General features: G+C 54.4%; 1 protein-coding gene across 1 annotated transcript; it reads left to right on the top strand.

Annotated features, from left to right (window-relative positions):
• The first annotated feature begins 10347 nt into the window (after positions 1-10347).
• Positions 10348-44164, top strand: EPHA8 (EPH receptor A8). The gene is made up of 17 exons (XM_033228880.1): positions 10348-10369; positions 10828-10892; positions 17433-18096; positions 27017-27172; positions 29432-29767; positions 33812-33936; positions 34010-34172; positions 35890-35983; positions 36751-36818; positions 37955-38119; positions 38299-38484; positions 38774-38835; positions 39454-39663; positions 41288-41437; positions 41517-41707; positions 41904-42077; positions 42241-44164. The coding sequence occupies exons 1-17, from the start codon at positions 10348-10350 to the stop codon at positions 42353-42355; spliced, it is 2946 nt and encodes a 981-aa protein (XP_033084771.1). The 3' UTR covers positions 42356-44164.
• Positions 44165-70212: the final 26048 nt, after the last annotated feature.

Raw genomic sequence — 70212 nt, 5'->3', positions numbered from 1 at the left:
GTACATTTTAAGTTTTTGTGCCTTACAGTTTCTGAAGCATTCCCTTATGTGGAAGGGGGCTTTGTGATTGCCTATTTAATTATCCTGTTAGACAGAAACGCTGTGAGAACAAGTCCTGTGTCTGTGTGGCTCGCTGTCCTCTTACAGCACCTGGCACGGTGCCACAGGGGTTGCCCAGTGCACATCTGTTGAATGAGTGAATTCAGTAATACATTAATATTACATACCAAGCACCATTCAGTCAACAAATGTATTCTTACATCATCTAATTTCACTTATTTCTTTTTACTTTTTTTTTTTTTTTTTTTGAGATGGAGTCTCACTCTTATCACCTAGGCTGGAGTGCAGTGGCATGATTTCGGCTTACTGCAACCTCCGCCTCTTGGGTTCAAGTGATTCTCCTGTCTCAGCCTCCAGAGTAGCTGGGATTACAGATGCCCATTACCATGCCCAGCTAATTTTTGTATTTTTAGTAGAGATAGGGGTTTCACCATGTTGGCCAGGCTGGTCTTGAACTCCGGACCCCAGGTGATCCGCCTGCTTTGGCCTCCCAAAGTGCTGGGATTACAGGTGTGAACCACCGTGCCCGGCCTTCTTTTTACTTTTTAATGTGATGCTAAACACATTTTAAATTACATATGTGGCACACTACTGTAATCTGATGTGTCTTTCTATCAGACGGGACAGTCTTAGACCCTTCTGTTCTGACTCCAGAGGCAAAGTACAAAGTTTAAACACATTCCCCACGGTCTGCGTGAAACTCTGCCACGCAACGTAAGCTACTTCCTCACTTGTTTCTGGCTGGGAACACTTCAAGGGCAAGGTCAGATCTTAATTCCAGGGAACCGCAGCAGCAGCCCGGTGGAGTGCCAGCACCAAGCTCCATTCCTCTTGCAACTCCGGAAAACACCTGGAGAAGGCAGCTTACAGGTGGAAAAACAGAGGCCCTAAAGCAGGAAAGCAACATGAGCCTCGTGTTAGGAATAGGGCTCTTCCAAGATCTCCCGTGACTCCACCTTCCAGCCAGAGGGGAGGAAGAGATTTAGATGCAAGTGTCCAGAATGCCCTGCCCCTTTGACACCCCTCACAGAGTGAACCAAGCCTGCTCTGGGATGTGGGGTGGGGGTTTTGAGACAGCTTGGGTGGGCAATAAGAGATCCAGGCGGGGGGCAGGGTGGCTCAAGGATGGGCGAAGATTTAATGACTCACCACTGCCCCGTCCTGACCCCTCCCACTCCTACACATCTGTCTTCTGCCAGAACATCTTTTCTACCTGGGCCTAAAATGGTACCCGGCCTAGTTGGACCGCAGAGCGCAGAGCCGCTGGGCTTCAGTCTCCTCCTCTAGCACGTAACCATGCCTTCCAATCTTAGATCTCGTTATAGGTTTCCAAGCACGTTTGCATCTGTGAACTCACACTTCACAGCAACCCTGTACATTGTTGGCATTATCCTCATTTTGTAACTGGAGAAACTGAGGCTCAGAAAGGTGAAGCGAGGAGAGATACATCTGGGAGGGTCCGCACATAGGCGAGTCTTGTCTGATGTTCCTTGCAATTACTCTTCCCCCTCCCAGGAGAAGACATGGGTCAGGGAGGAGTCTGAAAGTGGGGACGGACTGACTCAGAGGCTGCCCTGCTCTGCCAAGCCCAGCTCTGCCTGCCACTGCCCCTGGCTTACCTGTTTTGTAGAACAAGGTCCCGATGCGCTGATGGGAGAGGGAGAGCACTGTTCAGATTCACCTATAGGGTTCAGGCCAAGCCCACTTGGCAGGTACAGCTAGCACACCTGAACAGCTATCCACCTGTCCTCTAACTCTAGCCATGCTCACCCGGCATACTTGGCCTGCGGAGTGCGGCCCTCTTGGATGGCTGCTCATTCAGTCATTCGGCAAACGTTCCTGGAGCATCTACAGTGCACCAGGAGGACCCAGCGGGACCCAGCCAGGACCCTGCCATGGGCTCTGCCCTCAAGCAGTTCAGAATCCAGTTGGCGAGAAGAGACAAAAAAAGCCACAAGCATCAGGGATTCTGCCCACGCACCTCACAGGGCTCCCTGTCCGTCAGTCCTCTCAAATCTCATTGCGCTTCTCTTTAAAATGGGTGAAATCTCTGCATTGCGGGGATTCAGTGAGAAAAGACGTGCCAAGTCCAGCCTGGATGGTGTTCGCAGTGCTGTGGTGGAGCTGGGGAAGATTTGCCCCAGCAGGGAACCTGCCCTAGTCCCCCTCTGAGGCTCTCCTCACAGCCCTGTACTGCTTGACCCTTCAGGGAGGATGGAAGGTTAAGTCAACAGATGCAAGGTCAACTGTCTTCCTATGGAATTGTGTTCCTATGGAACTGTCATGTCCCCAAGGGCCCGGTGAGACCACCTGCCCCTCTAGGAGTTTCTTCCTTCCCGTTGGCAGATGGGCAAGTTGCCCCTTTGAAACCCAGAACAGCAAAGGGGAGGGGTGGGAGGGAGAGACCCCGGGGAGAGGGCACACCTGGGCTGGGGCATCCTGGGAGTTTCACAGGGGGCAGGGAGACAGCTGAAAGCATGTTGCTCTTAGCATTCCATTGAACATTGGCAAAATGAATTCCTTATTTTGCTAAAGAGCTTTGGAATGTAGAGCAGACTCCTGACTCAGAACCATCCCTCATGCCCACCAAGTCCTTCAAGGACTCCTCAGGTCCAGAAAACCTGGCTTTCCTTCAGTTTCCTCACCTACAAAATGGGCAAAACCCAGATTTGGTTGACTTCACATACATTTGGGGATGCAGAACCCCAACCCCCAGCAAAGCCTGTCTCCACCAACAAATCTTTCTGCGAGCCTGGGACGGAGTAGGGAATGCCCAGGACTGCTTGTGACTGTATTCTGCATACTGTCTGCATTTGTTTTCTTTTTCTTTTCTTTTTTGAGATGGGGTCTTGCTGTGTCTCCCTGGCGGGAATACAATGGCACAATCGCGACTCACTAATGGCTCGCTGCAGCCTCAGCCTCCCAAGCAATCCTCCTGCTTCAGCCTCCTGAGTAGCTGGGGCCACAGGTGTGCACCACCACACCCAGCTAATTTTAAAAATTTTTTTGTTGAGATGAGGTCTTGCCATGTTGCTCAGATTGGTCTCAAATTCCTAGGCTCAAGCGATCCCCCTGCCTCTGCCTCCCAAAGTGCTGGGATTACAGGCGTGAGCCACCATGCCTTGCCTTGTCTGCATTTTTCTGCCTCTCCTCTGCCCACTTCTCTGACACTCCAGGAGTGAATTCCCAGCCATGGATTCTTCTATCTGATGAGCCTTGAATCATAGCCCAGAGGTCTGTGGGCTATAGTCACTCCACTCACAGGTCTGCCCACACTATGGTGTTATTAAAATGTTTACATTAGCTGCCAAACTTAAAATCAAGAGGTATCACATAAAAGTTCCAGATAGACAACTTGTTCTTGAAAATGCAGAAAACGGCACACGTTTCCACCAGCAATGTTGGCTGGATCTGGGTACGCTCTCCTAGCAGGCTCCGTGAGGGTGCCTGCCTTTCTCATGTAGGCGTTTGACTTTGCCACTCTGGGTCTAGTCCAATCTGCTTTGTACTCACCTGCCCTCTTACAGCATATCTGAACAATTTCAGCTAGTATCTGCTTAAATGCCTCTGGTCACAGGAGGCTCACTACATTAGTGAGGCAGTCCACCTGAGCTGCGAGGAAGGGGCTCCTATGGAACTGTCTTCCCCCTTTCTGTAAGAAAAAAAAAGACACAGAGGAAAGAAATGGGCGTTGGAGCCAAGCGGCTGTGGATCTGAGTACCTGTCTGGCATTCAACCAGCTGTGTGATCTAAGGCAAATGATGGTCTGAGTTTTTGTTTCCTTAGGTGTGCCACCCCTGCAGGGCTGTGTGAGGCTTAAACTGAAGCGAGTTTATAAAGCCCCTAGAGCAGGGTCTGACTCAAGGTACGTGTTCCCCAAATGGCCTTTCTCATCCTAGGTAACTTCCAGCCATGGCTCCAACTCCCCACGGTGACCACAGGAACTGGGAGCGAAGGAAGAGGGGGCTGGACGATGGTCTGTGCCAGACGGCAGTGGGAAGAGATCAGGCACTTGCTCCCCTGGGCATCCACCCTCTCAGCAGGCTGCAGGTATCTTGGATGCTTCCCGGACTGCTTGGCCCACCAGGTGTGTGAGGGACTTGAGGGTGGCAGAGCAGGCCCCAGGACGCAGCCCTATGTCCCTGTCCTCCCGTCACAGCCCAAAACCATCCCTGGATGAGACCCCTAGTCCTAGGGGATGGAACTGGAGACAGGGACGATCAGGGGAGGGAAAAGCAGGGAATGATAGTCCGCCTCACTGGAGAACAGCTGTAATGACTGGCCACCTGGCTGTGTGCCCGGCTGTCTGTCAGGAGTTCCACCTGGGTCCTTTCACGTCTTACAACCACCCTAGGATATCGATACTGGTATTCTTGTTTTACAGACATGAAAGTTTAGACTCAGAGAGGTTAAGAAACCTGCCTAAGGCCACACAGCAGGACACTCCCTGAGCCTGCCCTCCTGACCACGCAGTCTAAGGCCTCCCTAAAACCCCATGGTCCCTAAATGCCAAGTCGTTGGGGTGGGGAAAGGGAAAGACTTTTGGTTTTGGTGTTTTTTTGGTTTTTCACCTCAAAGTGCCTCTGAGCCCGTCTCTGAGCCTCTGCCCATGAACTAGTATGCATCCATCGGAGTGTGTCACTACGCGAGGTACTCGGTGTTTGGGGTCATGCGTGCAGGAGCGAGCGTGCGGTGGATGTGCGGCCCGCGCGTGTGTCCACAGAGGGAATCCCTGGGTGGGTCTGGTCCTGGTGTCGCCGGGACGTCCCGATGGTGTCTTCGCGCACTGGGGCCCTGAGTCCACGTGCGCAGCGCGGGGCGCGCCCCCGAAGGTGCCCACAGCCGGGGGAGGGTGGGCGTGCGCACGTGCGGCGGCGGTGGCCGCGGGCCGGGTGGCCGCGGTGCGGGCTTCGTGTCCCCCCACCCCCCCGCCTCGGTGCTGATTGGCTCGGCGCCGTGACGGGCCGGCCCCCGCCCGGGGCGGCGGCGGCGGCGGGCGCGGGTGCCCGCGTGTGCGCTGGGAGCCGCGTGTGCGCCGGGGTGTGCGCCCGGCCGGGTGTGCGGAGAGCGAGGGAGCGCGCTCCCTCCCGACGCGCGGGCCGCCGCGGCCGAGCCCGAGGGTGCGCGGCGCCCCCGCCCGCCCGGCCGGCCATGGCCCCCGCCGGGGCCGCCTGCCCCCCGCGCTCTGGGTCGTCACGGCCGCGGCGGCGGCGGCCACCTGCGTGTCCGCGGCGCGCGGCGAAGGTGAGCGGCGGCGGCGGCGGCGGCGGGGCGGGGGCGGCCGAGGGGCGCGGGGCGCGGCGCGCGCTGCCTGCGGCTCAACTTCCTTTGCATTGACCCTGAGCTCCAAGGCGGCTGGGATCCCTCGGCCCGGGGGCAGGGGTGGCACCGCGGAAGAGAGCCGGGATTAAGGGACAGAGCGGTGGAGATGAGAACCCGCCAGCTTGAGGAAGAGGGACAGGTACTGGGGACTGGGGGAAAGAGGAGACAGGACTGAGGGATGTGCAGCTGAGGACAGAAAACTGAGGGCCAGGGACAAGGGGACAGGACTGGACAGAAGACAAGAGAAGAGGTAAGGAGGAAAGGGTACAGTGAGATAGGGCAAGGAAGAGGGTTGGGGACAGAGGACGTGGGGGTAGGCACTACGGATGGAGAGACAGGAGAATGGGAGAGGAGGTTCAGAGGTCGGAAGGAAAAGGGGGTGGGGACAGCATTGAGAGATAGGAGCCAGGCGCTGAGAAACGGGACCCCGGAGAGCAGGACGGGCTTTGAGGGGAGGCAGGAAGGAGGGGCAGGGAATGAGAGTCTGGGAGAGGGGTCAGGACCCGAGGGCCACAGTCTGACGATGGGCTGGGGAGAAGAAGCGAGGGCAGGGAAGTTCTAACTGGAGGAGAGGCAGCTTCGTGGGCAGCGGGAGCGGCTTGGGGAGGAGAGGGCTGGGGGATGGGGAGGCCACAGAGAGACTGAGGTAGGCAGGCCCCAGACAGCAAAGTCTTGTCGGAGAAGGCTGGGATGGCAGGGTCACTCTGGGGCCCCGTGTGGGAGGAAGGATTGGGGTGGGAAGGTGCACTGAGTCGTTGGGACCAAAAAGGCCTGGGAAATGACTTCTGGTGGTGGGGGCACAAGAAGAGCCGAGAGGGAGCACCCAAGCCTCCCATCCACACACCCCTTAGCTTCCTGGAGACCCCAGCTCCATCCAGCTCAGGAGGTTTCCCTGGGTCCCACTCCCCACACCCCAATCCCTGCCCTGGCCCTCCTCTGTTCCCACAGCTCTGCCCCAAGGAAGCCAGAACGTCTCTTTGCAGGCTCCTGGGCTGATGATGTCCAGGGACCAGAGCTGGGTCCTCACCCTGCCAGGATGAACTTCCAGGTGTGAGCAAACTCCAGAGCTGGTGCTGCTCTTCCACGCCCAGACAGACCACAGATCTGCCCTTCACGCACAGCTCACCGAGGTCCCACCCTACGCACAAGCACACACACAGGCTACTTGGGATTCACACTTGTGACTCAGGCCTGTAGAGGCTCACGTGTGTGGTCAGTCTCCCCACCCCACATAACATCCACAGCCACACACACAGAAATGCAGCCAGTACACATGAGCACAAACACACATGTACATGCACGTACAGATGCATGCACATGCAAATATGCAACTCTGTGTCTACATATATATATCACACCACATATGTAAGGAGCCCGTCGCTTGCATTCATGCCCATGGAAATGCATGTGCACCAACAAACACACACAGACACAGATAAAATCATAGTCTCCCGTGAGCCCAGGACCCAGCATGGAGGAGGGGCATGGCAGGGTGGCCGAGAGGTGAGATGCCGGCAGAGCAGGGCCAGGTGGGTGTAACAAGATGCAGGTTCCCAGGCACCGGGAGAGGTCTGGGGTTGGGGGGTGCTGGGGAGTAGGAAAGGGGGCAGGGTTGGAATCTAAGAGGTCTTGGGGCCCTGGGAGCTGTGCCTGAGAAGACGGCTTTCCGAGGGTGGGTGGAGGGAAGGGGGCAGTTTGTTTGCCCAGGAGGCTCTGAGGAGCCCTCCATCAAGGTGCTGGGAGTCGGGTGATGCACCCCCAACCCCCTGCCTCAACTCTCCTCTCTGGGGAGGAGCCATCACCCTCTGGAATCCCAGGCTGGTAGCCCCAGAGCCCCTCGAAGAGGGGGCTTGGACCAGGCTCACGTGCCAAGGACAAACCATGGGTCTGGGGAGGGGACCTGTGCAGCGGGGTGGGGGTGGGGGCAGCAGCTGAGGAAGAGGCAGGGTCTAGAGAGAGAGGCAGGTGGGGAAGTCTGTGTCCCGGGTGAAGGGAGGCATAGCCCAAGGGCGAGAGTCCACGCCCTCTCCGATCAATGCAGCAGGGTACCCACAGCCAGGCACAGGTTACCCACGTGAGTCAGACAGCCATGGGATGGAGACCTAGGACCTGAGTCCCATGTGGCGCATCTGGGAGTCCTCTCCAGCACTGTCCCTGGGCTGGTCTAGAACAACCACTGCCAGCCAAGGAGACTGTTGGAACTCGGGAGCGGGGGCTCTGCTCCCAGCTGGGTCTAGCAAAGGTGACAGGACCTTAGCCTGGCCAAATACCCCTACACCAGCCACTCTCAGAGCCTTTGCTGGGGCACCCGTGGGCCCAGGAAGGGCCCTGCACCTGCAGAGATGCCCCTTGACCCCTGCCAGGCCCAAGGCCGCTTATTGCTCTCTGGTGTGGTCTATCCTCCACTTTGAGGTGATCTCCAAGGCATTCAGAATCCTGGCTGACATCCCCTGGCCACCCCGAATTCTCCAGCCTCACCATCATGCGCTGTGTCCTCAGGGAATGTAAATCAATTTAAGTATTAGTCTCAGCGAAATGGAATGGGGGAAGGCGTCGGTGCTGGAGAAAAAAAGAAATCACATAATGCCTTCTACAGTCCAACAGGAATGGCTTAGGAGTTATCTGTGTTTCCCAGAGCAGGAGAGGGACCCGTTTGATCCCCCCAGAACAGCCCGGGCAGATAGGCCTAGGAGGGATGCCTGTGGACATCTTTCAGATAAGGAAACTGAGGCAGAGGGGTTAAGTGCTTCGCTTCACTGAGGGGCCCTGGGAGACCATGGAGTCCAATCCCCCTGGTTTGTAAGCGGGGAAATGGGCCCACAGGGGAGAACTGGCTTCACAGCCCGGCAGCGCAAGAGGCGGGAGAGAGGCCCCCTGCGGTGACCAGAGGGTCTGAATTCCCAAGGGGACCCAGACCCAGGCTGAGTGGGCCTAATGCTGGCGTTCTCTTCAGCCCTGATCAAACCTCCTATGGACTTGGGGCTTCCTTCAAGGGACACTCTGCGTTTTCATCCGTTCAAGGGGACATGGATGGGGAAGGTGGAGATGGAGACAGAGGAAGAGGAGGGAGGGGAGGGACAGAGAAGGGTCTGGAATGAATTGGAACAAACAGCCCTGTAATCCTATAGCCCTTCCTGAGTCCGATAGAATCGACTTTTGACTTATCTTTGGATTATCTGAGCCCCCGGCTGGTTGATCAAGAATCAGCTGCAGATAAGGTGGGGCTTCCCCGGGGAGGGCAGGGCCTGGAGAGCAGTGTCTGCAGGCCCTGAAGTCCGCACGCTCCAGGGGGAGAATCCGAAGCGGTGGATATCCACTCGGTGGCTCCAGGGTAGGGGCAAGTCTGGGCTGCATCCAGGCCAGGTCACGGAAGGGGCCCAGTCACCCCAATACCTGTGTCCGGGATGCGGGGTGGGGCGGGGGGCCCCATACGTGTCCTTCCCTCACCGTCTCCCCAAACTCGGCTTTGCTGGTCTGGGGGAAACTGCAGTGCGGCCCCCTCCCCCTCCCACCAGCCAGCAGGAGGAGAGAGCTTGCCTGACCCAGTTTTCTCCACATTGCCTGAGAGGGAGGGAGGGAGGCGGGAAGCCTTCTCTCTGCCTCTGCCCCTGATGTGGGGCCGGCTTGGGGAGGGGGACGTCCCTCTGCGGATATTCGCTCTGTCCCCTGATCCCAGGTGGCCCCTGGGGACCCAGGGGGGAATGCAGGGAGGAGCATGGAGAACCCCTCCCTAGTTCTGGCAGCCCCACTCTAGCTGGCCTCCTCCAGGGTCCCTGATGGTGGGGTGGCGAGGGTGAGAGGCAGGAGAAAATCAGCACATAAGAGCATCTTCACTCCAGCATTTCCTGAGGACACTTGTCCCCATCTTTGAGGGGCAGGCTTAGAGCTATGCAAATCTCAGGCAGAAAGACACCCAGCCTCCCTGTGGGAAAGTTCCAGGAGGGCTCCATCTTTAACCCCCATCACCTGCCCAAGCCCGCTGACTGGGGTGATTAAAAGCCCATGGCTGTTGGCTGGGAGAGGAGGTTCATGGAAGGCAGAGTGAAAGGGAAAGCTGTGGGACTCTGGAGCCAAGGGCCTCTCATACAGCAATCACCAGCTAACCAAAAGGAAGCAGAGCGGTGAAGGGACTTAACCAAGGACACACAGCAGTTAGAGACGGCTGAAGCCTGAGCCCTGATTTCTAAACAGCATAATGCATCTGTATCACCTTAAATGAGGGAGTGATCACAAGGGACGTGGAGAGAGGTGGAGGGTGAGGGACTTAGAGAAGGGAAACTAGTGTTGTTAAGGACCAGCCCTGGCTCCAGGCTTTACATACTTTCTTGACCCTCATCCCACTCTTAGGTACTATGAACCTGTTTTACAGATGCGTAAGTTGAGGGTCACCTGCTAATAAGTAGCTGCCTTGAGATATGGGCCCAGGAATGTCTGACCCCCAAGATGGGCTCTTTTCCCTACCGTGTCGAGCTTGCAGGCTCTCCTTTGCAGAGGGCCTGACTTAGAGTGACTTGCCCTTTGGACCAGTGCTCCTTTCCTGCCGTGGAGACTACCCAGAGGTTCTGCTTCTCGGGCCTGAGCATCCAGGGATGGTGATGGCCTGCAGTTGCTAAAGCAGGTGCTCTGAATGCCAGCCCTGCCAGCTACACCTGTGGGGCTCTTGGCACATTCCTGGACCTCCCTGAGGTTCGGTTCTTTTATCTGTAAAATGGAGATAATAATGGCCGCTTCTCAGGTTGTTGGCGGGGGCGCAGATGAGGCATCTCAAGCTCCCCTTGCAGATATTGGCATATAGTAGGTGCTCACTAAGAGGCAGCTCTTACCCCCCAAGCCCCTCCACACCAGATGTGCACAGAGGACGTGCTAGACGCCAGGCACCATGCTGGGGGAACAGGGTAATTACTAAGCTGGGGCCAGTCCTCCGATGGGAGGTATGACTTTGCAGCATGGACCTTGAATGCCATCATGGCTCCTGCAGGAGACAAGGGTCAGGTCATCGTCACAAAAGCCCTGTGGGACCGAAATCGTTATCACCCCATTTTACAGAGGAGGAGGCTGAGGCTCAGGGAGGTGAGGGGACTTGCCCAGGGACACACAGCTCCTAAGTGGCACAACTGGGATTTTGAGGCCTGCCAGCCTCGAGCCCACCTCTTAACTATCCCACTGTGCCACCAACCAAGGCTGTCTGGCACTTGGAACAGCTTGTGCTCTGGGAGTTCAGAATATTACTTTATGGCCAAGAGAGTGAGAGGAAGGCTTCAGGGAAGAGAACTTAAACTGGGCCTTCAAGGAGAGGGGAAGAGAGAAAGGACATTCAGGCAGAGGGACCCGTGTGAGCTGTGTGCTGGGGGCTGAGTGTGGACCAGTGTAGCTGGGTCAGGCTGCGCTTGAGGATCTGGGGAGAGGTTACAGGGGCCTGATGCCCTCTTATCTCCTGTTTTACAGTGAATTTGCTGGACACATCGACCATCCACGGGGACTGGGGCTGGCTCACGTATCCGGCTCATGGTGTAAGTGACGGGCAGTGGGGACAATGTCATCCCCCTGTGAGCGGAGAGAGGCTGCCACTCACAGAGTCTGCATGAGATCGATCAAAGGAAGCAGAGGCCCAGAGAGGTCAAGAGACTTACCCAAGGGCACACAGCAGTTAGTGCTGCTGATCTCTTAACAGTTTAGTGCATACAGACCCTTGAGATTACAGAACCAACCCTGGCAACAGATCCCTGATTCTTCAAGTCTGAGGCCCTAGGTCCGGGGATCCCCATGGCTGCATCCTACAGATTCATGAGGTGCCAGGCCAGGACTAAAGAAGGCCAGCCAGGCCTTCCTGCCTTCTGGGTTGCTCCCTCCCTCCCAGTTGCCCTGGCCTCACCAGTCCTCCGACCTCTGGAGTCTCTGCTTGTCTCTCTCCCCAAGTGGCCAGGTTCCCAGGCCTCCATGGTGACTCTGGACTCAGCCTTCAGGTCGCTGTGGGTAATATGCTCACAGACCATGCCCCCATCCTCCTGGGGAGGAGCTGCAGTGAGCAGGCTGCACTGCCCCATCCCTCTGCTTCTCTTCTCTGAATCCTGCGGGGGCAGGGAAGTAGAGTAGGAGTGAGCCCACGAGCCTGGTGAGATCCCGGCTCTGTCCTTGACAAGCAGATGGCCTTGGGTCACCACTTCACCTCTCTGAGTCTCAGTTTCCCCATCTATAGAAAGGGACAAGCCTGTGACGATCTCCTAGGTCTACGGCAGGGCGAGAGCAGATGACACAGTCTTGGCACTGAGTCTGGCACAGGGTGAGCCCTCAATGAACGTAGGCTTTTATAATGATCTTTAGCATTGTTACTCACGTGTATTATCTCACACAGTTACCATCACATGAACTTCCTCTCACCAGGGTGCTCAGAAACACACACATGCACACACACGCATGCGCGTACACACACACACGCACACACACACATGCGCGTACACACGCACACACACGCATGCGCGTACACACACACGCACACACACGCATGCGCGTACACACACATGCACACACACGCATGTGCGTACACACACATGCACACATCCCTGCCACGGACACGAGCACATGGTGCATACCTGAGTTCTGTCATGTCCACGTTCAGCTTCTATGGCTGTGAGGACAGAGGGATAATAATATTCATGATGATGATGATAATGTTACCAACGGTTAACACTTATGAAGGGCCTTTCTTGACTTTGGGTAGAGTTTTCATCTGGGCCTTTTGTGGGGGGCCTGTGGTTGGAAGTCTAGACATGGCCCCGCTCCTCTGTCTCTGGGGGTCTGGTCACCAGGCAGCAGTGAGCTGAGCCTGTTATCAACCCTTATGCACCGGGCTCCCGGGAGCTGGGGGCGGGCCACATGGCCCTGGCTCTCCAAGTCCCCGAGCCTGGAGAAAGCCCTCATCACCTGAGCCAGCACCACTGCCCGAGGACAGAGGCCGGGTGCTTGGGGTATCCCTTTACCTCGCAGCGTGTCAGTCCCCTGCTCTGTAAAACGCTCCTTGGTGTGGCTGTCTTCCCCGCGTGAGTGTGGTGTGGAAGGCTTTGGTGCAGTGAGCTGGCCCCCATGTCAGGGTTCCACCCGTGAGGAGACGGGTCCTGGTTCCTCCCTCACTGCATGGCGTTTGGCTGACTTGGCATTCCCCTGAGTCCCAGCAGCTAGGAGGGCACGCCTGGGCCCTGGCTGGCTCCAGGGTGTCTTTATCCCGCCCAGAGCATCGGACTTGATGTTTAGGGTAGCGAGGAATTGTCAGGGTTTTCAGCAGGTGGGGAGCATGGCCGGCCTCGTGTTTTGGACGCTCACTCTGGCAGTGTCAGGTGTGTTTTCGTGCAGGGCGCTCTAAAGCATAGCTCAGCATTCTGGCATTGCATTCGCGAGTTAGAACAAATCAGGCAACTTCACTGAGCTCTGAGCAGGTCACAGGCGTGATCTCATCACTCCCCACAACCAATCCTTGAGGTGGGTGCAGCCACCGCACTTCACAGGTGAGGAAGCTGAGGCTCAGGGCAGTGAGGAGTAATTTGCCCATCATCAGGCAGGTTCCAGCTGATGGGAAGCTGGGACTTAAACTTGGGTCTCTCTGGGCCCAGAACCTGTGGTGAGTCCCTTATGCCACCTTTGAACTGCAGGCAGTAAGGCCCACTCTGTGACCATTTCGTGAGATGGGAAGGCAAGCCTGCACTCTCTGCTGAGCCAGGGACCACCTGCCATCGTCAGGGGGCCTGGAGACCGGGGCTCCTCGGAGAGGAGGGAAGGCTGGAATGACATGCCTGATTCCCAAACTCTAGACTTTGAACCTGTGCCAGGCTAGCAGGTGAAGCCTGCAGAGTTCCACATCCAGGAGGTCTGTGGAAGGGCCTGGGAATCTTCTGTTTAATAAGCTTTCCAGGGAGCCAAGCATGGTGGCCCACACCTGTAAGTGTAGCATTTTAGGAGGCTTGCTTGCCACCAGGAGTTCGAGACCAGCCTGGGCAACATAGTGAGATGCTTTCTGTACAAAGATATTAAAATTAGTTGGGTGTGGTGGTGTGCGCTTGTGGTCCCAGCTACTCAGGAGGCTGAGGTAGGAAGATCGCTTGAGCCTGGGAGGTCGAGGCTCCAGTGAGTCACTGTACTCCAGCCTGGGTGACAGAGAGAGATCTTGTCTCAAAAAATAAAAATTAAAGTTAATCAGCTTTCCAGGTGATTCTCCTGCCCAGCTGGGAGGGGGAACCTCTGGAGATGGTCCTTGAGGTTCATCCATCCCTCTGACTCTGGAGTCCATTCAGTAACTTGAGGACAAGGGTCACCCAGGACAGTCTCCAGCCTCAGAAATGTTACCCGATTGTCAGACAGGTGCAGAACCTGAAGGGCCAGGGCGCTGGGTCCTGATGAATGGGGGCTCCGCCTCCTGTAGTCAGTGTGACTCAGGCAGATCAATTACTTCATCTCCACCTCCTCATTTATAACATGGGGACAATCTTAGAACTGCTCCGTGCAGTGCCACCAATGGGATGATACATGAAAAGGCCGTTTTACCAATGAGAAACGGAAAGCTCTCAGAGGCGAAGCAATTCTGCGAAGACGGGGAGGTCTGGCCCAGACCCTCTGCTCTTCATCAGGCTGCGTCCTTCCCTCTGCTCCCGGGAACTTCCGCACGCTGGGGCTGGGACGTGCTCCGCCTGCTCTGGCTAATTAACATGGACTAACGAATGCTGCTTTAGGTAAGCGGGCAGGTTAATTTCCATTGCACCCCCTGGAGTAGACGGAAGGAGCAGGCATTCGCTACCCCATTTTACAGAAGAGAAGCCCAAGCCTCAGAGAAGGGACGTGCCTCAGCAAGCACTGCACAGCTGGTTCACTGCATTCTGATCTGGGAGGAGGACAGAGTTGGGGGAGCAGTGTGCCAGAGTCAGTTTTTGGGCTTGAGAAGCAGCGGAGATGGGAGTGGCACCCAGCATGGGGTGGGGGTGCCCCAGGCAGAGAACAGGGCTGATTCTGCCCTTGCACCAGACCTCCAGGAGTCTGTGCCACTCTGGGCATCTGCAGCAGCTCCTGGGGTTGGCAGGGCTAGGCCAGACCATTGGCCCCGGGGGGGCAGCTGTAGTAGACTCAGATTGAGCTCATTCATTTATCCGGGTCCCTGGCAGGAAACAGACAGGGAGCAGCTGGCTGGCTCTTTGGTGCTCCATTAATTGTGACAATGACTTTAACCCCAGATGTGATGCTGCGCTGCCTGGAGCCTCTGACAGCAGAGCGGGGTGTGGAGCAGGGTCCTTCTTGGGTTGGGGAGACTCGGAAGCGTAAACTCTTTCAGGTGAGGCTCGCACTTCCTGGGACCCCTTTGGAAACAGGAAATCTTCCCACATGGTCCCTGGAGGCAGGCGCAGTGGGCTGTGAAGATGCTGCCAGTTCAGTATCATATTCAGGCCATTCGTTCAGTGCCTTCCTGTGCCAGGCCTGAGCTAAGCACTTTGCAGAAAGTTTCCCACTGCATCCTCTCAAACCTAGCTGAAGTGGGGCCTGCTTGAGTCCCATTTTACAGATGTGGGCACTGAGGATCAAGACGAGACTAGATGGAGGGGCTTGGGATGGGCAGGAAAAGACTTGAGATGCCCATGACCTTCTCTCTAGCCCTTGTGGAATAAGCCCAGAACTCCATAGGTTCTCAAAGCATCTGGTCATGAAGCCCCCCTCCCCCTTTAAGCAATAGGCTCTCTCATTCAAGGACAACTGAAGAAAGTCAAGGTGTTGCATATGTGAAAGAACCAGGACAGGGGCCCAGAGACCAACCCTTCCTCTGCCCTCGTCCTCCAGCTCCTCCTTGGAGCCCTCATGAGTCCCTGAAATCAGCTCAACAAGGACTGCTCCCGGCCAGCCGGTGCTCAGCAACCGAGGAAGCTAGGGCTGTCCCCTCCCCTGTCTTCTGCAGACATCCACCCTTGCAAGAGGGTACTGCTTCATTGCAGTGCCAGGTTGACAGGTAAACTACAGATGCCCACACCCAGGAGGGCTGGAGAGGGGCCTGGGAGTCTTACCCACCTGGATTCCCTCGGCTCATCACCCTGCACTGCCTGGTCTGGTGGACCCGGGGCACTTGGGACAGGGAGCGTTTGTGGTATCTTTCTTTCTTTCTTGTTTATTCTGGTGAAATACACATAATGTAAAGTGTACCATCTTAACCCTTTTTAAGTGCACAGCTTGGTGACATGTAGTACATTCACATTGCTGTGTGGCCGTAACCATCACCACTGCCAGGACTCTGTTCATCCTGCAAAACAGAAACTCCGCACATTTAAGCAGTTGCTGACTCCTCCCTGCCAGCCCCTGGCAGCCAGCGTTCTACTTTCTGTCTTTTGTAAATCTGGCTACTCTAGGTGCTGCATATACATTGAATCCTAACAATATTTGTTCTTTGTTTCTAGCTTATTTCATTTGGCATATCTTTAAGGTGTATCAGAATTTCCTTCCCTTTCAAGGCTAATACTCCATTATAGGTATATACCACATTTTGCTTATCTACTGGTTCATTGACGTACACTTGGGTTCCTTCCACATTTTGGCTCTTGTGAATAATGCTGCTATGAATAGGGGTGTACACATATCTGTTTGAGACCTTGCTTTCAATTCTTTGGGATATATACCCAGAAATGGGATTGCCAGATCATATGGTAATTCTATTTTAAACACTTTGAGAAGCTGCCATACTGTTTTCCACAGCAGCTGCACTATTTTACAGTCCCACCCGTAATGCACAGGGTTCTAATTTCTCCACATCCTTGCCAACACTTATTATTATCATTTTTTTTTTTGAAAGGGAGTCTCGCTCTGTCACCCAGGCTGGAGTACAGTGGTGCGATCTTGGCTCACTGCAACTCATCTCCCAGGTTAAAGTGATTCTCCTGCCGCAGCCTCCCGAGTAGCTGGAATTATAGGCACGTGCCACTGCATCTGGCTAAGTTTTGTATTTTTAGTAGAGACGGGGTTTCTCCATGTTGGCCAGGCTGGTCTTGAACTCCTGACTTCAGGTGATCCACCTGCTTCGGCCTCCCAAGGTGCTGGGATTACAGGTGTGAGCCACCGTACCCGGCCTTATTATTATTATTTTTTATAACAGTCATCCTAATGTGTATGAAGTGGTATCTCATTGTGGTTTTGGTTTGTATTTCCCTAATGATTAGCAATGTTGAGCATCTTTTCATTTGGCCACCTGAGTATTTTCTTTAGAGAAATGTCTGTTCACGTCCTTTGCCCATTTTCTGATCGAACTGTTTCTTTTCTGTTGTTGTTGAGTTGTGGGAATTCTTTATGTATTCTGGATATTAATCCTTATCAGCTACATGACTGGCATATCGCTTCCCCCATTTCATGGGTTACCTTTTCACTCTGTTGAGAGTGTCTGGTTTATTTCAGAATCACTGATGCCCAGCCAGCAGGCAGCACAGAAGCAATTACACTGAACTTTCTCACATCCTGGGATTCCCTTGCGTGGGACCCAGGCCAGCCCAGGGAAACAGCAAGAAGAGCAGGGTGGAGGGAGTCTGTGGATCAGGCAGTCACTCAACAAGCAGCAGTGCAGGAGAGGCTGCTGAAGGATTTGAGGTGGGGGCAAGGCATAATCTGGTTCATATATTAGTAAGATCCCTCTGGCAACTGATATGGAAACTGGACTTACTGACTTCCCCAGGCAAGTCCTCCCACTCTAAGAAAGATAGAAGGAGCCATAGAGAAATGAGGGCAGAGCTTTGGCATCAGACAGGCCCGATTCCCGTCCAGCCATTGCTCGATAACGACATAACCTCACACATGTGGCTCACAGGTCAGAGCCTCTACTTCCTCATCTCAAGAGTAAGTACATAACACTTCCCCTGAAGATTGTGGCCCTCTGCGAGATCACGTCTTCAGGGGGCCTGGCATCTGGCAGCTATGACAGTCCACCAGCAGGCCAGCTCCTTTGTCTTTTTTCCCCAGCGACCCCAGCACAAAACACAGGGTCACTGGCAAAAGAAGGTGAGGTGCTGGCTGTGCTTCAGTGGCTGTGTTCTCTCTGCCCACAGTGGGACTCCATCAACGAGGTGGACGAGTCTTTCCAGCCCATCCACACATACCAGGTGTGCAATGTCATGAGCCCCAACCAGAACAACTGGCTCCGCACGAGCTGGGTCCCCCGCGATGGCGCCCGGCGCGTCTATGCCGAGATCAAGTTTACCCTGCGCGACTGCAACAGCATGCCCGGCGTGCTGGGCACCTGCAAGGAGACCTTCAACCTCTACTACCTGGAGTCGGACCGCGACCTGGGGGCCAGCACACAAGAAAGCCAGTTCCTCAAAATCGACACCATTGCCGCCGACGAGAGCTTCACAGGTGCCGACCTTGGTGTGCGGCGTCTCAAGCTCAACACGGAGGTGCGCGGTGTGGGTCCCCTCAGCAAGCGCGGCTTCTACCTGGCCTTCCAGGACATCGGTGCCTGCCTGGCCATCCTCTCTCTCCGCATCTACTATAAGAAGTGCCCCGCCATGGTGCGCAATCTGGCTGCCTTCTCGGAGGCAGTGACGGGGGCTGACTCTTCCTCACTGGTGGAGGTGCGGGGCCAGTGCGTGCGGCACTCGGAGGAGCGGGACACGCCCAAGATGTACTGCAGTGCGGAGGGCGAGTGGCTGGTGCCCATCGGCAAATGTGTGTGCAGTGCTGGCTACGAGGAGCGGCGGGATGCCTGTGTGGGTGAGCGCGCCATGGCCTGGGCATGGGTCAGCCAGCAGCGGCGTTTGGTCTGGGCAGGGCTGCCAGGGTGTAAGGGGGGGACGTCAGAGCCCACAGGCACCTGGGTGGCCCACACAGCCTCTGGGAAGATGGATAAACCTCCAGTGTTCCTACATCAGCAAATCGCCAGGCCACCTGTGTCCGTGTGTTGGGGAAGGACGTGGAAGCAAGAAGGGGGAGGGGAGATGGAGGGAAACAGACTCCAGCCAGGCGGTGCCTTCTGTCGGGGGTACCTACCAGCTAAAGGCACCTGTGCAATTGGGTATGCTATGGGATTCCTACCTGGATTAGGGAACGATACCGTGGGCTAACTCAGGTCAGACATAGTTCTAAGCACTTTGCGAGTATTAACTCATTGAATCCTGGCCACTGCGTTATGACATAGGAACTGCTATTATCCTGGTTTTATAGATGAGGAGACTGAGACACAGAGAGGCAAAGCAACTTGCCCAGGGTCATGCAGCTGGGGATGGCAGAGCTGGGATTTCAACTCAGAAGTCTGGCTCCAGAGTTGGTGCTCGAAACCACTGAACTTCTAACCTGTAGAATAGAGGGAAGTGGGACCCGGGCCCTGGGTGAATGAGCACAGTGAGGGGTACAAAGCCAGGGGCACCCGGGAAGTACAGTCTGGGTTGGGCCTGTCCCTGGGGCCCGGAAAAGGCTGCTTCTGTTCAGGGGGAGCTTATCAGGGACCTGTGCTAGAGACAGGCAAGGGCCTTGTGGAGGAAGACAGCGAGCAGAGAGCCCCTGGGCCATGACTTAGGGTGGCGCCTGTACCCATAGGTGTGCTGCTGGGTTCCTGTGTCGGACCAGGAGCAGGGCATGCAGACGGGGGAGCCTAGGCCCAGGTGGTGTGAGTGTATGTATGCATGTGTGTGTGCATGTGTGTGCAAGTGCACATACGCATATGTGGGTACATGTGTGCATGTGTGCGTGAGTGTACGCATGTGTGTACGTGTGTGTGTATCCGTGTGTGTGCATGTGTGCGTGAGTGTATGTATGCATGTGTGTACATTTGTGCACTAGTGTATGTATGCATGTGTGTGCGTGTGTGTGCATGTGTGTGTATGCATGTGTATGCACGTGTGTGCGCACGCATGTGTGTGCATGAGTGTATGTGTGCCTGTGGGCATGAGTGTATGTGTGCATTTGTGTGCATGTGTGTGAGTGTATGTGTGCATGTGTGCAAGTGTATCTGTGCATGTGTGTGTGTCCGTGTGTGTGCGTGTGCGCGTGCGCACGAGTGTATGTGTGCGTGTGTGCATGTGCGCGTGTATGCGTGCAGTGTGTGCGCGTGTGTATGTGTGCATGCGTGTGTACGTGTGTGCGACTGTGAGCAGGCGTGTGCACCTATGTGCAGTGTGTGTGCATGTGCACGACTGTGTGCATGTGTGTGCATGTGTGCGTGAGTGTATGTGTGCATGTTTGCGTGCATGTGTGCATGAGTCTATGTGCGCATGTGTGTGTATGTGTGCGAGTGTATGTGTGCATGTGTGCATGCAGGTGTGCGTGATTGTATGTGTGTGTGCATGTGTGCGTGAGTGTAATGTGTGCCTTTGTGCATGTGTGCACACATGTGTGCGTGTGTGCGTGTGTGTGCATGTGTGTGAGTGTATGCATGTGAGTGCATGTGTGTGTATGTGCGTCAGTGTATGTATATGTGTGTGCATATGTGCCTGAGTGTATGTATGCATGTGTGTGCATGTGCAATTGAGTGTATGTGTGCATGTGTGCATGACTATATGTGTGCATGTATGCATGAGTGTGTGTGCATGTGTGCGTGCATATGTGTGAGTGTATGTATGCATAGTGTGTGCATGTGTGTGTGCATGTGGGGAAGTCTGTTCAGCCAGGCACCCCAAGAGCAGGGAACACTAAGCAAGCTTGTGTGGACAAACAGCAGGTGCCCAGCTGCTCCTGGTCTTGGCCCAGCTTCTCTTGGTCTTGGCCCAGCTTCTCTCTGTCGTTTTCTTTGGTCTCACCAGTGGCACATGGTGGCTCAGCTCCCGGGGCACAGTGAAGCCTGGCTTTTGAGATCATTGGATCCCCTGGACAGAGGAGGTGAAAGGGAGGGGGATGTTCCTGTGCAGGGATCAGAGAGACAAGAGCCTGTCCCCAGATAACCTTAGTGACAACTGGAACGGGGCCCTTGTCAGCCGCTGGGAATATACTCCTAGCCTTTTGCTGCTACTACACAGGTCCTGGGACCACAGTGAGAGGGATCTTTAGTCCTCATCACCTATCCCTCTGCCCCCCAGCAGGCAGGCGGGAAAGGCCCCTGAGCACTAACAGGACTGGATATGACATAGGCTGACAGCCTCAGGTAATAACAGGTGGGGATGGAATCCAGCTGGCTCCACTTAGGAGCCATCTTGCCCAGAGATCTCTGGGGCCAGGATCTTCTCTGCAGCCACCAGGCCCTTTCCAGCCCTTCCCAGAGGCTCAATGGGTCTCTCTTTCTTTCTTTTCTTCTTTTATCTCTTTTTTCTTTCTTTTCTTTCTTTCTCCTTCCTTCCTTCCTCCCTTCCTCCCTCCCTCCCTTCCTTTTTTTTTTTTGGAGATGGAGTTTTCACTTTTGTTGCCCAGGCTGGAAGTGCAATGGTGTGATCTCAACTCTCTGCAACCTCCGCCTCCCGAGTTCAAACGATTCTCCTGCCTCAGCCTCCTGAGTAGCTAGGATTACAGGCACCCACCACCACGCCCAACTTATTTTTGTATTTTTAGTAGAGACGGGGTTTCACCATGTTGGCCAGGCTGGTCTCAAACTCCTGACCTCAAGTGATCCGCCTGCCTCGGCCTCCCAAAGTGCTGGGATTACAGGCGTGAGCCACCGCCTCCAACCCACTCTCTGGTTTTCTTAAGAAGTCTTGTTTCACATCCCCAATTTCTGAGTCTTCTCCTGTCCTGAGCTCTAAACCCCAAAGCACCTTCTATGGCGTTTGCCCATTTCTGGATTTGTTCTGCCCTCTGCAGCCTGGTTTGCCAGGCTCCCCAGGCCACAAGCCTCTCGTGGTTACTATCACAGACAGCCCTGTATGGCTCAGCTTTGCACTGGGGAAGAAAAACAACCAACACCCCTATTGCCTTCACAGCTTATAGTGGGGTGCATCACATACCAGCTCATTTGCTCATTGCAGCAAGGCAGGTATCACAATTCCATTTTACAGACGGGGAAGCTGAGGTGTAAGAGGTAGTGTTACCTGCTTAGGCCTCACAGCTGGTGAGAGCTGGAGCCTGAAGACAGGTCTGTATTGCTCTGAGCCAGATACAGGCTTTTAGCGTCTCACTGGCTTGCCCCAGGCTGCTTTGCCTACCAGAGCTGCTCCAAACAGCCCCTCATTCTGATGGGGATAATGAAGGACCTTAGTGATGACTTTTCATCTTTGATGTTATAACAGTTATCCATTCTGCTGAGCATCTACTGTGTCCCAGCATTGGGGATACAGGTACAGGGAGTCCCTGCCTCTGGGGACTTAGCAGTTTCCTATCCTTACAACAGTCCTCTAAGCTAAGTATTATAGTCCCATTTTACAGATAAGAAAAACTGAGGCCCTCAACTTAAGTAGCAGAGTAGTGATCTGATCCCAGGTTGCCTGATTCCAGCACCTTCAATTGCTTCCTCTGTGCACAAAGCCCTCTGCGAAGCCCCACTTCCCTCCTCCATGGGGTAGCGTTCGGATGGATGGTTAGTAACTGGTACAGCATAAGTCATAACAATCTGGCTGGTGGGCCGGCGCATACGCACTCAGGGTCGGCCACCATCCCCAACTCTGGATTTAGCCAGCGAGTACAAATACGTCAATCATTTGTCCCGGGTGCACTGAGCCACATTTGTCTGTAGGAAGGAGACCTGCCCTCCTGTCTTTGGGGTCAAGACCTCACTTGGAGGCCTCAGGTAACGCTGCAGTCTTCTTGTGTGGCAGAAGAAGGTAGCGGAGCCCAGAGAGGGAATGTATCTTGCCCAATTTTCACAGCACATCAGGGGTGGGGCTCTGAGTGGAAACCCCAGGGCCTGAGTGGCAGGACCTCACGGGGGCTGGGAGAGGCCGAGGCCACTCCTATTTCCTGGCGCTGCTGCCACATTAATAACAAATAAAAAGAAATGCCAAAGCGGAGTTAGGGAATTGCAGCATATTTTGAATTTTACATTTAAATCATAATACAACATAATTATGCCAGTTTCAAGATAATTACAGGTTTTATAAAAAATATTAATTCATAGTGCACTGCAGGCAGTGAGATTTGGGAACGGAAAGCCTGTTTTAAGTCGCACAAGGAAAGACATTTCTCAGCCCCGTCGGTGGCTTCTGTAGCTGTATAACTTCATTTGGGAAGGGCAGCACAGGTCCCAAACCAAGGCCCTTCACAAGTGGTAGCCAGGTCCAAGAGCCCCGCCTGGTGCCCCTTTCCACCCCTGGAGAAGCCCTTGACCTCTGTGGAGCTGCCTGGCTCCTTAGTGGATGGCCTGGGTTAAAGGAGGGGCTGGGAACAGAGTGGGGTACTTTTCCTGGGATACTTGAGCTGTTTTCTGCAAGCTGGGGCTGCCCCTGCCCAGCCTGAGGGAGATTCAGGAGATCTGCTGAGGTCCATGGGGCCCCTGCCTGGTTTGAGGACATCCTGATCCCTTTTGGGCAATTCTCTCAGCAAGCAGTTAAGGAGAGGAAGGGCGTGGAGTCAGGGGTCTCAGCTCACCCAGCCCTGAGTCCTTGTCCTTCTAGTGACAGGAGCAGGGGTCGAGAGCCTGAGACCCACAGTAGCGGTCAGGCCCCTTCTACAGCTGCCATCCCTGCCTCGGGTTTTGCCCTCAGAGGTACCCTCAGAAGGTGGCCAGACAGTACTTGATTTTGCAGAAGAAGACAGTATAGCCTGGGATAAGGGATCCACCAGGTCACATGGCTCTTTAGAGGTCTTGCTTAGATCGCACTCAGGCCTCAGAGGCCCATGGAAAAATGTCAGAGCGATGTGGGGCTCGTCCAGTTTACCACTGGGGAATTGGAGGCCCAGAGAAGTGAAGTGACTAGCCCAAGGACACACAGTGAGAGGTAGTTGATAGAATCTCCCATCTCCGGACTCCTTGACCAGAGGAAGCTCCCCAAACTCCACAACTCTGGATCCAGTGACCTCCCCACACCAGGCTGTACTTCCCAGCACCCCCCTGTACCCCGGTTCACCCCAGAAAGGGGAAGGGCCTCTCAGCGCATCACCCAACAGAGCAGCAGCCCAGAGTCTGAAGTCCTGGTTGCTGTCCTTCCTGTCACCTGGATGCAGAATATAAATCACCCTTCGCAGCCCTAATCATCTTTCTATAAATATCAGAGAGTCTCATTTCGGAGGGGGAGCAGGAACAACGAGCTCTTTTGCCTTCCTGACTGTGTTTAAAATCTGATTTAGAATTAATTTCCTTTGGTTGTCCACCGGCGGACACCTTATTTGTCAAATCTCCGGCTCTTTGCGGGGGAGAGCAGAGAGGTGGCCGGGGCCACAGGCGGCTGCTGGCCTGACAGGCGGCCTGGGCAAGGTACCCTCGGCAGGGGCAGGAGCCCCTCCTGGCTTGCGGCCCGACACCCCGGCACACGCAGGCTCCGGAAGCACCCTGGGTCGACAGGCAGGGTCGGGCCCCAGCCCAGAGCTGCTCCATCTGTCTCAGCCATTAATTCCCGGCCCAGCCTCCAGGTCTCTGGGCTCCCTGAGGCCTGGTGATTAGTATTCTTATTAAAGATTATTTTATTTTCATTGCGTGGATTAATCTGGCCTTGACACGTTATAGCCATATGGGTATTAGCCGAGCGTGTGAGAACTGCTGACTGGTGAGCCACAGCGGCACAGCTATCTCTCAGCTCTGGGATGGTGCTGGAAGACAGGGGGAAAGGCCATAGCTCCAGAGGCTCCCCGGCCTGGCTGCACGTCCTGGCTCTGCTGGGAACCTGGGGCAAGGCACTCAGGCTCCCTGAGCCTCTGTTTCCTCTTCTGTCGAACAATTGTAAGAATTCCAGCTACATCAAATTTGTTATCACAACAAGTGCCAGGCACTGCCCTGGCATGAATGTATGTGTTTTCACTCATGTCATCCCTTGCCATCTCCCTCTAAGGCGGGTAGAATTATGATCTCCACCTTACAGACAAGGAAACTGACTTCCAGCAACTTGCCCAATGTCACCGAGCTCAGATAAAGGGGGTCAGGCAAGGACAGGAACCCAGGCACTGCTCCCGAGTTTCTGCTCAGGCCTGACAAGGACCAGGTGGGCGCGGGAAAGGGTCAGAGACTTGCAGGACCAGCTGTGGTTCTGGCTTCCCTCAGGCCCTGCATCACGCCATGAGGCTTTGTTTGTCCGTTTTCCAATGCCCTGGAAGCTCCCTAAGAGCAGGCCCAGCTCTTATTTCTCTTGGGTCCATAGTAGAAGCTCAGTAAATTTGGAGAAGGGAATAAATGAGGGAGGGAAGAAGCAAACGGTCTCTGAGGTGTTAATCATTGTGGACTGGATCATTGCAGTGAGGATTACTGTTATTCAGCTCAACAACAGGTTCAACAAATATTTGCTGACAAAATGCAAAGCCCTCTTCTGATGATGCCACCCCCAGCGGCCCGCGGGGCTCAGAAGGAGCCTGCGCCCCAGGCTGTGCCCCAGGACTGAGCCTCCCGGGGGGCTTCTGGGAAGAGGAGGTGAGATCACAGTGTGTCAATCAAGACTCCCCGGGACTCCGAGCTCCCAGCCTTGAGCTCAGCCCCCAGGCCGGCCGGAGCCCTCTTGGAGTCCTCTGGAGGGGAGGGAAAGGTGTCGCAACACTGGGAGGTATTTTCCCGCACCCTGCAACTTACAAGCCCCTTCTTGCTCTGCAGCCTTCTAGAGCGTGAAGCAGCTTCAGGGCGTTACCATTTCTCCTGACTCCAGGTTTTCTCTCAAGTTCGTAGAATTGTACAACCGAACCTGGTTTTAGCTTTTATAATAAAGAGATACGATCAACATCCAGAGAAGAAATGCTCTGCAGTGGCGTGATGTCTTTGTAAATGAAGCTTCTCTCAGACACTAAGTTTTCCAGAACAGGATCTAGTGGAGAGAGAACCGCAGTGAACTTCCTGGTGGTCCCTGTTGCGAAGGACTTCAGCTCCATGGACGCACCTGGGAGCTGCCTGGCTGGGTGGCATTTGGTCTCCCTGAACCTCTAGGGTTTCTGCCCAGAGCAGATAGTGGTGGGATCCACTCAATTTGAAACCTCTTGCCTGGAGTTTAACAGCATCTGCCCAGAGCTTGCACTGGACCAGGTTCTGGGACATTGAGATGAATAAGGGAGTCCTACTCTGTTTGCAAGGATCTGCCCACAAGGGCCTCTCAGTCTAGAAAGAGAGTCAGACACAGACAAGCGAGTACAGCCATAGTGTTGCAGGTGGTGAGGCCAAGCAGGGGCTGCAGGAGCAGGGCGGGGAGTGGTCCTTTCCCTGTGTGTGTGTGTGTGTCTGTGTGTGTGTGTCTGTGTGTGTGTCTAGAGTTCCAGAAGGGACAGTCTAAATTAATCTTAAAAGAGGAGCTCAGCAGGTGGACAAAGGAGAAAAAGCATCCCAGGAAGAGGGCACAGCATGTGCAAAGGCCCTGAGGCAGGAATCAGCCAGCTGGGTGTGGGAATCAGCCAGTGCTTTAGTTTGGCCTAAGGATGGGGGTGAGGGGCAGCACTAAAGGAGGCTGCATGTGGGTTTTGGCTGGGCAGGGAGGGATTTGAATACCAGGTTTCATTGTGTAAGCCCTGGGGAGCCTGTGAGGTGCAAAATAGGCAGTGACTAACTGAGATGTGCATTTTGGAGACTCCCTCAACCGAGGGTATCCCCCTCCCTGCACAGTGGACTTGTTCTTATTCTTTAGGCCACAACTTAAATATCATCTCCTCCTCTGGGAAGTAGCTCCTCCCACCGTTCACCCTTCCTTCACCTTAGCCCCCTCTTCTCTCCCTCCCTCCCAGCAGTGATCACAGCTGAGAGCCAGTGGCTCTGGTTCACAGCCCTCGGAGGCCCAAACAGGCCTGGTCCAGAGTCGCGCTCATGAACAGTGGTTGACTGAAAGCATGATCATGCAGGCAGCTGTGGGGTGGAGGCGGGGCTGGAGGCTGAGTCTGAAGGCTGCTGTGGGTGAGAGATGAGGTAGGGTGTGGCAGAGGCTGGAGAGAGGGTCAGTCCCAGCCACAGTGACAGTGACAGTGACAGTGTGGGCCCGGGAGGGGAGGAGCCTGCACTTCTTGGATAGTCAGCTTCCCACGGGGAGCTTGTAAAACAGATCCCCAGGTACTGGCCCTGGCTCTTCTAACTCAGCTGTCTGTGGTGGGGCCAGGAATCTGTATTTTTACAGAGGTGGCTTCATGTCTCCCCGTGTTTGGGAGCGATGGGTCTTACCACGTGTCCTCGCCTTTCTAGTCGCATTCCCAGCAACCCCGTCCCTGGCCGGCTTCCTCATCCCACCCAAGTCACTCCCAGGGCATTTGATCCTCAGCCCCATGGCCCTGGCCCCTAGGCTGGTGTCCCACATAAGGACCAGTGTCCTATAAAGGACAGAAGGACAGCATCTCCACCCCTAAAGCTGGAGACAGGGCCTGGGGGAGGGATCAGAGGAGGGTGGGAGAATTTGGAGATGCTTGGGGTGAGGCTGACTTTGAGGCTGGGACTCCCATGTCAGGGTCTTAACTTCAGCTCCGCCCTGACTGGCTGTGGAAGACACAGGCCCTCTGTGGACTTCAGTTCTGCCACCTGCAAATGAGGGCAGCACTGGGCAGTGCTGAAGGTCTACACCTCCGTCCCCCTGGGGGACCGCCAGGATGCTGTGGGCCCCAGTGTGAGCTGTCCCCAAGGCCTGCCAGGGTGGCCCTGCTGGCTCACGTGCAGCCACCTTCTCCTCCACAGCCTGTGAGCTGGGCTTCTACAAGTCAGCCCCTGGGGACCAGCTGTGTGCCCGCTGCCCTCCCCACAGCCACTCTGCAACTCCAGCCGCCCAAGCCTGCCACTGTGACCTCAGCTACTACCGCGCAGCCCTGGACCCGCCGTCCTCAGCCTGCACCCGTGAGTACCACTCCCAGATACCAGCACTCTTGAGCCCAAGACTGGGCTGGGCCCCTGTGTTTGGTCCTCCAGGCCTCAGAGAGCCAGTTCTCTGCTGGTGGGCAGGGGCAGGTGGCTCTCTTGGGCTAGAGGTCAGACTGGGGTCGGGGAGTGACTCTGACCCCTCCACGGTGGCCTAGACCTCTCTGGGCTCCCCGCCTCTGCCATGTGTCACCTACACTGGAGGGCAGAATGGAGCTGGCCTCACTTCCTTCACCACACTGAGCAGTTTTTGTCATCTTCTGATCTAGCGGCGATGCTGATGTCCTGGGGGCCAGGTGGGCAAGCCAGGGTGCTCACCTGTGCGGAGAGGGTGAGGGTTAGAGCAGCAACCCCTCCATCACCATCATCTTTGATGAACTTGTTGGAACTACTGAATGCTGAGAGTTGCCTTAAGTGTGTATGGTGTGTGTGCGTGTGTGTGCGCACATGGAGTTTGCATGTCTGATTCTGTGTGTGCCCTGGGCCCCCTGCAAGGATTGTGTGGCTGCATGTGTCTGTGTGGGCAGCTGCTCTTACAGACGACGCCTGTGACGTGTTTGGATGCCTGCATGTAAATGTGTGGTGTGTAGTTGAGCTCACATATATAAAGGATTCATCACATATATTAAGGATTCTTAAGAGGAGGGGTGTGTGTGTGTGTGTGTGTGTGTAGGTGTATGTACATCTGGGTACCTGAAAGGGACTCAGAAGTCCTTGTAAAGCTTGAACGAGGGTGTCTTGTGAGCTCAGCACATGTGTGTGCGCATGTGCACACCTGGCTCTGCAAGGGTGCATGTGCCTGAAGAGGGTGTGGCTGCATGTGCACCAGCCTTGCGGACCTGAAGGTATGGGAGGGATTCTGTGCCCATGCCTGCAAGGCCATGTGACTGTCCTACCTTCTGCTGATGCAGCGCCTGGGTTCTCTCCTCTCATCTGTCCTGACGGGCCACTCATACTCCCATTCCAGGCCTGGGGAGGGACCACAGCCTGCTCAGCCCAGCCCAGTTGCCAACCCTGGGCTCTTGTGGTAGGGCAAGAGGCGCTTCAGACTGTTGTGATTTTGCTCTGAATCTACCCAAGCAGCGACCCCCATCTCCCCCTCCCATACATCCATCACCACCCAGCGCCAGACTCCCTGCACGTGGCAGGCGGGGGCCCAGGGGCATTCATGCCTACATGCTTGTGCACATACACACAGACACACACACCCGCCCTCCCTCCACTGCCCTGCCCAGATCTGTGCATTTTCCCCGTGTGGGACCTGTTGGGGCAGAAAAGGTGACCGGGTGACAGGGTGACAGCGTGGGCTCCTCAGGCAAGGTGAGTCCGGCCCCAGGTCATGGACACTTGCGTGGAACTGGCTGGACTCTGGTTTCTTTCCAAACCCACAGTTCAGTGCCTTTAGGTTCTGGAAAGCTTAAGACCATAAAGGCCGATCTTTTAGTATTCTATACCCTTCAGATGTTAAAATTCTCTTCTCTTCAGATTGTAAGATTCTGATTCCAAGATCTTACAATTCTGTTTTCTGAAGACCTAAGATTCTCTGCCTGGGATTCTGAAAACTAGAATTCTGAGGCCAGGGGCCCCCACAGACCCCCATGCTCTCCTCTCTCAAACCCCCACCCTAGCCCCTCATGCCCTAGCCCCACATCCTGGTCTGCTCAACCAGGGGGTCACCCCTCTCTCTCCAAGTCTTTGTGCTGCCCAGACAGAGGCTCCCATGCCCAGGATTGGGGAGGGGTTGCTTGGTACACACAGCCATGGGGATATACAGTGGGCTTCTGGGGACCTCCACTTAATCCTACAGTGCATGCTCAGTGGCATTTTATATCAGATCCAGCTCAGAAGGGTCAAGGAATGAATGTGGCTGTAAATGCCTGGGTCACTTACACACGGGGTGGCTGCTATGGGCGCCCCCGGGACTGTGCGCTCTCTCTCCCGCTCTGGGTGAGTGCTGGGATGCCCAGACCCTGGGATCACGGTGGTCCTGATGGGTGGGGGGGATGGGGTCCCAGGGTTCTGTGCCCAGACTCTGACATTGTGGTCCCAGTCTGATGGCAGAGACACAAACTCTGCCGTTGGGGAGGCTCCAGAGGATGGAGTAGATGTGACCCTATCCTTAAGGAGCCCTAAATATGGTGGGGAGCCCTTCTCTTGGGGAGCCCCAGGTCTGACGATAGGAAGACAGGACGGCTCACATCAATAACCACTGCCCCACCTGTCATCCTCTGCCCTCAGGGCCGCCCTCGGCACCAGTGAACCTGATCTCCAGTGTGAATGGGACATCGGTGACTCTGGAGTGGGCCCCTCCCCTGGACCCAGGTGGCCGCAGTGACATCACCTACAACGCCGTGTGCCGCCGCTGCCCCTGGGCCCTGAGCCGCTGCGAGGCATGTGGGAGCGGCACCCGCTTTGTGCCCCAGCAGACAAGCCTGGTGCAGGCCAGCCTGCTGGTGGCCAACCTGCTGGCCCACATGAACTACTCCTTCTGGATCGAGGCCGTCAATGGCGTGTCCGACCTGAGCCCCGAGCCCCGCCGGGCCGCCGTGGTCAACATCACCACGAACCAGGCAGGTAGGCAGAGAAGCTCTGGCCCGCAGCCTCCCGGTCTCCCAGCTTCCCCTGCCCCAGGCCCATCCAGGGATCAGAGCTCTGCCGGGACATGCTGTGGGCCTTTAGGCAAGTGCCTCTCTGGCCCTGCCCTTCTCACCAGGACCCAGAGCTAGAGGCTCTTCATTGCCTTTAGAAAAGTGGAACATGTTCTATCAGTAACAGAAATCCCAAAAGCTCAGAGGCAGGCTAGTGTGGCTGTTGAAAGCCTAGGTTCCAGAATTTTCCCTGTCTGCGCCTCTGTTTCCTCCCTGGTGCAATGGGAATAATAGTACCTGCCTGAGGTCCTCTCAGGATGCTTAAATGAGAGGAATGAAATTGCTTAACCCAGCACCTGGCCCGTGGTAAATGCTCAATAAATGTCATTAAAAAGTAAAATCACTCTGATGATCATTTTCCAGAACAGCTGCTACAGCTGCCCCTGGGATAGACCTGGCTTCACTGGCTTGGACCACAGTCATTTATCCGTCAGTTTCTGGCCAGCTGGTGGGCTGAATTCACCCCGGAACCTCTTTCTTCCCAAACTCTGGAGGATCGTGCCTGTCAAGTGACAGGCTGGCCCAACAGCCCGCCCAGGGCAGCTTCCTATTAACAGCCACCCTCACCTGTGCCCAGCACCCTCAGACCCCCACCCACCATCTCCTCCCAAAACCACGCAGCCCTGGCCCCACAGACACTATGCCTACCATGTCACAGAGGAAGAAACTGAGGTCTGGAGAGCCACCCAGGGCCACCTGACATAGGAAGTGGCAGAGGCAGGGCTCAAACCCAGGTCTGTGTCACTCCCAAGTGAAGCAGGTCCCCCCAACTCTGAATCCAGGGCATGCTGTTCCCTGGTGCCAGGGCCTCACCCCTTCAGAAGATTCCCTCATTCTACAGCTCTCGTGGAGCACCCACTAAATGCCAAGCGAGGTGCCAGGTGCTGGCAACACAGAGAGTGACCTATGTGCCCCGTGGTAGAGCCCAGCCCTTGCCCACCTGTCTCTAGGCACCTGAGGCCCCTGGCAGGCTGGTCCCAATGGAGGAGAGAGCAAGAGAAGCCCACAGCATTCAGGCAGCATCCAGGAAGCCCCAACATTAAAGAGGAAACTAGACCCTGCCTTGAACCTGCCTTCCCTTCCAGCCACCAGACCGTTTCTCTTCCCATAAGACCCTCTCTGTCCGTGCCTGGCGTATCTACTTCCTCTCCCCTGTGGGCCTTCTCTGCATCTTTCCTCACCTCTCCACAGAAGTCAGCAGCCCCACATGGCCACATCCATGGGCGCCTCTCCCCTTTCATTTCCTCCACCTAGAAACACTTTTCTCTTGCTCCTGTGTCCCAGCCCACCCCCATTTTCCATCGACCTATGTGGCCTGTCCGTCTCATCTTTGTAACCCCACCTCTAAATGGCCTCTAAAGGCCACAAGTCCCTGGGAATGTCCTGGATCCTCCTCTCTTTCCTGTGTGCCCAGATCCATCTTTTCCGGGCGGCTGTTTCAGGGCCCATGACTTTGATTTCCATCTTCGTACTAACAACCCCAACTCGCGGTCACCAGCGCAGACCTCTCCCCTGGGACCCAGCTGCCCACTCCCGTCTCCATTCCATTGTGTGAAAAACAAACAACCCTGCCACACCTGCACCTGCCCCGCCCTAGGACGTGGCACCCCCAAACCCAAGCTGTCATCCTTGACTCTCATGCATGTCACATCCATCCACCTGAAAGCCCCAGGGGCCTCCCTTCAAAATGACCAACTGACCTCCACCCCCGACGAGTTCATGCCTGGACCACCACAGGAGACCCCTCTTGCCTCACCCCCACAAGACATTCTCCACACCACTTCTGAGTGAGCTTTACAAATAGAAGTGAGGGCTGGGCGTGGTGGCTCACGCCTGTAATCCCAGCATTTTGGGAGGCCAAGGCAGGAGGATTGCTTGAGGCCAGGAGTTTGAGACCAGCCTGGGCAACATGGCAAGACCCCATCTCTGCAAAAAGCTTTCTTTTTTTGAGACAATGTCTCAATCTGTCGCCCATGCTAGAGTGCAGTGGCACAATCACAGCTCACTGCAGTCTTGGTCTCCGGAGCCCAAGTGATCCTCCCATCTCAGCCTCCCAAGTAGCTGACCAAAGGCACACAGCACCATGCCCAGTGATTTTTTTTTTTTTTTTTTGTAGAAATGGGGTATCCCTGTATTTCCCAGGCTGATGTGAAACTTCTGGGCTAAAGTGATCCTCCTGCCTCAGCCTCCCACAGTGCTGGGATTACAGGCACGAGCCACCGTGCCCAGCCCCCCAAAATTTTTTAAATGAAAATACGTGAGATCAAGCTGTCCTCAAAGCCCTTCACAGCCCAGGCTGAGCGCACATGCAATTCAGACATTCTCATGGCCTGTGGACCCCATGGCTTCGCCCCCGCCTGCCTCTCCAGAGCACCTCTTTCCCTGGCTCACTCTCTTCTGGCCACGATGGCCTCGGGTGTCCCTCGTTGAACACGCTGGGTCTTTCCCTGCTGCTAGACCGTGGCCTGGCTTCTCCTTTGGAATGACTCGCTCTTCCCCAGACATTCCCGTGCCTGGCTCCTCTGCCCTGGAAGCTCCCCCGACCATCGCAGCTGAAATGGCCCAGTGCCCTTCCGGGCCCTGCAGACATCTTCTCCATCACAGCACCCCTTCCTACCTTTCCCAGCACCAAAAGAACCCCATTCTCCTGTTTATTGGACGCCCTGTCTCCTTTCCTGGGACAGAAGCTCCTTGAGGGCTATCTTAGGCACTGCAGTGCTCCCGGCTCCTCGCCCCATGCCCAGCATATGATAGGCACTCAGGAGTTCTAAAGGATCAAGCAACAGCTCTAAGCAAATGGGGAGGACTGTGCTCAATGACCACCTGCCCCTCCTGCCTCACCATCGCCACTTCTCTACAACCAGCTTCTCCCTGGAGCACTCCCACTCTGGGCCCTGGTCTCACTCTGTCCACCCCCATCCCACAGCACCTTCTGCTTTGGTTTTTAAGAGACACGCCCTGTGTGTCCCTTGCAAACAGTGGCCTCATCGAATCCTCCCCTCCCCCTGGCAGGTGGTGCTCACTAGCTTCACTTTATAGAAGGGGACCTGGCGTCCACAGGCAGCAAGTGACTCACCCAGGATCCCAGCTAGCAAGAGGGTCCCAAACCCACGCCTGGCTCCTGGGCTGGTGGGCTTTACCCTGGACCACACCCTTCCAGTGCAACTCTGGAGCTGCTTCTTAATTTCTCATGCCAGAATCATCAGCAGCATTTATTGAGCACCAACTGTGTGCAGTGCCTGCCCTCAGGGAGCTCCCAGTTATGCTGGGGATGCCCAGACATGAGGGAAGACTTAGTCACGTAGGATAGAGTCAGAACTCGGAGTGAGCAGAGGGGAGGAGGAGGCCTGAGGGCTGGAGGGGCAGGAAGGACAGTGCAGTTCCCTCTGTTTGGCTGTGGCTGTGGCTGTGGCTGACCCCTCCTAGCAGGCTCCCCACAGGGCTGACCACCTGAGCCAGGAGGCAGGGATGCATGAAGAAAGGCATGGGTGACTCTGTCAAGGAGGGAGGGGTGGATGGGCAACCAAGTGTGAATACCTGGGGCTCAGCTCACCCCCTTCCCTCAGCATCCAGAGTTGTCCCAGCTACGCCCTCCAAACCCAGGCAGTAAGGGCCCTGTTCCTCCAGTCTTTCTACACTTCTTTCGCCTGACCTTTCCTCCTTCCTCAAGCACTCCCAAGCAGCTGGTCCATGCCAGGCCCTGGGCTGGAGAGCGAGACTCAAACCTCTTCTTGGCCAAGCCAACCCTAGCATCCCAGACCATGCCAGGCTACACCAACCCCAGGGGACTGACCCCAAGTGGCCACCAGTGATTTGTTGGGAGAACTGGAGGGTGCTGGCTGTCCTGGGGCTGGGGCAGGACCGTCAGGAAGCTGAGCAGGGCTGGAACCAGGATCCCCGGGTGGAGCCTGGGAAGGGGTGGGAGAGAGGCCACCCCTTGTCTCCCATCCGCCCATCTTGGCCGCCCCAGCCCCATCCCAGGTGATGGTGATCCGGCAAGAGCGGGCAGGGCAGACCAGCGTCTCGCTACTGTGGCAGGAGCCTGAGCAGCCCAACGGCATCATCCTGGAGTATGAGATCAAGTACTACGAGAAGGTACCATGGGCAGGACTGAGCGGGCGGGGTTGGGCCCTCACGGCAGGACCCACTGACCACCGTCCTGTGGCAGGACAAGGAGATGCAGAGCTACTCCACCCTCAAGGCCGTCACCACCAGAGCCACCGTCTCCGGCCTCAAGCCAGGCACGCGCTATGTGTTCCAGGTCCGAGCCCGCACCTCGGCAGGCTGTGGCCGCTTCAGCCAGGCCATGGAGGTGGAGACCGGGAAACCCCGTGAGTGCAGGGAGGGGGCGGGCGTGGGCATGGAGCAGCCCAGGCGCCAGGACCCTGGGGTTGGGGGGTGGCCGAGAAGAGAGCTAGTGCGGGCTGAGCTGGTGCCAATGCAGGATTTCTGCTCTGCTTGCCCTACCAAGTGGGGTTGTCGGAGTTTTTTGTTTAATTGAGACAGTTTCACTCTGCCACCCAGGCTGGAGTGCAGCGGCATGATCTCGGCTTATTGCAGCCTCCGCCTCCTGAGTAGGGCTCAAGGGATTCTTCTGCCTCAGCCTCCACAGTAGTGGGAATTACAGGTTTGAGCCAATACACCCGACTACTTTTTTTTTTTAGATGGAGTCTTCTCTATTGCCCAGGCTAGAGTGCAGTGAGTGGTATGATCTCGACTCACTGCAACCTCCACCTCCCAGGTTCAAGCAATTCTCCTGCCTCTGCCTCCCGAGTAGCTGGGACTACAGGTGCCCCCCCACCATGCCCAGCTAATTTTTGTATTTTTAGTAGAGACGAGATTTCACCATCTTGGCCAGGCTGGTCTCGAACGCTTGACCTTGTGATCCACCCACCTGAGCCTCCCAAAGTGCTGGGATTACAGGCATGAGCCACCGCTGCCAGCCTAATTTTTTGTATATTTAATAGAAATGGGGTTTCACCATGTTGACCAGGCTGGTCTTGAACTCCTGACCTCAGGTGATCCACCTGCCTTGGCCTCCCAAAGTGCTGGGATTACAGGCATGAGCCACTGCACCCGGCCTCTGTCGGCATTTTCGCAGATGAAAAACTGAGGCTCAGAGAAGGACAGTTGCTCACCTAAGGCAGCAGAGATGGTGACAGCACCCCTCACACAATGGCTGGTACTGAGATCAGTGTCAGAGTCTGGGACCAGCAGCATTGGTCTCACCTGGGGACTTACCAAAAATGCGAATTCCCAGTCCTCACCCCAGCCCTTCCGAAACCCTGTGGGTGGGGCCCAGCCATTTGGGTTTTAACAAGCCCTTGTTGATCCCCAGGCACTGTCACATTTGGGACCCTCTGGCTTCGAGGCTGTCCCTTTCACTCTCCTGCCCCAATCTCCAGCCTGAGTCAGGGTCTCCTGTATGTGCACCCACAGTGTGCTGGAGCTAGGACAGAGATAGCGACCACCCACCTGGCACTCGCTGGGCGTCTGAGTGCCTCCGGTGCTCGTAGGCCTGGCACCCCCTCAAGATCACCCGGATGGGAATCCTGAGCCCTCCATCCTATGTACTGTGTGGCCTCGAGTCAATTCCTTGAGTTCTCTGAGCCTCAGCTTTCCATCTGAAAATTGAAGATAATGCTGGGGTCTCCCTGGAAGGGATGTGGGGAGGGTTTACTGAGGCTTGAAGGTACAGCTCTCAGCACACTCCGTGTTGTCACTGTCAGGATAACAGGAAGGACAGGCGTTTATTGGCTCAGAGGACACACGAGTCTTCTCTGGTCCCATAGCCCCAAGAAGCAGCGGCACCAGCATTAGGAAGCCGGGGCATCCAGGTCTCAGGAACTTGAAGAGGAAGCTTAGGAGAGGGTGGGGTGGGAGCAGAGGAGGAGCTGGCCTGCGCGCTGACTCTGGGCTGGCTCATGGCTAAGGAGGCTCCCCACTGGCCCCAGGGTCCCAGCCAGGCAGGCTCAGAGGACTGCCAGACCCCTGGGCCCAAGGCCAAGGCTGAGAGCCTGGTCCCCCAACCCTGGCTTTCCCCTGCAGGGCCCCGCTATGACACCAGGACCATTGTCTGGATCTGCCTGAGTCTCATCACGGGCCTGGTGGTGCTACTGCTCCTGCTTATCTGCAAGAAGAGGTGGGTGGTCTGGCCCAGCCACACCCAGCCCCTCCTCTCAAGCGCTGTACCTCCTGCCTGCCCCCAGCCCCACCGAGCCGGTGGTCCCCGTGTGCCTGGGGCTGGCTCACTTACAAATACATCACCTTATTTAACCTAATGACATGCCAGTGATGTAGAGATTCTGACCTCACTTTGCAGGTGAGTAAATTGGGGATCAGAGAGGCTAGGCTTCTTGCCAGAATCACACAGTTGATAGATGCCAGAGCTAGGACACGAGCCTAGGTGTGTCAAACTCAAGCCCATACTCTCAGTTGTCCTCTCCACTCCATTTTGGAGGGAGGTAGAGACAGGATAGTGTGTGGGCTTGGGGTCCCAGACAATGAGGATCATCTAATTGATGGAGAAAGGGTGACCCAGGGAAGGGAGGGGGCTGGCCAAGGTCACCCAGTGTCGTTGGCCACAGAAGCCTCATCTCCCGATGCCCCACCAACAGTGGTTTCATATAACATTGGGCTGACAGCATCGTAGACTTTGCCAAGAGGGTCAGGTGGACTCGAGGGCATTTTGAGGATCGCACAGTGCTTGTGACCGTCACGGCGGTCACAGTTTAGCTGGGTTGAGAGCCTGAGGTCAGGGACTTTCCCCTGCACACTTTGTGAGGAGCAGGAGCTGACCTGTCAGGGGAAGGGGCATGAAGAGAGAAGCCATGACTCGTCCCCTGGTTGGGGTCAGGTCCTGGGCTAGGGATGGCCTGGCCTCAGGCAGGGCGGTGCCCTCCTCTGCAGGCACTGTGGCTACAGCAAGGCCTTCCAGGACTCGGATGAGGAGAAGATGCACTATCAGAATGGACAGGGTGAGTGCAGGGGCCCAGAGGTCTGGGGCAGAGGGAAGGCCACAGGGGGACCCAGTGCTGGACTAGGGGTGGCACAGATGGGAAGGAGGAAGGTGCCCAGTGAAAAGACCAGAGCCTGAGAGACAGACTCCAGGATGTCACAGAGACCTGGTGTCCCAGAGGGCAGTGCCATTCATGCCTCTTGGACTCTCAGACTACATTCAGGATGCTACAGATCCTCTCCCCAGGGAAGGGCACACATTTGTATATGATTTCAGAGTGGGAGTTCATATACTCTTCGACAAGAACCCCTACTACGGAGAGATTTTCAGGATCCTGTAGAGATCCCAGACAACGAGGTGAATCTGGGAATGCCTCCCTCCATGCCCCACTCCTGTGCCCATGGCAGACGTTAGCATCAAGCATGGTGCCAGTTCCCACCAGGCCTGGGTGCAGACTCAGACTCCTCCTTAACTACTTTATTTATTTATTTATTTATTTATTTATTTATTTATTTATTCTGAGATGGAGTCTCACTCTGTCACCCAGGCTGGAGTGCAGTGGCTCAATCTCAGCTCACTGCAACCTCTGCCTCCAGAGTTCAAGTGATTCTTCTGCCTCAGCCTCCCAAGTAGCTGGGACTACAAGCGTGCACCAACACTCACTGCTAATTTTTGTATTTTTAGTAGAGACGAGGTTTCACCACGTTGGCCAGGCTAGTCTTGAACTCCTGACCTCAAGTGATCCACCCGCCTCAGCCTCCCAAAGTGCTGGGATTACAGGTGTGAACCAATGCACCTGGCCAGAAACTATTTTCAATGAATCAAAGTTGACCCTTGTGGCAAAAACTTATTCTTGCTACATCCCTACTCCAGAACAATTGAGAAAGATATCAAGGACTGTAAAAGTGACCCCAGAAAATGACAGACATGCCCAGAACTCTCTGGAGACTCCACAACCCCATAGAAATCCCAGAGCGACTCCAGATACCCCGCTTTCACGTGGGAAGTACTTATGGGGTGCGTGTTGTTTGCTAGCACATTCAGAGATTCCCAGAGACACCCCTTACTCCACCCAGACCCATCCCAGGCCCAGGGACTGCTGGGAGAGAGAAATCCCCCCTGGGCCCCACTGAAGAGCCTCCTCCCGCCCCTCAGCACCCCCACCTGTCTTCCTACCCCTGCACCACCCCCCGGGAAAGCTCCCAGAGCCCCAGTTCTATGCGGAACCCCACACCTATGAGGAGCCGGGCCGGGCGGGCCGCAGTTTCACCCGGGAGATCGAGGCCTCTAGGATCTACATCGAGAAAATCATTGGCTCTGGTGAGTCTCAGGGGTTGTGAGGGCGGGGACTGCACAGGGCAAGGTGGGGGCACCCAGGGCAGAGGAAGCGTGTGACCCAAGGGTCTGGCAGGCCCGGGGGCACAAGGGCCTGGGAGCCTGGGGGAGTCTGAGGGTCCCACTGCTCCCCCTCCCCACCTGCCCCTCTCGGGGGCCTGCAGGAGAGTCCGGGGAAGTCTGCTACGGGAGGCTGCGGGTGCCAGGGCAGCGGGATGTGCCTGTGGCCATCAAGGCCCTCAAAGCCGGCTACACGGAGAGACAGCGGCGGGACTTCCTGAGTGAGGCGTCCATCATGGGGCAATTTGACCACCCCAACGTTATCCGCCTCGAGGGTGTCGTCACCCGCGGTAGGTGCCAGGCGAGGACAGCCTCCCCCTGCAGTGCCCCTCCTGCCTGGACAGGCCTCGGGGTCCATCCCCTCATACATCCTGCTCTGCCCCACCTGACCCTGTCCTCTTGGTTCAGGTCCCCAAATGACTCGGGGTGTTCAGAGCCTAGGACCCCAGTGGAAACCCAAGGCACCCTGGGGCTTCCAGTGCTGGCACAGGTCCTGGGATGGCAGTATGCTCCTGGGGTCTCTGATCAGCAGCCCTGAGCCCCAACCGAGAGCCACCCTCTCCCCACTGCCCGCCCCAGGCCGCCTGGCAATGATCGTGACGGAGTACATGGAGAACGGCTCCCTGGACGCCTTCCTGAGGGTGCGTGTCCCACCCCTGCCTCTTGCATGGGCTTGGGGAGGGAGGTCCAGTCTGGGTTTTGGGAGATAGTGCAAAGCCCTCTAAGCCTCCTCCCTGGCTTGGACACCACAGGCCGGGGAGTGGGAGGCAGGTATAGGGAGGCGGTCTTCGCAGTCAGCCAGTCAAACTGCCTTTCGGCCCCCATTGCATGAAAGTCCCTCTGCTCCACGGCGTCCTGATGCCCCGCACACAGGCCGAGGGAGGTGCCTCTGTGGGAATCCAGGCCCCACCCAGCTGGGGGACATGCTGGCTGTGGTGGAGACGGTGGGATTCCCAGCTGCTGCCCTGCCGTTTCTTTGATGGGTGCTCTTAGGCACAGAGCTTAACCTCTCTGGGCCTCCATCTCTCATTCCACAAAATGGGCAAGCCATCATTGCTGCCCCACCTACCTCGCAGGGTTGCTGTGAGGGCAAATGAGACCAGGAGAATAACCCTCAACTGCAAGGTGCTTCAGAAGCATGGAGCACTTGGTAAATTGCAAAGCGCCATCTAGAGCATCCTACAGATGGGAGGGGTTCCTGTTCACGGACCAGGCACCTCACTGGGCCTTCCTGAAGCCCAAGCCATGTCCCCCTGCAGACCCACGACGGGCAGTTCACCATCATGCAGCTGGTGGGCATGCTCAGAGGAGTGGGTGCCGGCATGCGCTACCTCTCAGACCTGGGCTACGTCCACCGAGACCTGGCCGCCCGCAACGTCCTGGTTGACAGCAACCTGGTCTGCAAGGTGTCTGACTTTGGACTCTCACGGGTGCTGGAGGACGACCCGGATGCTGCCTACACCACCACGGTGCGTCACCCACACTCCTTCCGGCTAGACTGGGGAGTGGGGAGGTGGCGCCAGTGGCACCCAGGGCCCGACAATTCTTCTGAAAGTAGTTGAATGAAGTTGGCAGTTTCGGGGTGGCCCTCAACCTGGGGCACATCCTGTTTCTCCTCTTCACACCAGTGCCTTCCTCTGGGAAATGGGAACAGCCTTGCCTGCCTTTCTTCTGTCATCAGGTGGCCAGGGGAGACCCCAGGGCTGGTTCCCACGGTCACTCACTCACCAGGAGACTTCAGGAGGGTTGGAATCTCCCCGAATTGTACCCAGACTCCACATCTGTCTCTAAAGTTTGCCGAAAACCCAGCTGTTTTCAAACGTGTTCCATGGGGATTTGGACCTCTCTAGAAGTGCCTTAGGGGCGGCCTTAAAGGCAGCAGCTGAGTGCACAGGGGTCAGTTTCCACCCCGCCCCAACAGGAGCCCTCCCTTAGCCTCTGTCCCATAGCCTCTGAGTAAGGTTTCACATGGAGAAAGGAACCTGTGACAACAAAAGAAAGAAGGAAGGAAAGGAAGGAGGGAGTGGAGAAAGGGAGGGAGCGAAGAAGAAGGGAGTGAAGGGAGAGAAGGAGGGAGGGAGTAGAGGTGGAAAGAAGGGAGGGAGAAGGAGGAAGGCAGAAGGGAAGGAGGAAGAAAGGAGGGAGGGAAGGAGGGAAAGAAAGGAGAGAGGGAGGAAGGAGGAGGCAAAGGAGGGAAGGAAGGAAGGTGGAAAGGAAGAAAGGAGGAAAGGAAGGGAAGGGGAGGGGAGTGTGGAGGGGAGGGGAGGGGAAAGGGGAGCGAAAGGAAGGGAGGGAGGGAATGACGAAGGGAATGGGGGAGGAAGGAGGGGAGGGAGAGAGGGAGGGAGAAAGGAAGGAAATGAAGGAAGGAGAGAAGAAGGGACGGAGGGAAAGAAGGAGGGAAGGAAAAGAAGGAGGGAGGGAGTGGGGGAGGAAGGAAGGAAGTGGGGGAGACAGGGAGGAAGGAAGGAAGGAGAGAAGGAGGAAGGAATGAGGGAAGGAGAGAAGGAAGCAAGGAGGGAAGGAGAGAAGGAGGAAGGAAGAGAAGGAGGGAGGCAGGAAGGAAGGAAAGAAGGAGGGAAGGGAGGGAGGAAGGCAGGAGGGAAAGGAGAAAGGAGGGAAGGAAGGACAGAAGGAAGGAGGAAGGAAGGAGGGAAGGAAGGAAGGGAGGAGGAAAAGAAGGAAAGGAGGAGGAAAGGAAGGAAGGGAGGAGGAAAAGAAGGAAGGGAGGAGGAAAAGAAGGGAGGAAGGAGGAAGGGAGGAAGGAAGGAAGGAGAAAGGAGAAGGAAGTGGGGGAAGAGAAGGAAGAGGAAGAGTTGGAAAACGACTAGGCTGTGGCCCCTGAGCCCCCTTGGCTTGTGACTGGTACTGGCTGAGCACCTGCTCGTGCCAGGCGTCTCACTCCTTCCTTCCTTCGTCTTCACAGCGGCTCTTGAGGGGCCTCCCTCAGGACAGGTGCTCTGGAAGGTGGGGGCTGTGTTGTCCCTCTGGACTGGGAAACAGGACCCCAGTGTTTAGCTCTCTGACTCAGAGGGCTCGGGGGACACCCTGCCAGGCCTGGGCAGCCCCTCGACTCTTGTGTGTCCATCGCAGGGCGGGAAGATCCCCATCCGCTGGACAGCCCCAGAGGCCATTGCCTTCCGCACCTTCTCCTCAGCCAGCGACGTGTGGAGCTTCGGTGTGGTCATGTGGGAGGTGCTAGCCTACGGGGAGCGGCCCTACTGGAACATGACCAACCGGGATGTGAGTACTGGGCCCTGGCAGGCGGTGAAGACTTGGGATGCCAGGAGGGACAACTGAGCCCAGCGCTGATCCCCCACAGGTCATCAGCTCCGTGGAGGAGGGGTACCGCCTGCCCGCACCCATGGGCTGCCCCCGCGCCCTGCACCAGCTCATGCTTGACTGCTGGCACAAGGACCGCGCGCAGCGGCCTCGCTTCTCCCAGATTGTCAGTGTCCTCGACGCGCTGATCCGCAGCCCCGAGAGTCTCAGGGCCACCGCCACTGTCAGCAGGTGCCTCGTGCCCATCCCAGCTCCTCGAGGCCCAGCTGCCTCCCAATATTGCCCCAGATCTGTCCCTGACACCTGGACCAGGCCCAGCCTGTGCCCCCGGCCCCTGCCCTTCCTGACCCCTTCCTCAGCCTGCCTCTTCTGGGGGGTCCAACCTCCCGAACCCCCTGGCCACTTACCAAAGGCCCCTGTGCCTCAGGTGCCCACCCCCTGCCTTCACCCAGAGCTGCTTTGACCTCCGAGGGGGCAGTGGTGGCGGCGGGGGCCTCACCGTGGGGGACTGGCTGGACTCCATCCGCATGGGCCGGTACCGAGACCACTTCGCTGCGGGCGGCTACTCCTCTCTGGGCATGGTGCTACGCATGAACGCCCAGTGAGTGATGGGTGGGGCTGGGGGCCCATGCGTGTGGGGGCAAGGGCGGGGGCCCAGAGGCAGGGCCGCTGGGGAGGCTACAGGTCCAGATCCATGGCCCTGGCTGCGTGCGTGGCTCCCAGCCTCCCAGGCCCAACTGGCCAGCAGCACCCTTCCTTCACAGAGACGTGCGTGCCCTGGGCATCACCCTCATGGGTCACCAGAAGAAGATCCTGGGCAGCATTCAGACCATGCGGGCCCAGCTGACCAGCACCCAGGGGCCCCGCCGGCACCTCTGATGCACAGCCGGCAGGGCCCAGGTGGCCACCAAGCCCTCCCCAGGTCATGCCAGCAGCAGCAGAGGACGTGTGGGGCTGGCAACAGGCAGGGCAGCCCCAGGCCTCTGCCCTCCTCTCGGGCGCTAGGGGAGCTGAAGGCTCCGCCACAGGACCTGGAGTTATCAGGGGTCAGGTGCCTGGGAAGGGGCCTTTGGTGACCACCCTGGCCAGGACACCCGTCCCCCAGGGCAGGCGCCTTCTCTTTTCTGGAGCCTGGGGCCTCCACGCCACAGAGTCCAACAGGGACGTCACTCGCCTGCCTCTGTGTGCGTGTGTGTGTGTGTGGTGGGGGGTGTCCTCACAAGGTCAGGGGATCCCGTGTGAACAATGTGTGATCATGTGTGTCCACCCCTTCGGGTCTCAGCATGGACGTATGCATGTTATGAGCGTGTGCGTATCTGTTAAGCCTGGAGGCACATGTGGGTGATGGTGGATGATGTGTCATGAATGAGGAGATGTGTGAGCAGGGAACTCAGTGTGTGACACCACCAGGTCCAGCACCCACGGGGATGGGGGAGAGGCACACCCCCCACGCCTGGAGGCTGGAGCCAGGGGCCACTTCTGAACTGCACCAGCACCAGGCCCACACTCATCTTTGCCTGGGTGAGCCCACCCTGGCTGTATCTCAGGTCTGGGTCCTCCCTCTAGCCGAGGAGGCCACCTGCAGCCTCCACCCAGCTCCCACCGCTGCTTCAACAGGAAAACAGGGTTCCCGGCCAGTCCCGCTGGCCGTCTTCATGGAGGCATCATGGCAGAGCACATGAGACACCCTCAGCTGGGCTTGGCTGCCTGGCCAGGGCCAGGGGCTCAGCAGCCCACTCTAGCCTCTAATGCCTTCCCTCCACGGCCCCAGTCTCCTCACTCAAAGTCCCTTCGCCAACCTTTCACTGCCCAACCCTGACACCTCCCCATTGTCCCCGAGGCCTAGGATCAGGGACCAGAGGATCCTAGCTTCTCAGCCTCCAACCCAGCCCTTCCTGTAGCATATGGGGAGACCGAGGCCTGGAGAGAGGGGTGATGCCCCATCCCAGGTCGCACCACAACCAAGTGGCAGAGTCAGGGCTCCTGCCTCCCGCCAAGGCTCTTGTCCCCATACACCATCCCACATGGGCGCTGGGGGTGGAGGTGCCCTGGAAGCCCCGCCCCCTCACACTGACCTCCCCCTTACAGCCCACCAGGGTATGTAAATATCTCTTTTCTACCATGTCAGAATATTTTTTCCTCACTCCTGACAATGCAAAAATGGTCTTCAAAGCACATAAAAAGCACCCAGGGTGATAAAGCCCCATCCCAGAGGCCGCTGGCAGGCAGGGTAGCAGGAACCCCACCGTGTGCCCCCTGCCAGCCCCAGAGGGAGGGGCGAGCCCAGTTCCCCAGCCCTGCCCCCCCTCCCCATAGCCAACACAGCTATCCCGCGGGGACACCAGCACTGAGCCCCCTCTCCCTCCTGCAATAATTCGGGGAGTCTCAGCCCCATCCAGGTGCCGCGGCCAGCTCTGTACACCTCTATATATTATATTACTATATAGCTGAGCTGTTCTTCCTTCCTATGGAAGTCGGAAACATGGTCAGAACACGATCTGGGGCGGGGGGAATCCTGTCTTCTTCCCCACCCCCACCCCACTCTTACCCGGTTTCTGGGCTCTGGATCCTCACAGTCATGGAGGCAGAGTGGGCCTGGCACTTGCAAAAGTGTGGCCCCTGACTCTAGCGTGGGGTCCCTCTCAGGGTCCTAGGGATCTGCCTCTATGTGGTCTCCATCCTGACTCTTGAAATTACCCACAATGAGAATAAATTCTGTCTCATCTTTGCCTGTGTCCCCCATTTTCCCCCCATCTCTACAAGCTTGACATCTCCTGTTGGGGAAGGGTCAGCCTCATACTGAGCACCTACTGTTTGCATCCCATTCATTTTTCTCCCCCCTGGTTTTCTCATCTGTCCGGGGAGGTAGGATTAGTGCATGCATTGTACCTATGGGGAAGCTAAGGCCTGGTTCAGCCAACCTGCCTAAAGCCAAAGGACAGACCGGGGGATGGATCAGAACCTAGATTTGTCACACCCCAAATCCCAGGCTCAGCTAGGAAGCACCCCCCAGCCCCAAATTCTCTCTTCCAAGAGGTGCACATGGTGCTTAACCCTAGAGTCCAGTCCCTTCCAGCTGGGTATTGCCCTTGAGTTCTCTTGGGGGAGAAAGATGCCCACATGGAAGAGGAGGGAAAGGACATTTCCTGGAAACAACTTCCTCAGGACCTCAGGACCAAGGGGGACCACTGGGAGACCTGTGTGCTGGGAGGCAGAATAGGGGAGACAGGGTACAAGCATCTTCCATAGTTACATCAGGGAGCTGAGGACTCCCTCTGCTCATGGGGAAAGGGAACAGCAGCAGGGGTTCTGGTCAGGAGACAGAGATAGAGGCAGAGCAGAGGCCAACAGCATCCATTTGTGCCAGTGGCTCAGACATTTGGGGAAGGTGCTCCAGGGTCTTAGAGGTGAGGGAGTGGATGATCTCCAGCTGAGAGAAGGGCTTCACTCCTGAACCTCCCTCAAACTGGGGAAGTGGGAACAGGCAGAAAACACCTACACTGCATTTCCTACATTGTCTCACTCAGAATCACAATAGCACTATGGGATTGAGAATATCGTCCCCCACTCACACATAGCCAAAAGCTTACTTGGAGAGGCCAATGTCCCACATGGCAGAGCCACTACACAGAGCTAAATCTGTCTGATTTCAAGCCGGTTATACTTCCTTGAGACTCCAAACTAAGCACCAGGCCCTTTCATCAGAAAACCAGTTGTTTCCTATGAGGAAGAATCTGTTACTACAGACTTACCTTCCCTTAAGGGGAAGAGATCCTAACATCCTATTGGGCGATATGAGCCAATCATCAGATCCTAATCAACACCTGCTCTGTGCTGGGTGCTACTGGGGGTACAAGACTATGAGACACAGCCCTTCTTCTCAAAAGCTCAGAGACTAGGTGGAGGTGCAGACTGCACAAAAGAGGTTCCCTCAATCAGATCCAATGTGCTAAGTGTCCAAAAAATGGAGCACACAGAAGGATTCCAGAGTGTTAGAGAGAGCCTTGACAGGCAGGTCTGTCATTGGAGGACTTACTGGAGGAGGAAGCATTTCAGTTGAGCACTGAAGAATGAGAAGGGTTTGGAGGTGGATTTCCAAGGCAGTCCTTTGTGCAAGGCATGGAACGCAAAGGAGAGGAAAAACAAACCATGTTCATGGATGGGGAGCCTCACCACCACAACACTGGCTATGCCCTTCCAATTTAATCTATGCATTTTTATTTCCAATAAAAAATGCAATGGGGTTTTCTTGGTAACTTGACAGAGTCATCCCCAAATGTACATGGAATAATAAAGAACACAGAATAGCCAAGACAATTTTGAAAAAGAAAGAGGAAGAGGAAGGGAACCTTCCCCTATCAGGTATCAATAGGCACTATGGAGCTCTAACAATTAAAATAGATTTGGTCCCAGGAACAGATCAACAAATAATAGAACAGAGAATAATGCCTAGGGGCAGATCAAAATATATAGGAGAGTGTGAAACACGACAAAGGGTAAAATGGTCTTGTTAACAGATGATGTTGAACAATTGAATACCCCTATTGGAAAACATAAAATTGGATCCCTGCTCACACCACTCACAAAATAAGTTCCAGGTTGGTTAAAGTCCTAAATGTGAAGAGCACACTATAAAACTTTTTACAAGAAAACAGAGGAAAGTAACTTTATGATCTTAGAGTAGAAACTAAACAAAACACAAAAAGCATAAATGATTTTTTAAATGATAAATCTTATTACAATTATTTCTGTGTGACAAAAGATGAATAGATTTCTTAAAGCCATTGGCTGGGAGAAGGTATTAGCAATCCATACGAGCAAGAGACAATTAGTTTCCAAAACAATGTTTTTTATAACTCCAAAGAATCAATCTACCAAAACATTCCAGAGCAATAGGAAAATGGGCAAAAAAAAAAAAAAAAAAAAAGAAAGTGAATAAATACCAGAGGAAGAAATGTGAAAGGCCAAACAAGATATAAAAGAATCTCAACATCACTAGTAAACACAGAAATGCAAGTTGAAACAATAATGAGATGGCTCATTACACCAATCCGATTGGCAAAATTAGTATCTGACGTGAGTATTGATGAAGATACGGGGGGAAATAGCAATGTTTATAAACTGCTGGTGGGAATTTAAATTTTCACAGCTACTTTGGAGAGCAATTTGAAAATGCTTGATAAACTTTAAGACAAGCAAATCTATGATCTAGCCAACTCCGCCACTAATGTGTGCCTCTTAAGTTTCCTAATCGGGGCCTGAGTCAGGGATTCTTGTGCAGTGATTTATTGAAGCAGAGCTCTTAGGTGAAAGGGAGATGGGATGGCAGATAGGGTGGAAGCGCTAGGCAGTGATATGTTCTCGGTTGGAGATTAGCTTCAATCTGATCCCATGGGAGCTCTGGGGCAGGAGTGACAATGCAGAGTCGGTCTACCTCGAGGCAAGGGAGCCAAAATTTTTTACCCCCATGTCACTCAGTCATCAGCTATGGCCATCCCATAGGAAGGATGGAGAAGTGGTGTAACTGTGGGCAAGGGAGTTCCCAAGAAGGGAGTAGCTCTGAGCCCTTAGTGTCAACACTCACAGCTGGAGGGTGGGAACACCTACAGGTAAAAGGCATCCGAGTGGGACACCAGCAATGTTTTTCACCGTGTCCCAGAGAAGCATACTCATATGCAGAAGCATACATGTCCACGGATATTTATTCCACCTTAGTATGTAATAGAAAGACAAAGAGGAGCCTAACTGCCTCCCAGCAGGAAAAGAAAAAATAAACTGCTTTATAAGTGCAATAAGATAATCAACCACCGTTCAAATGAACAAAGTAGATCAACACCCATCAACAGGGGTAAGTCTCCAAACATAACATGGAACGAAAAAAATAACAAAGGAACCTCCACAGGTTTACACCATTTACGTAAACTTTAAAAAAAATGTAAGAATTGAAGACACAGGTTTTGAATGCGTAACTAGGTAATGACAACATAAAATATGCACGAGGCAGATAAACACCAGGTCAGCACAACTGTATCTGTCTTTCATTGACATCTCTTTTGTAAAAATAGGGGACTCTGAAGCAAATATGGCAAAATGTGAATATCCATTTAATCTCGATGTGTGTCTGTTACATTATTTCTCGATTTTCTCATATGTTGAAATGGCCTATGATTTTAAATAAGAGTGTTTAAAAAACACAAAGGGGACGGCGCTATATGAGAAGTCTCTGTACTTCCCGATCAATTTTGCTGTGAACCTAAAACTGCTCTAAAAAATAAAGTTTCTTATTTTTAAACACCCACAAGGGAGGGAGGGGTTCTGCAGGCTGCCTTCAGGAAACGAGGTCTCAGAAATGGGGATGGGGAAGTTGGGGGATGGTGGGGTGGGGAGGTTGGAAGAACTGACTCTTCTGGGCTAAGGGGAGGGTTGACGCTGTCCAGGGTCCTGGACCCCGGTGGCGGGGGCTGGTTGCGCTGCGACAGACCAGCAGATCTGGTCAGTTCTCTCCCCAAAATGTAGTACACGGAGCCTAATCATCTCCACCTGCCCCTGGTTCTGCTGCCGCCTCCTCTTCCCTCAGCGACTGCGGAAGCCTCATCAGTAGCCTCCCCACTTCCTCTCTGGCCCCCATAATCCATTCTCCGCAAGCAGCCAAAGGGATCTTTTAAAAACATAAACCAGATCTTGCTACATTCTGGATTACAATCCTGCAAAAGCTTCCTATCAAGTTTACAATAACGTCGAAAATCCTCCCCCGACCTCCAACCTCCCCGCCCCCCGCCCCCGTCATCTGCTGCCGCCGGCCTCTCCAATCTCTCTCCAACTATCCTCCCCTCTCTAGTGCCCTTCTTTTCTTTCATTTATTTAGTTAAAGACAAGGTCTTGCTCTGTCACCCAGGGTGGCATGATCTCGACTCCCTGCAGTCTGGATGGACCTCCCGAGCTCAATCAGTCTTTCCTCCTCAGCCTCTCAAGTAGCTAGGACCACAGGCGCATGCCACCACACCTGGCTAATTTTTTTTTTTTTTTTTGGTAGAGACGGGATTTGCTATGTTGCCCAGGCTGTCCTCTTACTCCTGAGCTCAAGCGATCCACCCACTCAGCCTCCCAAAGTGCTGGGATTACAAGCATGAGCCACAGTGCTTGGCCCCAGCATAGTTTTTTAAAAATCTGTACCCACCCATGTCTCTGGCTTTGCCTCCTGTCCTTACTCTCCAGCAAGCCCACAGGAAACCTCCAGCCAGGGGGAAACACCTGCAAGCCCGTGAATAGTCTCACCCCTCTCCCACAGCTGTGGCATGTATGTTTTCTACCAGAGGAATGTCCTTCCTCTCCCTTCTGCCCCTGGCCAATTTCAACTCACACTGAAGGTCTCAACCTCTGGCTCCCTTCTCCTAATTTGAGGTTAGATGCCTCCCTTCTCTGAGATCCCACAGATTCCAGGGCTGCCCCCATTGAAGCACTTATGTTCCACTGTCATCGATCTCTCACTTTCATCGTGAATGGATTAAGGCCAGAACTGTCTCCACTTAGTCAGAGAACCCCAGTGCCTAGTCCAGGGGGAGGGGGAACACGGTAATAATTCAGTGAATGATAAATGTACAGGCAAATCGCTCTTACTGGGGCCCTGGGGATCTGCCTTAAAGCAAGGCCAGTTTCCTCATCCTTCCCTTTCATGTGACTTGAGGAAGTCACTTCTCTTTGAGCCCTGTTTCATCCTCTGTAACATGGGGCCACCACTTCCATCTACTCCACAGGATTGCCATGAGGATTGAAGGGTAATGTGAGGATAGCACGCAGGGGACAGTGTTTGTCACTATTGCTGGAGGGGGAAGATTGGGTGTCTCTATGAAGGGACCGAAAGCAAAGCTGTTGGCAAGCATGGATGAGTCTTTGGGAATAGCAGGGGAAGCAGCCCAAGTAGTCGAGTCCCGGCCCCACTGTTGCTCCTCTGTCACTCACTCCACTTGGGGCTGGTGGCCTGGACCCAGGGCTGGCCGCCCCTTTCACTCCATCCCCAAGGCCCAAGAATCTCTGCAGGACCCTCCAGCTCCCCTATTCTGGGCGGCTGGGGAAGGGTCAACTGCTGGATGGAATTTGCAGTCCTCAGAGGGTTTGCATTTCCATGTCTCCCGTATTGGGGATGGTGGAAGGTGATGAATAAAAGATGGGGATGGGGGGAGCTCCTGTGGCTTTAAGAGAAATGTGATGAGCATTCAGAGTGGGGAGATTAGCGTGAAACTTCTCCCTGAATACCAAGAACGCAGGTTTCAGCATCCAGTGCAAAATCAACCAAAATCAACCAGAAAGCCACCTTTCTGCTGTGAAGTGGCAGAACCCAAGGAAGGAGAAGGCACCCCTGGGCCTTTGGTGGGGAGTAGGAGGGGTCAGGAAGTCACAGACTCAGGTGAAGGAAGCCTAAAGCATCAGGAGAGAAGTTCATGGATGCACGGCCAAGGTGACCCATGGATGGGGCCAGGGTGGAGAGCAGAGGGGCATCCAGGTGCAGCCCCTTCCTTCCCAGGGTGGACGCCCTCTTCAGATGCTAAAATAATCCCCACACACACTCACATGAGAGGGGCTGTGGTGGCAAGGCTGTCTGCATGGCCTCTGACAGGAGCCTCAGTGGGTGGCTGATTGTCATGATTGTCACTAATGATGGGGAGTCGCTATTCACCGAGATTTTATCCTGTGCTATACAGAGCACCAAGTGCTTTCCGTGCACTGTGCTTTTCAGTCCTCACAGCAACTTTAGGAGGGTATTGCTCTTACCATCCCTTTCTCACCAATAAGAAAACCGAGGCACACAGAGGTTATGTAACTTGCTCCATGTCACACAGCAGGTGAGTGAAAATCAGGATCCAAACACAGGTCAGGCTGACTCCCTCGGGGAGGGGCAGTGCTGGTGTGTGCTGGGGCTGGGAGGAGAGTTGAGGATGTGGGCCCTGTACAAAGTTCGGGAGTCACCCAGCCAGCCAGCATGTCACACCTGAATCTGTCTTCCAGTTTCTCCTGGGGGAGAGCATCCCAGGCCCACTGGTCAGGGATAATGAGTGATGGGTAGAGGGATGCGTGCTTGCTTTCTTTCCTTCCTTTCTTTCTTTCTTTCTTTCTTTCTTTCTTTCTTTCTTTCTTTCTTCCTCTTTCTTTCTTTCTTTCTCTTTCTTTCTTTCTTTCTTTCTCTCTCTCTTTCTTTCCTTCTCCTTCCTTCCTTTCTTCTTTCCTTCCCTCCCTTCCTCCCTCTCTCCTCCCTCCCTCTCTCCCTCTCTCCCTCCTTTTTTTCTTTCTTTCTTTTTTCTTTTTTTTTGAGACAATCTCACTCTATCACCCAGGCTGGAGTGCAGTGGCCAGATCTCGGCTCACTGCAAGCTCTGCCTCCCGGGTTCACGCCATTCTCCTGCGTCAGCCTCCTGAGTAGCTGGGACTACGGACACCTGCCACCTCGCCCAGCTAGTTTTTTGTATTTTTTAGTAGAGACGGGGTTTCACCGTGTTATCCAGGATGGTCTCAATCTCCTGACCTCGTGATCTGCCCGTCTCGGCCTCCCAAAGTGCTGGGATTACAGGCTTGAGCCACCGCACCTGGCCGGCCTTTCTTTCCTTCTCTCTCTCTCTTTCTTTCTTTCTTTCTTTCTTTCTTTCTTTTCAGACAGCGTCTTGCTCTGTCACTCAGGATGAAGTGCAGTGGTGTCCTCACAGCTCACTGCAGCCTCGAACTTCTGGGCTCAAGCGATCCTCTCACCTCAGTTTCCCAAGCAGTCAGGACTACAGGCGCACACTACCATGCCTGGATAATTTTTTTAAATTATTTTTTGTAGAGACTGGATCTCACTACACTGTCCAGGCTGGTCTCAAACTCCTGGTCCCAAGTGATCCTTCCATGTCAGTCTCCCAAAGTGCTGGAATTACAGGTGTGAGTCACCGAACCCCACCTCATTGCTATGAATTTGTGCTTAGATGTGAGTAGATGACTGACTAGGAGGGGTTGTGACATATTTGTGCATGTCGTGGTGTGTGATTGCGCAAAGGGTACATGTGGCATTATCTCCACTTGTGTATATGACTGTCGGTGTACCACCATGCATGTATGTGTTCATATGAGTGTGGCTGTGATGGGTAAGTATATGCTATGAGCATGAGAGTGGCTGATCATGGGTGTGTCTTTGTGTGTAAAATCCAGTGACTAAAATATATAAAATACACAAATGGGTTCAGTGTGGTGGCATGTGCTTGTGATCCCAGTCACTTAGGAGGCTGAGGCAGGAAGGTCACTTGAGCCCAGGAGTTCAAAACCAGCCTGGACAACATGGTGAGACCCGGTCTTTACAAAAAATAATTTTAAAAATGACCAGTTTGGGTGATACTCTGCCTCAAAAAAAAAAGAAAAACAAAACAAAAAAACAAAAAACACGTGTGTGTGTGTGTGTGATTGGTGTAGGTATAGTATTATATACACGATTGTATGTGTGCATGCTTGGTGTACATGTGTTTCCATGACTGTGTCATGGGACAGCCTGTGACTGGGTGTGAGTTGTGTGCCTGTGTGTACAGAGAACTGTGTGTGTGTGTGCACATGCCAAGTCAGGATGGTCACCTCTGATTCCTCTCTCCCCACCCCCGTCTTGCCCCCAGGATAATTTTTTGTCTGTTGAGACGCTCAGAATAAGAATCATTTTGCTTCCATGCAAGGATCCTCGCAGGGACAGCCTGGACATGGAGTATTCAACGGCAGATACTCAGCAGAACCCCAGAGTCCAGCTTAACATGTTTCCCTCAAGATCCTCCCAGTGTCCCTCCCAGCCAGGCAGACAATCTTGGCTGTATCCTCACGAAAGGCCACATCTCAGAAGGACTATGCAGCAGGCACGTTAGATATACTATATATTGTATATCTTTCTCCCCATTTCATAGCTGGGGAAACTGAGGCTCAGACAAGTTAAGACTTTGCCTTCAACTTCAAGTCAAAATTTCTTTCTCTGAAGATTCCCTAATTTTCTGAGAAAGCAATTCAGCAATGGCTGAAACAAAGACATTCAGTTAGTCACTCATTTATCAGTTAGTCAGCACTCCCATCCTGTGACCACACAACCTAGGCTGCCAGCTTATCACCAACTCTCTGAGGATGCAGCCACCACCTTCCTCGGCCTCCCACAGCCTCCAACCCAGCAGGACACATGCAGATCCATAGCGTGGTTGAGCTGTCCTTGGTGCTGAAGCGGCATCCGCTGGCTCTTGCCTCTGGGTCCTCGGCTGGGACGGGCTACTTCTTGACTTCGAGAGCCTGCAAACATTATTCCTAAGAAGTAGCCAGGACCTGGGGCTGGATTGTTTGGAGCAGAAACTCACAATTTTCCTGCCATGTTCTATGCTGGCCCAGCACATCTAGAGCCTTGCCTCTCTTGTAGCCTGAATACCTCTTACACAGCTTCTCAGGGGCAGGGTGAGGTTGATGCAACCCAGAGATTGGCTGTGATACTTGCTGACCTGAGCTGAAGGGAAAGAACAGGCCATTGGGTGTGTCCAGGGGATGGAACCATGGTGGAGGGGGGTCTGGATGCCACGGCATGGGGAGACGGTAGCAAGACCCTGGTGAGGATGCGGGAGCATCACCAAATGCTGTCTGTCCTCAGGTCCCTTGGAATCTCTCCCAGGAAAGGAACCCGGAGGCCAGGAACCAGGTTAGGTCTTTGCAGAACCAGATGGTGGATGCTTCAGGAAGACAGATTTCAGCTTCACTTAAGGAACCCTTTCTTACTGTCAGAGTTCCTCAACAAGGAATCATTTTTGCCTCCAAAAGAAGTGAGCTTCCCAAAAATGAGAAAGACAAAACATTATTTTTCTAGGGTTCTCAGGGCAGCAGACCAGCTCTTACGCACAATGGCTGCCTTTTATTAAACACGTATTATGTGCTTGCCACAACGCAGAGGTGTATGTATTATTAGCCCTATGATACAAATGAGGAAACTGAGGCTCAGAGAAGAAAGACAACTTGTTCAAGGTCACACAACTAGGAAGTAATTGGGCTGGGGTCACACTCAGGTGCGTCTGACTCCAAGCCTGTGCTGTTAACCTCTGTGCTACGAAGACTCCCTGAACCAATCTGGAAGGCAGAGCATTTCTACCCCTCCCCCACACCCCGCAGCTTTCTCTCAGCTCCCTTCCCTCTTTCTCCCCTTGGGTTGAGTTTTAAGGAAGAAATAAATGAAAAATGGATGAGGCACCCAGCCCAGGGTGTGGGGCCTGATCCGATTAATACTGATGTTTCTTTCATGAGGGATGAGACGGTGTCTCTCACCTGCCGCAGCCCAGGGCTTGGAATAAGCTGCCTGTAAGTCATTAAGGCCACCTGCATCCTGGCTCCCTGGGTTCTCTGGCCCGCCCCGCCCACCATCTGCCACCACCTTCCCCTCCTCCCTCCCTCCCCACGGCCCAGCCACAGCTCTCAGAAGCCCTGCTAAGCTCCTGCACCATCTCTGAGACAGCCTGGGGCAGCAGAATGAGCCCAGGCTTTAGAATCAGACTGGAGTCTAGATCCCAGCCCTGCCTCTCACCAAGAGACTTTAGAGAAGCCAGGGAGGCTTCAGCTTCCACTCTAGTAAAATGGGGCCAATGCCTGCCTCACGGAGTCACTGTGAGGTGTGAGCTAATGTGTCTTGGGCTTGGAACACAGTTTACCTCTTCCTGGTTAACACTTGGTAAATGACCATTACTGCTCCTGCCGCTCCCACAGCTGCTATGGTTATCTTGATGAATGGAAGTATTTTTTGTCCTGAGTTTTGATGAGAGAGAACTGGATGAAAATCAAGGTGATTGGTGCTGAGGCCCCATTTATTCCTCAGGGAAGCCCCAATTTCCTCCCCACCTGTCTCATTGGTGTCAGGGCTGGGTGGCAGTCAGCAACAGGGAGTTGAGTGACTGGAGCTCCAGCTGTTGGGGTTTTGCCTCACCTGAATTTGTGACCAAATAAGAGACAGATGGCAGTTCCTGATGGATACCAGAGGCACTTGGACCACTGAAGAAGCTGATGCTGTCAATGTGGCTTCCATCTGAGAGCCAGTAGGTTTCCTAAAGGGAATTCTAGGGTCTGGCACAGTCACTCCCCTGCCAAAGTACATTGGACTTAGCAGCAGCATCAGTTACGGAAGAGCAGAGCACAAGTGAGCTTCCTGTGAGCAGCCCAGCCCCCGGACAGAAAGATTCCACCCCCCGATGCTGAAAGTCCTTGGTCTAACTCCCTCCTCTCCCTGAGCCTCAGTTTGCTGCTCTGTTAAATGGGGACAATAACAGAATCTACCACACAGTGTGGCGGCCAGGGTCAGATGGAACAGACGAATGAGGCAGAGGGATGGGGCAGCAGCCCAGCAGGCTCCCTTTAGGACTTCCCAACCTCCCAAGTCCAAGTCCCCAGGGCTAGGACCCTGAACTGGGTCTGAGCCCCCCGCAGACAACTGGGCCCACATAGGGGTCCACGCAGTGCTCCCACTGCCCAACCACGGAGCAGACATCGAGGCTGCTCCGAGCCTCCTTGCCTTGCGTGCCAGATCATGCACATGGCTGTGAGGGGGAGGAGGAGGAGGGGGAAGAAGCCGGGAAGCCTGGGGCCCAGGGGAGCACCCCGCACGCCAGTCTCGTCACGCAAGGGGCTTAACACAAAATGTGAAGCCATCTGCCGGGTCTCCTCCCACTAACGTGTCTAGGGAGGGCTCAGCGATTCCAGCCTCTGTCCCCAACCCCAGCCTCCAGTCCCTGTCACCTGGTGTCAGTCCATGCAATTGTCCTCTCAATGGACAGCCTGGCTGTCTGCCTCTCCCTGGACCTGCTGCTTGGACTGTCACTGGGCCCGTCTGTCTGCCTGTGATTCTGTCTGTCTACCCGTGGGTCGTCAGGCTTCTTGTGGGTCAGGCTGGCTGTCCATCTGTCATTCTGTTTGTCTGTCTGTTTTCCTCTGTCTACCTGGCAGTCGGTCAGTCCCTCTAGCTACCTGTCTGCCTGTCCCTCCACTTCTTGCCCCCTCTGTCTCTCTGCCCACACTCTTGGCTCTTGCTATCCCCAGCTCTCTGGCCATTTCTCTCATGTATGGCACTGAGTTCACTCATCAGCAAGGTCACTCCTCTAGGCCATGGGCCAGGGCTGGCTGCCTCCAGTGAGGTAGAACAGGCCCGCTCCTACCCTCAAGCCCCTGCCCCAGTTTACACTCCCCAGCCTCCATTGCTAAGCCTCTCCCTTCTTCCAGCCCCCGTCCCCATGCTCCTCTCTCCAGCCCTTGAGTGTTAGAGAAAGATTTAGCTGAAGGTATCTGGGGGAGACTAGGTTTGAATTAATGGTGAAAATCAGGTTTTCTGATTCCATTTCAGTTTTATCCCTCGACTGATTTTCTACATTACCATTGAGCAGCAGTTGAGAATGGCTGTTCTCTGCAGTATTTATGGTAATGCAGGTTAATGTCTGAGTTCGAGGAGCTCAATTAGCAAATTCATGGACAAGGGGGTCCATTCGCGCTTCTCTTGTGAAGCTTGATGATTCATTAGCCATAGGGAGACTCCAGGCTTCATGTCCGCATACAAAACGCCAGCCGCTGCTCTCCAGGCATGGTGCCTGGCTCAGCGCTGGTGCTCAGGGAGCCCGTGACTCTGTTCCCTGTGCCTATCATAGTGCTTGGCACAGAGTAAGGCCTCCATATTTCTTTTTTTCTTTTTTTTTTTTTTTTTTTGAGGTGGAGTCTCACTCTGTTGCTAGGCTGGAGTGCAGTGGCATGACCTCAGCTCACTGCAACCTCCGCCTCCCAGGTTCAAGTGACTCTCCTGCCTCAGCCTCCCAAGTAGCTGGGACTACAGGCACACACCACCACACTCAGCTAATTTTTATATTTTTAGTAGAGATGGGGTTTCACCATGTTGGCCAGGATGGTCTCAATCTCCTGAACTCGTGATCCATCCGCCTTGGCCTCCCAAAGTGCTGGGATTACAGGTGTGAGCCACCGCGCCTGGCCGCCTCCATATTTCTTTGACACTAACCACAGGGCACATGGTAGGTGCCTCTAAACATTTAATAAATCAATTAATCACTTCATTCCCAGTGCCAGGTACGGAACTCCAGAATAGAGGAGGTGCTCAGTGTTTGCTGAAGAAATTGACACACCCCAATAACCTGTGCTTAAAATGGCATTGCCACCTGTTAAATGCTAGGTGAGTGTTTGTTGACTGACCAACTGATTGATGATGGATGCATGAATGAATGAATGAATGATTGCTGGTCTTCTGTAGCTGCAAGGCTACTCTGATCCCCAGGATCCCACTTGGAGGGTGACTGGAAGAAACAGGATCTCAAGGAGGGGATCTTAGTCCAGACAGCATAGGGCTGGAGAAGATGTGCAGAGCTCCTGCCTCCACTTCAGGTGAGCACCAGACTTCAAAAGGTGGAGTGGCCATTTTCAGGTTTGTAGCTTTGGGTATGCTGGGCTGGGTCGCAAGCCTGGGGAGAAGCTGCAGGTCACACTCTACTCCTCTACTAGGTGCCCAGCTGTGATTCTCAGGGGAGGGGAGCTAGGCAGGCAGAGGAGCCCGTTCTCCTGGTGGCTTTTCCAAGACTGGCCTCGTTGAAGACTTGCTTCTGGCTGATGTGAGGCAGGGTGACGAGTCCCCTTTTGCAAATGTGGAAACTGAAGGCCAGAGAGAGGAAGTGCCTTGCCCAAGATCACACAGCATGTTAGTAGTTGAGACAGGCTTTGAACACAGGTCTTCTGTGTTCTTTCTACTGTGGCCCCATCACATTCTTCGTCCTCCCTGGGCCTCTGATTTCCAGCAGCCTCCCCTTCCAGTCCCCCATTCCGTCTGCACTAGAATGTCAGCTCCATGAAGGCAAGGAGCCTAGTCTCTTTGTTCACAGCTGTCTCCCCAGTGCCTAGAACTGGTCTGACAAACTATAGTAAGTGCAAAGCCGCCTTATTGCATAAGTGAATGACTGACTGAATGAATGAATCTCTTGCCCACCTGAGAGGCCGGGGACACAACACAATGAATAGCATCTCCCATTCATTAGGCTGCCACTCTGTGTGTTCCCAACTGCCATTGTTCCAGTTTTCCCAGCGGTCCTGTTGGGAGAACATTTACCTTGGGCACGTTTTCAGCTGAAGAACCTTCCCCTAGAGAGGCGACTTAACTTGCCCCAGGTCGCACAGTGAGCCAGAGTCAGACTTCCAAACCAGTTCATTCTGCATCCGAGCCTTGAGCCCATGCCCACCAGGCACCTGCCCTCTGCACTGCTAGCTGGAGGCTGGCCCCCCACCTGCCTGCCCGCCAGCTCCCTCTAAGGCCAGCCCATAGACTGACAGCTTCCAAGCCAGGCAGGCAACCCAAGCAACCTGCGGGGTCACCTCCCCAGGCTGGAGCCAGAGCTGTGACAGGAAGACCAAGAAAGGCCGAGCCCAGTGGGGGCAAGGCCAAACCCTGAGCTGCTCACTGTCTGCCCTGCCCGCCGGGGGTCTCGTCAGTGTCAGCAGTGGCCTCTGGGCAAGATGAGGTTGACATTTTCTGTACATCCTGCTGGAGGCTGCCTGTCTTTCCTGGGAAGGGGCTCTGGTGGGAGGAGCTGTGGGGTGACAACTGCGATGTGACAGGCAGGCCTGGGAGAACACTCCAGGGTGCTCTCCTACCCCAAGAATTTGACGAAGGAAACAGACGAGGCTCCCGCCCCACGCTGAAGGCTCACAGGAGTAGCTGCTGGCATTGATGGAGGGCTCATGCATGCCAGGCTGTGAGCTGAGCACCTCACCTGTGTCCTCTCCCTCACCCTCACAGCTATGCATGGGGAGGCATGAGGAACAGCCTCAGTTTACAGTTAGGGAAACTGAGACTCGAGGACATGAAATCAATTGCATGCAGTCATGTGAACAAAGTGGCAGATGCAGGACTGAGTTCTATCTGACCTCCGAGCCTTCACCCTTGAACTCCACTCCCACAGGTCTCTATGGAAAAATGTAAGTTACATAAAGGTGGCCCCTGCTTTCTGGGAACTTCCTCCTGCAGCTTAATGAGGCAGGAGAAGAAGCCCCTGGCTGGGGAGGCAGAAGACACAGGTTCAATAATCCTGCTTCCGGACTCCCTCTCTGTGTGACCCTAGGCTGCTCACTTAACGCCTCTGACCCTCAGCTGTGACATCCTCACGATGGAGATTTCACACAACCATGTCTGAAAGGGACCATCCTGCTCACTGAGCCCTGGAGGCCCCTCCACCTCCCTGCTCTGATTCTCTGGGTTTGAGTCTTGGGGGCAGCAAACAGCACAGCCTGTGAGAAAGTCCCACAGTGTGGTGTGGGGCAGAGCCCACTGAACCCTCATCAGGGGATCCGACAAGCAGAGAGTCAGGGAGCACAGTGACTTGCCCAGGGTCACACGGCACATTAGCATCTGCAAAAGCATTCCCAGTCTAGCACCTTCCACCATGCAGCAGTTGCAGCCATAAAAATGTTCAAAGAAATGTAAGAATTTTACCTTTGGCTCTTGTTTTTTTGTTTTGTTTTGTTTTGTTTTGCTTTAAATCTTTATTCTCTTTTCTTTGATTCTTTGAAGAGAGATAGCACGTTGGGGTTCGTAGAAACTCTTTTTTTTTTTTTTGTCCTTTTAAGCAAAAAATAAGCAAACTCAGTCTAGAAGACCCTGAAGACAGAAATGGCATCTCGGCTTCTTCCCATTATCCCCCCGGAGGCCTGGTGGCTGTCTCCCTGAGTCCCCAGCGGCTGGCACCGTCATGGAAAGGCCCGGCAGGGGGACTTGCCGGACCAGCTGCTGCATAAACAGCGAGCAACTTCAGACAGACTGGAAAATCAGGCGCCACTTCAAAGGCACAGTGACAGGCGGCAACGCTGGTGGGAGCATGGAGGTGGCCTCCCCTGACGACCAGCCGGGAGCAGGAGGCTGGACTCGCTGTGGTGTTCTCACCAAGAAACAGCAGACCAAAGGACGGGTATCACCTCCCCCACCAGTAGGAAGCTGTTACAATATTTGTCAACCTGAGAGCTCCAGGGAGGCAGAGGAGCCCGCTGGGGAGAGCCAAAGCAGGACAAAGGAGCACTGGCTGGGGCCTGGGACAGGCAGGCCTGATGCTTCCCAAAGCCAGGCTTCACCCGCACAGCCAAGGGCCTTGGGTAGAGGCTGTGTGGCCAGAGTTCAGCATGGCCCTGCCCAGCTCCTAGCCCACATACCAAGTCCCATCTCTGTGCCAGGCAGTATGTAGGGCACAGCAAACCTTGGGGGCAGGTGAGGAGAAGCTGAACACACTGGCCCCCATGAGGCAGCAGAAAGCCCTCTGCAAAGGTTGGAACAGAGCAAAAATGTTGAAGTGTGTGTGTGCGCACTGTGTGCATGTGTGTGTGCAGCCACATGGTGGTGTCTTTTAGCAGGACCTATTTCGTGCTCACACCTTGCGAGGTTCACTCATTCGGCCTCGGGCCCCCTCTCACCCCCAGCTCTTTCTGTAAGTCACTAAGGCCACCTGCCTCCTGGCTCCGTGGGTTCTCCAGCCCGCCCTGCCCACAATCTCTGTCCTCCCGTTCTTCCTCCTTCTCCAATCACAGGGACATTGGAGTGAGGCAACTCCAGATGTGTCCCATCACTTCCGGGCAGTGTGGCCTTAGACAAGGGACTGCACCTCTTTGAGCCTCAGCTTCCCCATCTGTAAAATGGGACGCATGGCTCCACCTTCATGGAGAGATGGAGGTTCAAGCTCATGCTTGGCGCACAAGAGCCCTCCACATACACAAGCCCTTCCCTCCCGCTTTCCCCACCACCCTCCATCCTCTTCTCACCTCTCCTCATCTTTGTTCCTTCCCAGCCCCTCTCTGTGCCTCTGTTTTTCCGTCTGTAAAGTGGAAATAATGCTACTTATCTTCAAGGCTGGTGGTGAAGATTAGGGAAGAGATGTTTAAGCAGGGCCTGTGGTTTCATCACTCACTGGCGGTGCGATCCTCATCATCCTGATGTCTCCATGCCTGGCACATAAACGGAAGTGGGTACTACTGAATGGGGAGAGGTGCTGCGTGTGTGTGTAACTGTTTGCATTAATCTTAAGTGTACCTTTGGCTTTTGCATCAAATGGCTTATGATGCAGGTGTACGCCCATGAAACCACCACCTGAATAAAAAATGTAGAGCATCTCCAGCACCCCAGAATGTTCCCTAACCCAGTCACCACCTCCCTTCCACCAGCAGAGGTAACCACTATTCTGATCACCGATACAGCCAAAGTTGCAGGGAAGAGAATAGACTGAACGGGCAAAGGGCAGCCAGAGGACCAAGGCTGAGGTATCCAAGGCAGGGATGCTATGGTGGACATTTGGGGGTGGTGGGATGATGATAAGCTTGAGGTCTCAGGGGACCCCTTCTCTAGGAGCCTCCTGCTGCCAGAGAGAGAGGCAGGAAGGCTGCCTTGTGGCTCGTGGTCACACGCATCTGGGGCCTCTGGGCTGGACCGGCCCAGCAGAGCCGAGACTTGGGCAGCTACTGCCCCCAGCCCTTTGATGTGACAGAGATGGAGACACACGCACGCCTGGCAATTAATTAATTGTGACTTTCACCGCACAGCGGCCGCTTCCTATTGATCTCCGCCCGTCTGGAGTGAGAGAGACAATTAGGAGGGAGTGCAGCAGCGGCAGCTAATTACCCACTGAATAAAAACCGTGCCTTTCAATTTATTCAACTTTTATCACAAAAATAACCTGGTCACTCCCTCCTGCTGAGAAGCAAAGGAGGGTGCTCTGGAGTGGCGTCCCCAGTTAGCCCCTCACGGATGCTGAGAGCCTCAGGAAGTCACGGCCGCTACCTCATTGCCAAGGAAGACCCCCCATACAGCTGGGTTCTGGGAACTGGGGCTGGGGGACCAAGGGCCGCTACGTCATCAAAAACAGCCCTCAGGTAAAATCAGGCAATAGACCAAATGAAGTGAGATAGAGGGCTCCAAGGAATCTAGAGGCTTAGATGAAGTCCTGGGAGTGTCCAAGTCAAGCTGCAAAGACTCCTGAAGATCCTATTGTCCAACCCCCACCCACAGGGGCAGCCTGGTGTACAGCAGGGGAAGGCGCAACAGCCCTTGGTTCAAACCTCAGCGAGGCTTCCTTGGATTTTTATTTTATTTTATTTTATATTTTTTGAGACAGAGTCTTGCTCTGTTGCCCAGGCTGGAGTGCAGTGGTGCAATCTCAGTTCACTGCAATCTCTTCCTCCCAGGTTCAAGCGATTCTCCTGCCTCAGCCTCCCAAGTAACTGGAATTACAGGTGTACACCACCACACCCGGCTAATTTTTGTATTTTTAGTAGAGACGGGGTTTCGCCATGTTGATCAGGCTGGTCTCGAACTCCTGACCTCAGGTGATCCACCCGCCTCGGCCTCCCAAAGGGCTGGGATTACAGGTGTGAGCCACTGTACCCGGACCTTGGATTTTCATTGTCCACCAATACTTAGCACCTTCGAGGGAGAGTGCCACTCCCATTTTACAGATGTGAAAACCGATACTCAGAGAGGTAACGGTGCCAGCTCAAGGCCACACAGCCCATGTGCTAATGCCTAGGGCAAGCAACATCACCTAATCAGGAGTGAAACCTTTACCATGCAGGGAAGTTGTGAACATTTACACACAATTTCTTTCTTTTTCTTTTCTTTTTTTTTTTTAAACTGCCTGGCCCTGCAAGGCGCCATCCATGATAGGGAAACTGAGGCTCCAAGATGAGGTCACTCACTCAAGGCAAGCACATGGGCTACAGAGGGGAAGAGGGAGCAGAGGACTCCCAGCCAGCCAGCCCTCTTTCTGCTCCATAAACATCTCTCTCTATGTTCAGACCCGCTCCACTGTCTGCTGGGTGGTGGGAGGGACCGCTGGGCGAGTCGCTCACCGGCAGGACTTCGATGCCCTTAGGTTTGCCTGGGTTTGGGGAAAGCTTCTTCACAAGGATTTTTTTTTTTTTTGAGACGGAGTCTCGGTCTGTCACCCAGGCTGGAATGCAGTGGTGCAATCTCAGCTCACTGAACCTCTACCTCCCAAGTTCAAGCGATTCTCCTACCTCAGCCTCCCCAGTAACTGGGATTATAGGCACTCACCGCCACACCCAGCTAATTTTTGTATTTTTAGTACAGACAGGGTTTCACCATGTTGGCCAGGCTGGTCTTGAACTCCTGACCCCAAGTGATCTGCCCACCTTGGACTCTCGAAGTTCTGGGATTGCAGGTGTGAGCCATGGCGCCTGGCCTCAAGCATCTTCTTAGAAGCATTGCCCCACAGCCCCATGGGGGAGGCAGGATAGTACCTGTTAGAGACAAAGATAGTGAACCCTGAGAAAGGAGGAGGAGGCTGAGGCAGCACAGGCTCCACTGGGCCTAGAACCTGGCTCTCCAGGGTCCCAGTGCCCTCTCCAGGTGCCTGGGCAAAACTGCTGACCATGGCCTGGCTCCAAGAGTGACTTGGTACTTTCGCCCATCACTCCAGGCTGGCCCTAGAGTCCACCCCATGGGCCTTTGCCTCCTTTCCTTCCTGCCGGGGTCCACCCAGCCTTCAGAAAGCCCCCCGCAGCCTCAGTTACTGTGGAGAGTGGCGGACGAGGGGAGGATGGCTTATCCCACAGCTGCTGCCCAGATGTGCCAGCTCCTTCCTGGCTCTCCCAGCAACTGCCTGTCTGCCTGGAGAAAGCCAGGGAGTGGGGGCTCGCAAGAAGGCTGCTCAGAAGTCCCTCTCCCTGAGGAGGAAAGAGCTGGGTCAAAGGCCCTTTGTCCTGTTAGACCTATTCCTCCACCCCAAGCCCCACACTAATGCCCAGAACAGCCTTGCAGTGTGGGCAGCCAGCATCGTGTTACCCACTCAGCGGAGGGGAGGCTGAGCAGCTGTCTCCAGACCCCTGGCACTTGCTTACTTTGGATCCAAACTCCCTCTTGGGTCTCACTCTTCCCATTAATTTGGCAAAGATTCCCTGAGCCCACACTATGTATTCCTTTAATAAATCATGTTTGGTATTTGGTGAACGCTTACTATACCCTTGGCACTGTTCCAAAGACATTATTACCCTATTGACTCCATTAATAGCTGTCACAATCATGTGAGGTAGATTATATTACTATGCCCATTTCATAGATGGACACACTGAGGTGCCGAGAAATAAAGTAACTTGCTTGGTACCACACAGCCAGGAAGGGGCAGGGCCAGGATTTGAACCCGGTCTGTCTAGGATCCGGTCTGGCAAGTGACTGTCTTATCTAACTTGGCAAAGAAAGTGTAGCAAGACTCAGGAAGCCAGATTACCTCTAATTCATTGCGCTGGCACAAGGGACCTGCTTTATTCACTTAAGATAGACACATTCCAAAGAAAGAGGACTCTCATTTTTTTTCATTTTTGCCTTATACTCAGAAGTCCATCTCAGCAATATTTTTTTTTCCAGTGACAGGGTCTCACTCTGTTGCTCAGGCTCGAGTACAGTAGTGATCATAGCTCACTGTAACCTCAAACTCCTGACCTCAAGCAATTCTCCCCCTTCAGCCTCCTGAGTAGCTAGGACTACAGTCATGCGTCACCATGCCCAGCTAATTCTTCTTCTTCTTATTATTATTTTTGAGATGGAGTTTCGCTCTTTTTGCCCAGGCTGGAGTGCAATGGTGCAATCCCAGTTCACTGCACCTCTGCCTCCCGGGTTCAAGTGATTCTCCTGCCTCAGCCTCCCGAGTAGCTGGGATTACAGGTGTGTACCACCACACCCAACTAATTTTGTATTTTTAGTGGAGACGGGGTTTCACCATGTTAGCTAGCTGGTCTCAAACTCCTGACCTCATGATCTGCCTGCTTCAGCCTCCCAAAGTGCTGGGATTACACGCGTGAGCCACCATGTCTGGACCAGCGAATTCTTATTTAAGAGACGGGGGTCTTGCTATGTTGCCTAGACTGGTCTCAAACTGCTGGCCTCAAGGGATCCTCCCACCACAGCCTCCCAAAATGCTGAGATTACAGATATGAGCCACTGTGCCTAGCCCTCTCAACAATATTCTGAAGGAAATTCCCTATTCTGGAAGAGGGGGCAGTCACAGGTAATACTAGTCTAAGGTTGAAAATAATCAGAGACAGAGGCCGGATGCGGTGGTTCACATCTGTAATCCCAGCACTTTGGGAGGCTAGGGTGGGCAGTGACCTGAGGTCAGGAGATCGAGACCAGCCTGGCCAACATGGTGAAACCCTGTCTCTACTAAAAATAAAAATAAAATAATAATAATAATAATAATCAGAGACCTAAGTGAGGGACAGACAGAGGGTGAGGACTAGAGGTAGCAGACAGTACAAGGAAAGTAGAGAAGGCTATGGGTGGGGGTGGGGGGCATTCAAGATGAGTCTTGATGAGTGAGCGGCATTGGATGATGGAGATGCCGGGGAAAGACACACCAGGTGGGGAAAGCAAAGGCACGGAGCTCAGGGGGAAGCAAGGCGACCAGTGGGTGAGGGGCTGGGTGGGCCCTGGTTCCTGGATCATGGGCAGTTTGGGACCTGTGGATCCTGGCAAAGCTCTTGGGGAGTGGCCCCCATGGAGGTCTCAGGAAGGTGGTGACTTTGTACACCTGTGTTCATTGCAGCATTATTCACAATGGCCAAATGTGGAAATAACCCAACTGTCCATCACTGGATGGATGGGATAAATAAAACATGATCTGTCCATACAATGAAATATTAGTCAGCTTTATAAAGGAATGATATTCTGATCTATGCTATAATATGGATGAGGCCTGAGGGCGTTATCCTAAGTGCAATAAGCCAGTCAGAAAAGGATGCGTGATTTCACTTATACAAAGTGCCGCTGGGCGCAGTGGCCCATGCCTGTAATCCTAACACTTTGGGTGGGTGGATCACTTGAGGTCAGGAGTTCGAGACCAGCCTGGCCAACATGGTGAAACCCTATCTCCACCAAAAATATAAAAAATTAGCCGGGTGTGGTAGTGCATGCCTGTAATCCCAGCTACTCCAGAGACTGAAGCAGGAGAATCGCTTGAACTCGGGAGGCGGAGGTTGCAGTGAGCCAAGATCATGCCACTGCACATAATCGAAGAAAAACAAAAGTACCTAGAATAGTCAAATTCACAGAGCCAGAAAATGAGACGGTGGCTATAGGGGCGGTTGAGGCTTAGGGTTTCACGGGTATAGAGTTTCAGTATGAAATGATAACAATCCTGGAGGCGGATGGTAGTGTTGGTTGCATAACAGTGTGAATGCTCTTCATGCTACTGAAATGCACCCTTAAAATTGTTAAAATGGTAAATTTTATGGTATGTATATTTTATCACAATAAAAAAAATAGCAGAGTCTCAAAGGGTCAGGCTGGGGCTTTGAGACACGGAAAGAGTGGGAGATACGGCCAGGCCAGAATGAGCAGATGAGATTCAAGGTCTGAGGGCACAAATGCTAACCCCAAGTAGCACAGTGAACGTAGGCTCAGAGTCAGACAGGCCCGGCTTCCAGTCCACACTCAGCCAGTTCTTAACTGTGTGGTTTTAGGCCAGTCACTTGCTCTTTCTGAGCCTCAGTTTTCTCATCTGTGGAACAGTGATAACGCTAGTTATTTCTATTCTCTCACAGGGTTGTTGCAAAAGCCAAATGAGGTAATAAGAACAACCGTTGCCCAGGCACGGTGGCTCATGCCTGTAATCCCAGCACTTTGGGAGGCCGAGGCAGGTGGATCACAAGGTCAGGGGATCGAGACCATCCTGGCTAACACGGTGAAACCCCATCTCTACTAAAAATACAAAAAAAATGAGCCAGGCGTGGTGGCGGGCGCCTGTAGTCTCAGCTATTCGGGAGGCTGAGGCAGGAGAATGGTGTGAACCTGGGAGGCGGAAGTTGCACTGAGCCGAGATCGCACCACTGCACTCCAGCCTGGGTGACAGAGTGAGACCCCGTCTCAAACAAAACAAAACAAAACAAACAAACAAACAAACAAAAAACAAAACAAACAAAACAAGAACAACCATTTACTGAACGTTACTGCTGCCAGGCACTGAGTAAAGCACCTCACACATGCTAATCCACTCAGCCATTGCAATAATCCCAAGAAGATGTACTTTTATTGTCCGATTTCACAGATGAGAAAACTAAGGCTTTAGGAAGGAAGATTCCACTGTGCACCCCAAGGCTACACAGTGGGAAGAAGAGGAGCTGGGACTCAGACCTGAACTGTGAGAGGAGCCTATGAGCACCGAGTAGGTGAGTCACTGCTGCCAACTCCTGCCTCTTCCTCTGAGAAGTCTCTCAAGATTCCTGCACTGGGGTGACTCTCATCTTACCCACTGCTTGTTTCTGGGTGTCTCTAGGGCCCCATGGTCTGCTCGGTCCTGGAGTTATTTCTATGTCTGCCTCTGCAGCAGCATGCAAGCTCTCCAAAGGTACATCTGGATGTTTTTCATTTCAGATTCTTGGGTGCCTAGCCCAATGGCACAGAACCGATGAAAGTCTGGGCAATGGTGGAGCGCTCCAGCTGAGGACAGGACCCCGGACAGCTCCACTGGGACCTGCTAGGGATGGTGTTGCCAGAAGGGTTCTATAAGGATGTCAGACACAACGACAGTCCTGGCAAGGTAAAGGGAGGTATGGAGGGTGATGAAGACTAGGAGGACAGCAATGTTCATGTAATAATCATTCTCCAGTGGGCTTATCCTCTGCTGTATCCATCAGGAGAAGCTCGGTTATGCCGCAGTAACAACTGTATCGCAGGAGCTGAACACCACAGAGGCTTACTCTCCACTCCTGCAAAGCCTGTCGTGGGTCTGGGTGACTCTCCAGAGCAGTTGTCTCTCATGCAGTTCCTCAGCAAGCCAGGCCACTTGGATGCCGTGGCTCCACCCATGGCAATGCAAGGCCTCCATGACCTCTGCAGCAGAGCAAGAGCACGGTGACAAAGACCAAGGTCACCCAGGTGAGGACAGTGGTATTCAGATTCACAGCCACTTCTCTGAGCCCCGTACCTATTTTTCCCTCTGCCATCCCCACAGTGTTCCATGCAAGGGCTACAGGTGTGCTGGAGACCTTCAAGGTGAGCCCCACCCCTACTCCTATTCTGACCTCCCAACCCCCCTAAACCTAAAGGCCCAAGCCCCTGCAGCCGGCCCATGTTCCCAGAGCCTGTCCCTGGAAGCAGCAGCACTTCCGGCTCTGACAGCCTTTCCCAGGAGCAGAAGGGGTTCATTTGCATACTACAGGCTCATTTGCATACTACTTAGGAAAAGCCTTCGCTTTTTCCCACCTGCAGCAAACTCCAGGCTGATTAGTCCTCCCCATGTTGGAGAGTTAATTACTCTCCTGCGTAGACCGGGTGTTTATTTGTAATCAGCAGAGGGCTGGGAGAGGGGGGTGAGGACAGGGCAGCGGCAGCTGTCATTAGCCCAAATTCCTGAGCGGCTCCACAGGTAAAAAAAAAATGAGGGCGAGCTCCTGCATCACACGACCTGCCCTCAAATCCCAGCACTGGCCCTGCACACCATGTGACCCTGCCCATGCCCTGGGCTCCAGGAAAAGAAGGGTTGATTAGAGCTGGGGTTAGGGGACCGTTGGACAAAGGCCCACAGTGAGCCACCACAGGGCAGAGACAGAGGCTCAGAACCTCGCAATGAAAACGGCAGTGCCCCACTGACCCAGGACTCTGGGAGGAGGCTGGAACAGGGCCCCTTCCGGGACCATCCTAGGGCAGGGCTTGTGGGCTGGAGACTGGACCTCTCCTCTGTGTGACACAGGTGACTCGGCCTTCTGCATCCCCCATCAGTTAATTAAGGATGATGGCAGTAACCTCACCAGCCCCCACACAGGGAATCTCAGGAGCCAGGCAGGGGCCATGGAAAACATACATCTCTACTTAGGTGTAAGAAATAGGCCTGAATTCCAAGATTGGAAATGGTCTTAGCCTCTGGGGAGATTTAGGGACCTTCCCTTCCTTCTACCCCCACCTAACAAACGTGGCCTTCTGGCTTTGCCCCACCATGAAGGCATTTCTCTTCCCTCCCCAACCCCCTGGGCTCTGCCTCTCCCTCATTAAGTCATTTCTAAGCCCTCCAGTGCCTCTCCCCACTTGTCAGATACCAAAAGGTCATGTCCAAAGGTCCAGGGCAGGCCCAGCTAACGTGCCAAGGTTGGGAAGACCCTTAGTCACTGTCAAAGCCCCAGAAAAGGCCTGGGCTGCCAGCCTCAGCTCACTCAGGGTACCTGTTCAAATGCAGAGGCCCCACCCCGAGCCTCTGAGTTTGTAGAGAACATGCAGCTTGGCAGTGGTGTTCTTCCCCAGCTCCCCCAGGTGACTGCTCCAGGGACCCACCGCTTCAGCGCAGCTCCCTTCTCTTTCCAGCAGAGAGGCCGGAGCCCGGGCAGGTGACTTGTCCAAGGAATAGAACCCAAGTCCCTTGCCTCCAGCCCACAGTGGTCTCTCCTGATAAAAAGTCTGGGGCAGTTAGACACACCCAGAAGGCAGCCTTCCATGGTGATGATGTGGGAACCATGGTGGGGGAACTGGGCTGGGGTTCTGGCCAGTCCACCGGAGCAGTGATCTTGGCCCCTAGGTAGATGGGTGAGGCTCACATCCCCCTGGGAGGCAGACAGGAACACCCTCGCACCCTCACCCCTCCCTAGATGGCTCTTGCCAGAGAGCCACAGGGAGAGGGGGTAACAGCCACTTACAGCCTGTGTGACCTACGGAGGTTGCCAGATAAAATGCAGGCTGAATCATTGTTTTAGCATAAGTATATCCCATGGGTAGTGTTGTTTATCTGAAATGCAAATTGAAATGTGCATCCTGAACTCTCATTTGTTAAATCTGGCAAACCTAGACCCATGCGCAAGTCATCGCACCTCTCTGAGCCTCAGTTTTTCATATTTGGAAATGAACCAAAATACCACCCTGTAAGGATCCCGTGTCAATTAAGTGAGATGATGTTAAATGCCTGGCATGAGGGAGGTCAATGTATGAAGCTGGCAGATCTCGCCCTCGGAGTCCCCATACTCAACATGTTCATCTCCTCTGTGCTCCTCCCCACCACTTTCAGGGCTGCTGTTTCAGACCCCAATCTGCAGGACAGATGCCAATGGCACACTCTCAGGAAGGTAACCCAATGTGGTAGAAATAACTATTCCAGGCCAGTCGCGGTGGCTCACGCCTGAAATCCCAGCTCTTTGGGAGGCCAAGGCAGGCGGATCATTTGAGGTCAGGAGTTTGGGACCAGCCTGGCCAACATGGTGAGACCTCGTCTCTACTAAAAATAGAAAATATTAGGCTGGGCACGGTGGCTCACGCCTGTAATCTCAGTACTTTGGGAGGCCGAGGCAGGCAGATCATGAGATCGAGAGATGGAGAGACCATCCTGGCCAACATGGTGAAACCCCGTCTGTACTAAAAAAACAAACAAACAAAAAAAAATTAGCCAGGTGTGGTGGCGCGCACCTGTAGTCCCAGCTACTCGGGAGGCTGAGGTACAAGAATTGCTTAAACCCAGGAGGCAGAGGTTGCAATGAGCTGAGATCGTGCCACTGCACTCCAGTCTGGCAACAGAGCAATAATTCATCTCAAAAAAAAAAAAAAGCCAGGTGTGGTGGTATGAGCCTGTAATCCCAGCTGCTCGGGAGGCTGAGGCACCCGAATCACTTGATCACAAAAGGCGGAGGTTGCAGTGAGTTGTGACTACGCCACTGCACTCCAGCCTGGGCGACAGAGAGAGACTCCGTGCCAAAAAACAAAAAAAAAAAGAAAGAAA

The sequence above is a fragment of the Trachypithecus francoisi genome, unplaced genomic scaffold (genome assembly GCF_009764315.1).
Source record: "Trachypithecus francoisi isolate TF-2019V2 unplaced genomic scaffold, Tfra_2.0 Lachesis_group12, whole genome shotgun sequence".
In the NCBI taxonomy this organism is placed as follows: Eukaryota; Metazoa; Chordata; class Mammalia; order Primates; family Cercopithecidae; genus Trachypithecus; species Trachypithecus francoisi.
This window is presented reverse-complemented; position numbering and strand designations above follow the sequence as displayed.

Excerpts from the sequence above, each read along its gene's own strand:
- EPHA8 (XM_033228880.1), top strand. The coding sequence starts at position 10,348 with ATGGCTCCTGCAGGAGACAAGG. Across the intron at positions 18,097-27,016 it reads GCGGCGGGATGCCTGTGTGG|CCTGTGAGCTGGGCTTCTAC; the intron begins GTGAGCGCGCCA and ends TCTCCTCCACAG. Across the intron at positions 41,438-41,516 it reads GGAACATGACCAACCGGGAT|GTCATCAGCTCCGTGGAGGA; the intron begins GTGAGTACTGGG and ends GATCCCCCACAG.